The sequence below is a fragment of the Micromys minutus genome (assembly GCF_963924665.1).
Source record: "Micromys minutus genome assembly, chromosome: 18".
In the NCBI taxonomy this organism is placed as follows: Eukaryota; Metazoa; Chordata; class Mammalia; order Rodentia; family Muridae; genus Micromys; species Micromys minutus.
In genome coordinates this window covers 851,804-923,892 of record NC_137953.1, presented here as the reverse complement: position 1 = coordinate 923,892, position 72,089 = coordinate 851,804, and the positions used below count along the sequence as shown (strand labels likewise).

The window sequence follows — 72,089 nt, the reverse complement described above, 5'->3', positions numbered from 1 at the left end:
TTCACTGATCCATTGCTGCCCCGAGTGCACAGACTGGTCACGGGAGCTTGGTGCCTTCAAAGGACAAAGACTCTTTTCCCCTAACTACTCTTTCAGGCTGAGAGCGCTCAGACCTCCACCCTGGGCTTACCTCTGTAGCTCTCAGATAAGAACATTGTCAGCCGCCTTTAGGTGCTAAGGACTTTCTAGAGTGGATGCAGGGAGGAAGCCTCTACGCCATGTTTGTTCGGCAGCATGACCAGGTTTCTAAAAGTTAAATATGAATGACCACGCAGCCAGCAATCCCATCTAAAGTACATGACTGAAAAAAATATATATTTGAAAGCAGGAATTTAGGAATGTGTACACCGATCCCCAGAGCGGCTCTAGCCCCTGTTACCAAAGGACAGAAACAACCCAATGCCAATCAACTGATACGAGAAAAACAAAGGAGCGTGTGCATATCTTTGAATACTACTGAACCTTCAATGTGCATGAACTGTAACAGGTATAACCTGGCAGAGGTGTGAAAATGGTGTGGCGGCCGTGGGAAATATAATAATGCTCCCTCAAAACAAAACAAAACAAAAACAAAAAACAGAACGAAACAAAAAGATAGACTTTCCCTACTATTCAGGATTTCTGATCCAGGTAATTCCTTAAAATCAAATAAATACAGGGCCTCAAAGAGATGTTTGCAAATCCTGTCATAGGGCGGATAGCACTGAAGCCAACTTTATTAACTATTTTCCTCATTGATCTAACCAACACTGGACAAAACCAGCTTGCCAAAGTAAGGGTTAGTTTTGGCTCCAAGTTTAAGGAAATATATAGTCTTAGTCCATGGTAGTTCTGGAGGGTTTGGTTGGTTGATAATGTTGTTCTTCCCATGAGGTTGCAAACCCTTTCAGCTCCTTCAGTCCTTTCTCTAGCACCTTCATTGGGGTCCCCTTGCTAGCCCCAGTCTGATGGTTAGCTGCAAGCATGCTCAGCTGTATCTGTAAGACTCTGGCAGAGCCCCTGAGGAGGCATCCACATCTGGTTTCTGCCAGTAAGTACTTCTTGGCATCAGCAATACTGCTTCGGTTTGGTGGCTGCATGTGGGGTGGATCCCAAGGTGAGGCAGTCTCTGAATGATCTTCTCTTCAATCCCTGCTCCTCTATTTGACCTTGTATTTCCTCCCATGAGTGTTTTGTTCTCCTTTCTAAGAGGGACTGAGCCATCCACCAACCACCTAGCACACACAGAGAGATCCATGGCTCCAGTTGCATATGTAGCAGAGGATGGCAGTGTCTGGCATCAATGGGAGGAAAGGCCTTTGGTCCAGTGTAGAGGAATGCTAAGGTGCTGAGATAGGAGAGGGTGGTTGGGACAGGGTGTACCTTCATGGAGACAAGTGGAGGGGAAGGGGGGGAGGAGATAACATTTGAAATGTAAATATAGAGAGTATCTAATAAAAAAATTTAAAAATAAAAAGAAAGTATGTAGTCCATCCTAGCAGGGAAGGTATGGCAGCCAGAGCATTCATTACATTGGAAGTTAGGAAGCAGGAAGAGCTAAACAGTAGTGCCTGGCTAGTTTCTCCTATCATTCCGCTTGAGTCCTCAGCCTATGGAATGGTGGTGCTTATATTCAGGACTGGTCTTCTCTCCTCAATTAAACCTTTCTGAAGATATCCTCATAGACATGCCCAGAGGTTTATCTCTTAGATAATTCTGAATTCTATCAGGATAATAACAAGAGTATCCAGCCAGCAGAAGACCATCCAACTTGATGCCCAAATGCATCACTTTAAAATTACAATACTTAAGCTTGGTTGTCAAAGATTTGTGGCCATCTCATAAAACAAAATGTATTCACGTATTCAGCCCAACTTTAGAAGTCCTTATAGTCTTTAACAGACTGTTCAGAGTCTATGCTAAGACAGACAATCCCTTTATCATGAGCTCCTATTTTTGTTTTTGAAGTTGTATATTTTTAATTTACAATGGCATAGGGTAAACATATCCATCCCCAAAGAGAGGGACAGGATGGCAGTAAAGAAATATTGGATAAAGCAAGACAAACTCAGCAGAGCAAACATCAAACTTTGCAGCCCCATATCTGGTATCTGGGATGTATTGTATCACCATATAGCTACCAATGGATAGAGGCAGCTGTGATGGCTATTCTTAGTTGTCAACTTGGTTACATCAGGAATTAACCAAAAAAAAAAAAAAAAGAAAGAAAGAAAAAAAACCCACCAAGTCTCTGGACACACTTATGTGCAATTTTTTTAGTTGAGATTTTTTTGAGCTAGGAAGACCCACCTTAAATCTAGATCACTTGAGGTAGGAAGACCCACCCCACTCCTGGTACTAATCTGTATTAGTCAGGGTTCTCTAGAGGATTAGAACTAATAGAATGACTTCATACATATATATATATATATATATATATATATATATATATATATATATATATACATATATATATAAATATATATATATATACACTAACATATACATATGCATCATAGACATATTTACATATATCATTGACATATAAATTATATACATATATCATATATACATATGTGAGAGAGATTAGAGTGTTTTCCAGGCTGTGGTCCAGCTAATTCAATAACAGCTGCCTATGAACAGAAGCCCTATAGAAGACAAGGAAGGAGGCTTTGCTCTTGGCTTGTTTGCCCTTGCTCTGGTTTTACTGGCATTACAGCCTACTTCCTTATGATTCTGGTGTACACTGAAGACTAGCTGACACATCTAGCCTTGTGTTCTGAACAACAGCCTCAAGAAGGTGTGACCCAGATTTAGGGTGGGTTTTCTGACCTCAAATGGTCCATATTTAAGGAGGGTCTTTCTAGTTCAAGTGACCCAATTATATAGACACCCTCACAGGTGTGTCCAGAGACTTAGGTTTTAAGTTAACTTTAGATGTATTCAAGCTAACAACCAGTAACCCTGCTCTTCCAGTCCTGTCACCTAGTTCCACTTCATTCCAGAACTTCCCTCAGTAATTTTCATTGTCCCAGTACCTCAGACATCCTAGAGTCTCTACCAAAACTTGAACTTTTCAATCATAGCTTCACACAGTGGCCTCTCAGAACATCCAATGCAGTTGCATATTGTCTGGGCTTCAGTGGTTTCTGAGGCTCTCATGGAAGCTCCCATGACACTATGATTCTTTGTTTTTGAATGCCTGTAAAACCAGCCCCAAGTAGATGACATATCCGAGCTGTCAGCTCCAGATGTACTGCGACCACTTAGTACAGCTGCTATAATGGTTTCTGTGCACATGAGCTGCCAACCCTGGAAAGGCACTTCCCTAGACAGCTGGTACTCGTTTCCAAACAGGGAATCTTTGGTGGCCTTTTCAGTTCAGACTCTCTTCTTTCAAAGGAATTAACATCTTCCCAAGTTTGAGGCCTTAAAGGGTGGGGTCTCGTCCTTGAGCCAATTGCTATTATCCAAGTATAAAGCACAAGACTGCTAATGTCTTTAACAATGGCAGATACTTTATCTGCACCTTTGTCTGTAACTTTAATCTCTGTGCTCTTTCTCTCTCCCTCCTTCTTTCTCTCTGTCTGTCTCTGTCACAAACATACACACACACACACACACACACACACACACACACACTATTGTTCTGAGCAAATTATGTTAGGAAAAACCAGGCCATAGCTCAAATGCTATGCTGTCTTCAAAGTTCTGCTGCCAAAGAAATCAGCTCAGTGTTTAGCCTCACTCAAGTTCCCAGGCTATGGATAAAATGTAATGTTAATGGTCTATAGTCCCACTCCTCAGGATCTCCTTATTCTTCACCAAAACCTCACAATCCAACCCTCCACTGTTCACATTTCTATTAGTAATCTGGGCTTCCAAACACTCCTCCTCTGCCCAACAGAATAACCAAGTAAACTATTTACATCTGTTCTACAGCTTCTCTAGTTCCCAGGTCCAAAGTCTCCCAAAAATTCTTCTCACAAACCCACAAAGCACAGGATCCAATAGCAAGACCTCCAACTTCCCAGTGCTAATTTTCAACCCAAGTGCCCATGGTGGGAAGAATGAAGAATAAACTGTGATGTAGACTGATACACAGAGGGATGTATAATGGAATAGTATTCAGCCTTAAAAAGGGAGGGAAGTCTACCATGTGCTTAGCATGGTGTAAGTTTACACCCATTAGCATATTATACTAAGTGAAATAAGCCAGACCCCAAAAGATAAACACTGTGGAATTTCACTGACTTGATCTACCAAGAGGAGTCAAACTCATAGCGGGAGAAGTAGAAGGGTAGAGATGGAAACTTGGAGAAGTGGGGGGTCAGGGAACATTATCTCCGGAAATTAAATGCCTACCCTCCCCCTAAAAACCTGGAAAAATGTGGCAGAAGTCTGTGTTGTTTTGGAAGCAAGGTGTATTCTTTAAGAGACATGGCCTGCTTATAAGAAGGTAGGCTACTGGGAGTGTGCTTGAGGTAGATTTGGGGACCCTAGTCCTCTTCCCTCTCTGCTTCCTAAAAGCCATGAACGAGCAGTTCCGCATAACCGAATGCCCCCAACATTAGATTCTGCCCTGACCACACATCCAAAACCAGAGGAGTCAGCTGATTTCTGGCTGAAGCTTGTGAAATTGTGAACCATGACAAAATTTTTCCTTTTTTAAAGTTAATTTTCTCAGATATTTGTCACGGTGACAGAAAGCTGACTAATGTGGGGTGTTATTGCTTAATGGGTGCAGAATGTTAACTTCACAAAATAAAATGAGTTCTGAGGATGAGCGGTGGGAAACAGGACACAGCAGTGAGATGTGTTTGATAATACTGGCTGGTCAGCCTAAAATGCCAAGGATGGCGAACATGCGCCTCCCATTATCGGGTTTCCGGGTTTGATGCTGTTGTATATGTTTGTTTTGTTTGCTGTTTTTCCAGACAGGGTTCCTCTGTGTAGCTCTGGCTGTCCTGGAACTCTAGACCAGGCTGGTCTAGAACTCACAGTGATCCACCTGCCTCTTCCTCGCAAGTGCTGGAATCAAAGAAATGTGTCACCACTACCCAGCTTCAATTTGAGGTTTTGGGTATTTGTTTGTGTTTGTTTGTTTTTTAAGACGGGGTCTCTCTATGTATTCCTGTCTGTCCTGGAACTCACTGTGTAGTCCAGGCTGCCTTTGAACTCACAAAGATCTACCTGCCACCAGACTTCTTTTTCATATTTTCACATTTTAAAATATTCCATTTATTTATTTTATTTTATGTTTGCCTGAGTATATATTTATATGTATGTATGTGTTTGAATGTGTATACTGTGTGCTTACAGGTGCCTATAGAGGTCAGAAGATGATTTAATAAGTGGTTGTGAACCACCTAATGTGGTTGCTAAGAACTGGACTTGGATCTTCTGCAGGAGCAGCCTGTACTCTCAACTGCTGAACTCTCTCCAGTCTCAAACGACTCTCTCTCCCTCCCTCTCTCTCTCCCTCTCTTTCTTTCTTCCCTTTGTTTGTTTTTGACAGTGTCACACTATGAAGTTCTTCCTTAATACCTAGCCTGGAACTCCGTTTGTAGATCAGGGTGATTTCAAATTTACAGAGGTTCCTCCTTCCTCTGCTGGCTGAGCGCTGGGATTAAAGGTGTGTGCCACCATGCCCTGCAGTTTCCCATACTTTTTAAATAGGGAGAGGAGGGAATTAATTACTTACATGTTTTCACACGCGTGGGTCTTGAAAACATGGCTGTGTGAAATACTTGGGGCACTAAGCCTCGCAACCACTGGATCCTTCCAGTGTGAGGAAGAGTGAAGTCAGGTAGGAAACGGAATGGTGAAGAGAGAGTGGGAGTGGCTTAATGTCAGTGGGCTTAGACTTTGTTTGATGAGATAAAAAGGTCCTGGAAATGAATAGTGACGATGGTTACACATTGTCAATGTACTTAATGCACCATATTGGGCACTGTAAAAACAGCAAATTGTGGACTCGTTCAGACCTCGTTAGCCAGCCCCGATCTAGGGCTGACCCATGATTGGCTTCTCCTATCTGCCCAGCCCTGTCCCCCCTCCCCCATCTGTTTGCCCTTCTCTCCCCCTTCCCTGGCTCCAGGGCCTGGCCTGAGTTCCTCCTGTCTGGTAAATGTACTAAATCAGCTCCTTTTCGGCTTTCATCGGATTTGCGCTCAGCACACCCTCGTCCAGAGCTGGCTCAGAGCTCATCCTGCCTCCTGTGCCAATTACCTCTAGAGAAGGCAAGCCAGCTATGCTTGAGTGCCTCCCGAAGCCCACTCAGCAGGTTCTGTGACTCCACCAGCCTTGCTGGAGGGAGTGTGAAAGGAGATACAGACGGACACCGGACAAGCCCTGGCCCAGTAGCCGTGACATAAAGAACGGTGACGCTTTTATTACTCTCGCTCTTTCAATATCATCCCAAAGTCTTCATGGGAATTCTTTTGGAAGGTAGAGAAACTGTTCCTACATTTATTTGGAAGAATAAACAGAAAATAACAAAAAAAAAAAAGGATTTTTTTAAAAGGGGAAGTGCAATGGAAAGAAATCTGTCTTGTTAATATTAGAATATTGTTGACGTTTAAGCAGAAGGGGTTGGGGGGAAGGCGACTAGGGACCTCAGCTGCTGAGTCCGCACTACCTGTGTGAAGGGTGAAGCCACGATGCAGTCAACTTTGTGGAATTTTTTTTTCCTGAACAGTGGAGGGCAAAAGGAAGTGAGCGTCCTCACATGGACTCTACATCTGATTACAGCCTTCCTGGTTCAGTCGGGTGGTAGAAAGAGGCTCTCACTTCTGACCCATTGCGACCATATCTCATGTAATAAAGGCCCTTGTGTGTTTGCATCGTGGTCTTTGGAGTCCCTGCCACTTGGGCATAATAATGCTACCGGCCATATTTAGTCTACTACTTTGTCTTCCTGCTTTGGACTCTTCCAGATATCTGGCTGTGTTCTCCCTCATACCTACTGTAACGATGACCCTTCTCAGCCACATCTTGGAACAGTCATATCCTCTCTTCACGCACTGGTTGCATGGGCAAACGCCTGATTTCCAAAGAAGCTATGGTCACAGGCCCTCGCTGAGGATTTCAACAGATCTTCTGGGGAGCACAACGCAGCCTGTAACAAGTGATATGCGTGTGCAAACAGACTGTGAAGTGACACCCTGGATAGAAGGCTGCATTGCAGAGCCTAGGGATGGGGGCGGGGAGCGCTATGCAGTCTTTTGGTAGAGGCCACGCCCCATTCCCAGATGGTAGCCACTGAGTTGAGATCTTCAGTTATAACACTATCCAGCTGTGCCCTGATGAATGGGCGCGTTTCTAAATATCTAGTGTGTCTCAGTAAAGATACGATGTTGTAAAGTAGTGATTGCGTGGAAATCGGCTGAGATACAATACTAACTGGAAAACATCGAGGTTATAAAAGCATATTGCAACTGATTCCTTTTGGAGGGGAAATACAGCCTATGTGCAGAGCAGGAAATGTCTGGAGGGCAGAGGCTGCTGACACTCCGGTAGAGGGAGAGAAACTACAAATGTTTTCCGATCTCCATTCTCTGGTGTTTGCATGTTCTTTGTGTGGTGCCTTGAATGTCAGAAATGAGTAAAGTAATAAAAAGACGTCGTAAAGTTGGGCGGTGGTGGTACATGCCTTTAATCCCACCACTAGGGAGGCAGAGGCAGGCAGACTTTTGTAAGTTTGAAGTCAGCCTGGTCTGCAGAGTGAGTTCTTGGATGACCAGAGCTACAAAGAGAGATCCCAGTCTCAACACACACACACACACACACACACACACACACACACACACACACGAGTCTCATGCTTAAAACCACTTAAGGGATCATGATGTATGTGGGCATGTCATGAGCTCTTTAGGGGTTGCATATCACATAGTTACATTATGATTACAGTTGTGAAGTAGTAATGGAATAATTTTATGATTGGGTCACCAACAGTATGAGGCACCGTATTCAAGAGTCGCAGCATTAGGAAGGCTGAAAACCACTGGTTTATCAAACATGCAAGAATATGAACTAAAGTGAAGACTGGATTAGTAGCTTAATTAAAGAATCAGATAAACAGTCTAGTCTGGAGGCATCTTGAACTTCCTTGGATTCTTCCGTCTGTACCACAGGTTTTGTGATACAACATGGGCTTTTCATTATATTCCACAGAGTCCCATCTCCTGATTTTTGGTCTGCCGGCCATTTGTTTCAGCTGCTGCCAATAGTCAGACACCCAGGGGCATCCGGCCAGAAAGATGACATCATTCAAAGCGCTTGGGAGTGTCAGAACTCCCCGAGAACCAAAACAAGTCTAGAAGAAGATAAACTCAAAGAACACTCAGGGGGGTTCTTAAAGTGTGCAATCAATCTTTTGCTTAGCTACCAAATCAGTTACAAAACTGGCTCTGTGTATGTAATTTTCAAGTTGCATGAATAAGTGATGTGTGTGGGGGGGCATGCATGCACACAAGTTTTGAGGGGATGAGTAGAGATATAAATGAAAAGGCCCCCAAAAAACATTTAAAAAGACTTCCCAATAGCTTTTTAATTCTAGGATAAGATAGCACAGAAGTACTTTTATTAATTACCAAAAGCCAATGAAGTGCCGTGTATTTGATCCAATGAAACGCCTCTCAATGCTAATTAACCAGTCTTAAAGTATAGTGAGAAAATGGAACGGCTAGAAATATCAACACAAAAGCATTAAACCTGCCTACAAAGCAGGTGAAAGTAGTTCTGTTCATTATAAAACATTTGAAAAGAACCGAAGTGCTAAAACGGGCCACACTGAAGTGCGCACATGCCTGACCCCTGGACCTCTTCTCCAGCGTGCTTCCTACGGATGACGTCGACGGCCCACGCTTAGGTGGGTCCAGAGCTCCTGCCCACAGAGATCCACCTTTCGAGCTCATTCGCAGCTACAATAATAAGCAGGTTCTTTGGTGCTTTCCAGAAACTTATTTATGTGGCAGCCTGCCCTGACAGCAAGCGTCCAGTGCTCACTGGCATCTTCATGTGAGCTATTTGTCCAACTATTTTTTAAAAGATTTTTTATTTATTATATGTAAGTACACTGTAGCTGTCTTCAGACACACCAGAAGAGGGCATCAGATCTCATTAAAGATGATTGTGAACCACCATGTGGTTACTGGGATTTGAACTCAGGACCTCTAGAAAAGCAGTCAGTGCTCTTAACCACTGAGCCATCTCTCCAGCCCCCCAACTTTTTTAAAGTAATTTATTTTATTTTACTTTTATGTGCCTTGGTGTTTTACCTGCATATGTGTCTGTATGAGTGTCAGATTTCCCAAAACTGGACAAATTTTAGGTCCTGCCCAGATGTCTCAGTAGCTGGAGGACAGTCTCTGGCATCTCTGTTCCCCAAGAAGGCTCACTCCTTCCCTCACCTTGTGGGGATGAGAGCTGGGGGTAGGGGATAACATTTGAAATGTAAATACAGAAAGTATCTAATAAAAAAAAATACGTCATTAGGAGTCATTTTATTGGCCACTCTAAAAGTGTCATCAGGTATGGGCTCCATCATGGAGTGGGCCTTAAATCCAGTCACAGTGGTTGGTTACTTCTTTAACATTGTGCCACCATTGTGCCAGTATGTCTTATAGGCAATTCTCTCTTTAGGACAGCAGTTCCCATCCTTCACGTTGTACCGATTCCCCAAAGCTACTTCATAGCTGTAATTTTTCTACTGTAACAAATCATGATGTAAGTATCCATGTTTTCTGATGTTCGTATGTGACCCCTGTGGTAGGGTCATTCAACCACTCAGAAGCACTGCTTAGGAGGTCATGGGGTTGTAGCTGGGTAGAATTGGTGATTACTTTCCTCCTCTGGTAACTTGCAAAGTATCTTCTAGTACTGTAATACAAGTCGGTAGACATAAGCTTCTAGTTGGGTACCAGCTCAATTTCTCTGTCCAGTGACTTCAGTAGGATGTGTCTTCAGGGACTTACTATCAGGTTATGAAAAGAAATCCAACAACCCAACAAGATGTAACCTATGGCTGGCACTGTAAAGTTTACTTGGTGGCATAAGATGTCAAGCCAGAGCACGACCGGTCTCCACCATTCTATGGTGTTGACCCTATTTAAATTCCTTTTATATATTTATATATTTTAGGGAGATTCTACAGGATGGGATAGAATGTGGCTTTTCAAAGGCCTTCAGAATTAGATGCTCCCACAGCCTTACACATTTATGTCCTCTCATTCCCCTCCCCCACTTATTCCCACGATCATATTTCCCCTTTATCTATTTATAATAGCATATTCTAATTCCCCTTCTTTGGAAGATCCCCCTTCTCCCCATCCCCTGTCCCCTACTAGCTACCTAACATCCATGGTTATTTGGATTGAAATTCACAAACCTAAAGCTTAAAAGCCAGCATCCATATATAGGAGAAGAATACACTATTTGTCTTTTGGAGTTTACTATACTCGGGTGACTGTTTCTGCTCCATCCATTTACCTGCAAACCTAATTTTTCTTAAGATCTGAATAATATCCCATTGTACAAATGTACCCCAACTTCATTATTCATTTATCAGTTGAAGGATATCTGGGCTGTTTCTCAATTCTGACTATAAAGTAGAAATGAAATCATGGATGAGCAAGTATCTCTGCAGAAGGTGAACTCAGGACCTTTGGAAGAACAGTCAGTGTTAACCACTGAGCCATCTCTCTAGCCTGACATTAGACATATTTTTAAGAAGTATTTGTGTACATGTATGTATATGTGTGAGTGTGTGTATATGTGTGTGTGTGTGTGAGAGAGAGATAGAGAGAGAGAGAGAGAGAGAGAGAGAGAGAGAGAGAGAGAGAGAGAGAGAGAAACATATCATCTGAAAACAAATATTCTTGGGCTTATTCCTTTCCTATTTGCAGTTATCTTACTGTTCTTCTAGCTATGATAATTAACTCAGGGTTAAAATCAATGAAATAGAAACAGCCACAAAAGAACACAGTACCAAAAAGAAAAGGAAACAGTAAAATGAAGAGTCTTTGAGAAAATAAAAGCATTAACAAACTTTAGCCTAATTACCCAAAGACAGAGAAAGAGGATCCGTCGAGATAATTAGAAATGAAAAGGGAGGCATCACAACAGACTCAAGGGAATTTAGAGAACCATCAGGACTTAATTTAAAAACCTGTATTCCACCAAACTGGAAAACAGAAAAGAAAATGATAAATTTATTGATATATATAACCTACCAGAGTTAAATCAAAATGAACTAAACAATTTACAAGTAGAAGCAGGCGTTTAAAACCTTGTAACTAAGCCATGCATGGTTGTGCATATCTTTAGTCCCAGAACTTGGAAGGCTGAGGCAGATAACTCTCTGAATTTGGGGCCAGCCTGATCTACAGAATAAGCTCCAGGACAGCCAGGGCTACATATTCAAAAATACTATTTTTTTTAATTTTTCAACTTAGAAAATAACATGGCAGATGAATTCAGTGCAAAAATCTACCAGACCTTCCAGGAAGAATTAACAACAACACGCCTCAAATTATTCTGCAAAACAGGAACTGAAGGAACATTTCCTAATTCTTTACCCTGATAGCAAAACCATACAAAGATCAAACACACACAAAAAAAATTTAGACCAATATTCTTTATGAACATAGATGTCAAAATTCTCAACAAAATACTTGCAAACAAAATTCAAGAGCACATAAAAAGAAAAGATAATCCACCCTGACTGAGTCAGCTTTATCCCAGAGATGCATATGTAAATCAATAAATGTGATCCACTCTATAAACAGGCTGAAAGACAAAAATCACATGGCCATATAAGCAGAGGTATTCCCTTCACGATAAAAGTCCTGGAGAGACTACAGTGTAAGGGACATACTTCATTCAGCATAATATAGCAAATATACAGCAAATTTCCACTGAATTCAGGAACAAGACAAGAATGTTCATTCCTTCCATACCTATTTAATATGTGGGTCTTTCTTGATTGCTGCTTCTGACTGCTTTTTGACCTCTAGATATGCTACATTTTTTTACCTTGACAATATTTTGCTGACTACTTTTTCTTAACTTCATTAATGAAAAAGTTGCACTCAAACTACCTATCCCTGATAGTACCATTTGCATAGCCCCTCCATTCTTGCTTAGCACACCCTCTGATCCTTTACAAAAAAGTACATCTTTGAGGCTCACAGTCACCCCAAAACCATTCGTCTTAACTCAGTGAATCAGTAAGTACTCTCAAATGAGATGGCAAGCGACCTTCAGCTCGTGATCTATGTGGGTAATAATGTGACTCTGGATTACGTTCAGAGTCAGTGACAGGAACTAAGCCACACATACTAATTATAAAATTCTTTAGGTCTGCTTTTGATTTTCATGTGCCTGATGCAGTAAGAAGCAGGAAACAAGAAGACAGATCTGGCTCTGGCTGACCCACTAAATATGCACATGGCCTTGCAAATGTTATTTCATCTTTCTGGGTCTCAGTTCCCCCCCACACACACACACAAAGAAATATGTGTGTCTCCATGGACCAGGTGCTGGGTCAGTCTCAGGTGAGGAACATGCCCCAGCCTCTGTTGGCAGAGAAAAGGAGCAAAAGTCAGGGAAGAAAAAGGGAAACAAAGGAGGGAAATGCAGAAAGGAAAGGGAGGGATGATGGAAGAAGCAAGCAAATGCATTTTCACAAAAGTAAATAAAGCCGGTGTTTCTCAGATGTTTTCTTGAGCCTATGCCAGCCTTCGTTGGCCTCCATTGACCTCTTGTATAGCACATAGTCCTCACTCTTTCTGCCCTGCCTCTGTGTGCTTTCCTTTCCTCCTGGATCATGTCAATCCCATGCCCCAGGAAGTCTTGGTAGTTGTTGCCCCCTGTGCTTGGACAGGTCCCTGTGTCTCCATATGTCCTGGCCTTCCCATCATCCACACTTTTGTTCAAGTATCTCCTCATAAAGAATATCTTCTGTCCAGAACAATTCTGGCTCCTGGTGCCTCCCTTTATTTCTCTTACTTTTCCTTTCTTAGGTTTTACTTTCTCCTGAAATAATAGGTCTTTTCCTTTATTTGCTCTCAGCTTTATGAATGTAAATTCCATGGCAAAGATTCTGTCTGTCTTATGAGCTTCTACACAAATAGTTGCTAAGGCCAGGCCTGAAACAGGAAGTTGACTGATTCTTTAGCCCTAAACTAAATTTTCCAAGACTTGGGGATTCTCAACCCAAAGCAGCTTTTCTCACTGTATATCACTTCTGCTCTGCTAGTCCTTGGTGTATGGGGCAGCCTTGAGCAGAATATGAATCTTGGTCCGAATTTCTGTGACCCCTTCTATGAGCTAAGCTTCTAAACTGCCAGCGCAGGAATAGGCTTTTGAGTCTGCCACAGAAAGCTGAGAATACAGGTTGTTGCATATTGAGGTCTTTGAAATTGTCTGGAGAAATCAAAGAATCAGAAACAAAATTCTGCCTCACCGAGGTGGGACAGCAAATTTGAGTGGATCAGAGGTGCACACTCAAGTGCCTGCCTGGAAGGTCACATGGGACTATGCAAAGCTGTAAAGAATAGGAGCAGATATACTCGGGGCTTCCCTCCCCTTCAGGTCTTCCGGGAAAATGTGGGCCCTGTGCTGGCTTCCTGTCAAGCCAGCCGTCACTGGTCTTCAAGAGCTTCAAGCAACCGAGGGAAGCTGGTGATTATCCTCAGGGACAGTAAGATGTCCCTGAGCCCACAAAGCTAGAAGACACAACACACCACAAAAGCATGTGTGCAACCAACACAAGTTATTTTAAAAGGGTTGCACCCAGAGTAGCATGACATGTGACCTTTTTAGCAGTGGTGGGATCTGGGAGGTGGATCTCAGGGGTGTTAGGCAGGCGCTCTACGGAATGAGACGCAGCTCTAACACGTGGCTTTAAGTTACATTAGATAGCCGTTCTAAGCTAAAGGCTACTTCACCATTTGTTGATGTGGGCAGTCAACTGAAGCAATAATAACTCATGTGTTGACTCCATCTAGAAAATAAAGTTTTCTTAGAAGCATTTTCATATGGTATCATCAGATGGCTCCAACTGAATGTCAGTCATACTGATTCCAACAAAGAATCAACTCTGGTTTTGGTCACTCTGTGTCACAGTAAGGCTGATTTTAACATAGTAACACATTTGACATTATCGTAACTATTATTAAAATTAAGTAATAAGTTCAAAACTGAAGACAGTCTTCAGTTATCAGAGTTTAGAAATGTTTACTCCTTTGACTATTTTTTAGCTAATGACCTTATAAGTAAATTAAAATTTTAAGTTTCTCTAAAGTTTATCTTCTCTTTGAGCTTAAACAATTTAAATTTTCAGTAAATGTACTCAATCACTACAAGAAAAAATTACCAAAATTTTGTAGCTTTAAAAGAATTGCAAGTTGCTAAGAAGCAAAAGCCTTAAACAGAAATATTCATTAACCTACTAGGGAAAGCTAAAATAACTGAAAAAAATATTTAAACAACACAGTCTTAATTCTAATGGTACTTTGGAATATCTCTACCGTGGGGAAAAAATTTAATGTGGCAAAATCAGCAGCACACAGCATAAATGTCCATTTTCGCCATTGTTAAGTGCAGTGCTTGGTGATATGAACCACTTCTGTACTGTTTGGTAACTGACCTCCAGACTCTCTCCTAAAACTAAAACTTTATTCCCTTTACTAACTGATTTCTACCCACACATAGCCTCTGACAACCACCGTTCTATTTCTCCATCTCTGTGACTTTGTTTTCTCCAGCTCCTTTGTGGAATTCTACGCCTGTCTTTTTGTGACTGGGTCATTTTACCTAGCACACCGCCTTCCCTTTAGTTTATGCTGAAAGAGACTCCACTGAATGTGTGTATCCCTTTATCCTTCCAACCATTGGTCGATGGACACATGGGTTGCCTCTACCTTTTGGCGGTTTTGAGGGATGCTTCTGTGTACATGAATGGGAGATGTTCCGTTCAGTTCTGGCTGTGTACCAAAGTGGTATGTGAAGCGTGGAGAAATCCTAAATTGTTCAGCCCAGCGGCTGCACCACTGAGCCCTCCCACGGATCCACCTGCTCCAGTTTTCCTGTATCTTTTCCAACACTTGTTAATTTCTGTTTTGCTTTGCTTTGCTTTGCTTCTTATTCTAGACATCCTAATAAGTGTGAGGTGGTATCACACCCAAAATGCCATTGGGATTTTGGAGGGGCTCCTGATGAATCTGTGGATCCTTGTGGGAAGTTCTGGCATCTGTGTGATATAACATCTCCCTGGGGCTTCTCCTTAACTTCATTCTGCACGTTTTGTGGCTTTCGTTGTATATAACACTAAAGTATCTAACCTTTAATACTCAGAGGGCAGGATTTGGTAAAGTGAAAATATTCTGTTATTTTGGATACAATATTGAGTTGCATTGTTTTCTTAATTTCCTTCTCAGATTATTCTATCTCGGTGAAGAGAAGATGAACTTTGTGTGTTCGTTTTATATGTTGCAACTTGGTAGATTTGTTTATGGTTTAAAACAGGATTGTGCATATGTTCCTGGATGAAACCAAGTGTTGAAAACAGGGTCTTGTCTTATTCCTCATCTTTGGCTGAGATGTTACCTGTCTTTCTTTCACATGTACTTTATATTACATCCAGATGATTTCTTCCTGTTTCTCCTTTCATGATTTGTTTTTCATAAAAGGCCGAGTTTTGCCCAGTGTCTTTTCTGACTACATATATGTAGAAGACATTGAAGATAAATGTTTCCTCTTACATTTGTCTGGCTTTGGTATCAAGAGTAGTTTACAATTAGGTCAACAGGAATTTTCTTTTTTTTAATTTATTTTATTTATTTTTATTGGCTATTCTCTGCATTTAAATTTCAGGTGTTATCCCCTTCCCCCAATCTTATCCCCCCTCCACCTCCCATTGCTTCCATGAGGGTTCTTTAGTCACCTGATTGTTTCTGCGGTGTAACTTCCAGCACTCATGTTAACTTTCCAGTTTCTGGATGCTCACAGGGTCTAGCCTTGTTCCATTGTGAATGTGTATGACTTCAGTCTTCTTTCTTTGCCTAGAGGGTTTTGTGGCCTAACATATGGTCTGTCTGAGAGAGCATTCCACGTGCACCTGAAAATAATGTGTGGTTTACTCCTGTGGGGTAGATGCTTTATGTGTGTTAGCTGCAACTGATCTTTGGTTTGGTTCATGTCCCTGGCTTGTGTATTGAGCTTCTATGAGGTTACTTACTGTTAAAAAGGAGGCAGCCAAGCCTTCTGACTGTTCTGTACATCAGTCGTCTGATCCTCTCTTTGAGTTCACCAACATTTATCTTATACATTTAGAAGCTCTAGTAGATGATACACATAGGTTGCTGATTATTTTATCTTCATGGTAAATTAATCTTTTAATCATTAATATAATATCCTTGTTTGTCTTCTATAACAGTCTTTAAATTAATGTATATTGTGTATTGTATAAAGATATATGCTTATGATTTTTAAAGGGTCTTTTCCCACCTCTTCACTTGTGCTAAAGATCAATCCTGGATCCTTTCACATGCCACTGAGCAACCCATTCACTTGAACATCCTTAAGTATCAAGTGAGTCTTGATGAAAAACGTTAGGTTTTTTTCTTTTCTTTTTTTTACTAGTTGTTTGCAAATTTCATACAGTATATTTGTCAGATTTACTCTCCCCTCCCTCATTACTCCCACATCCCTCTCCCTTCCAGACCCATCCAAATCTGTGTCCTTTTTAAAAATCCATCAATATAGTTTGTGCTTCAGCCAACGAGGGGCCACACCCTGAAAGAAAACCTCTCCATCCTCCCTCTATGCATCTATCAGTTGCCAAAAGTGGCTCTGCACCCACCTTCACTCTCTGTGCTAGAATTTTGTCTGGCTTGCTCTTGCCTGGATCTTGTGCACATGGTCTCGGTCACTATGAGCTCCTATGTGCAGCTGCCTTGCTTTGGCTGTTAACCTTTCCCATCATTTCATTGGAACTGCTCTTCTTTAAAATCCACCCCCAACCCCTTTACTAATATCCTTGTTTTTATGAATATTCCAAATGAGGCACACATATCTGAAGACTCGAAGCTTGCACACGCCAATGAGATAAAACATGACTGGGTTCATCTGTCTGGGTTACCTCACTCAGAATGACTGTTTCCAGCCTGATTCATTTGCCTGCAAATTTTCATAACTTCATTTTTTTAATAATGTAAACATTATTACATGCTTTTCACTTTTAATGACTTTATGAGTATAAGTATATTTAAATTTATTTTTACTAATAATGCAGTCAAAAGTCTAGATAAAACTAAACAATGGAAGCTAACTTGGAATTGCTATGAAGTCACAGGCTGGAAGTATTTATTTATCTATCTATCTATCTATCTATCTATCTTTCTATTTATTTGACAAGCATCTTATGATGTATGAAAGGCCAGGGACACAGGCTAAAAGAACATGTATCTAACCTTTAATACTCAGAGGGCAGGATTTGGTAAGGAGAAGCTTAAAGGTGTTCCAAATGTTTTCTGATAGGTAGTAAACACCTGACTATAGACGGAATCTAAGAGGCTAGACAGAGAAGAAAACTCAAAATGGCCTACATGGTTCAGAGGGAGCCATGATCTGATACCATCACAAGCTGCATGGCTGAAATCTCATAAGACAGAGCAAAATGAACCTTCTTTCAATGTCAGCAACATTTAACAAAGAGCTGTGAGTGTTGGCCACACATGAATTCAAAGCAAAAATGAACATCATCTTTACCAGGATGAGGTCATTTTCCAGAAGGCTTTGGCAATGGATGTGAACTAATTCAACACCTTCACAAGAACTTCCTCTGGATCCTAGTGCAGTGTTCACCAACTGCACGGCTGTTTGTATTTTCTAGCCTCAAGCACAGGGCACTATAATACAGGGCTGGCCTACAGAAGCATATTGCCTCTCTCTCAGGTTTTCATCCAAGAGGTTCTTGTCAGACACTCGCAGGTGAGACTTCATCCACACAGGACTCGGATGAAGAATCACTTCAAGAACAAGAAGGTCCATCAGAAAGTCAAAAGGATGAATGATCAGACAATTAGACTAGGGTAAAATACAGTTCCATCTCTCCAGCAGCATCAGGAAATGCACATACACTTTATATCAAACACATTACTACAAAACATTAAAACCTACTTCAGAGAGAGTGAAAACTTGGTGTTTGATAAAAACTGGGCTCGATAACCAGCCTCCCATTTGAGCGGCATCATATGCTCTCCTTCAAAACCTTATCAACCTAAGCTATTGTACATTCAGTGGTGTTGGACAGCATTGTGCTCTCTAGTCTTAGTTACTGTTCAACGGTGCATACATACACATGATCTTTGTTTCATACACCTCAGAGGTGGTAAGCAAGTGTCCTGCCAGATCAGCGGTTTCCTCGACTCACACCGTGTTCAAACTCTTGATGAGAGGTGACATTAATATAGAACGTAACACATGAATTTGTCACTCTAAGTGGAGCAGCATATTTAAACCCAGGGAAGTCCTGAGAAAACACCACTGTGGGCTGTTAGGAAAGGTTTTAATCTGTAATGGAGAAGACTGTAAAGTAACAGAAAGATTGGCACTGGGTAACCTGTATTCCCAAAACATGTCAAACAACCAGCCAACCAATCAACAACAACAAACCATGCCACCCTAAATGCCACCTTTTGAGTGGAGGGGTCAACTGGAGTTGCTTCCACTGAAGGAGGAGTGAACGGGCAGAAGTTTGGGCTGCCTGGCTTTGTCTTCTGCCTCCACATTCTTTCCCTGCCAGTTTTCTTTCCCTTTTGATTCTCAAGTTCCGAGAACAGATTTAAAACCAAACAAAAATAATGATTTGTAGTTGAAATTACACCACGCTGAGCCCATAATGTTTGGGAGCATGCATGTTAACCTTTGTTTAAAAGCATAATTAGCCCTCATATAGAACAAGAGGGCAAAAAAATAAAGAGGGGGAAAATTCTCTTTAATGGAGAAAAGACACAGATTCTCCTTGTCAGAATGAAAGCTAAGTGTTGTTTTGAGCCTTGCCTGCTACACTGTAATTACTTTTTCAGCAGTATATTAATTAGTCACCTCCAGTCCTCTAGAACTCTTTGGTGCTAGGTAATGAGACTAATAAACAACCTCTATCAGCCGTCCGGAAGCTCCCACAGGCATCAAGTATTCTCATCTGCATTGTATATGGATATCAAAAGCCCTTCAGGTGTCAGGAGCTAAGCTAAAACCCTGGCCTGTGGAGGAAAATCTGTAGAGCAGCATGCCCGTCAGCCAGGCCGTCACTGGGGAAGTACTTTCTCTGTGGGAATGATCAGATGCCAGCTAATGCCAGACCAGTTGCAACTTCCAAGGGACAAACAGTCCGGGATAAGCAAAAAAGGATATGGCACCCATTGAGAAAGCATGTACTGGAAAAAAGAAAACTCAGCAAGTTCTCTTCTGCAGGCACTTGTAAGTTCCTGAAGACTGGTTTGCACAGGGTGATTATATTGGTTCATAGGAACTATTTTTTAATCTCATTTTTAAACATGAATAATACTCTGTTGTGTAAATAAATGTTGCCCATGTCCATTATCCAAGGCTAGATGGGCATCTGGGATGTTTCCATTCTGGTATTGTAAATAGAGAGTTACACTCATTCATTGCTGATCAGAGCGTAACTTAGTCCAATCACTATGGGAATCAGTGTGGATGTTTGCAAAAGTCTGGAAATAGATCTGCCACATGATCCAGCTGTAGTACCCTTGGGCACACTCCCTAAGGACTCTATGTCCCACTCTGGAGATACCTGTACATCCACATTGATAGGAAACTTTAACCTTACTTATATCTGTATAAGTATAGTTTGGTGAAATTATTCTCTTTTTTTTCCTTTGTGTCCTGAAAATTTTTGGTGCCCCCAAGAAGAACCTTTGCTGGGGCTCCTATTCTTAATCACACCCAGTGCTGAAACCTGATAACACTGAATAGATCTATGATATTTTAGTGCATCTACAGTCCTTTGCTGAACATATATTTGATGAGTCTATTGTATAAAAATAGATGGTAGAAAGACATCCTGAGTGGAGGTACAAGACAGTGGCTTATAAATATAAATATAAAAATGTTTGAGTTGGCATAGCTTCCTATCAATCCAAAACTAAATATATTTGGAACAGCTCTCCTTAGCAAAGTTTGCTCTGATGTCACTGAATACTTATGCATCTATAGTAGGTACTTTATCCACTGACAACTTTGTGTTCTTTGAAGAAAAGTAAAATGATTTCAAGTTGATTTTCCATGCATGGCAACAATGAAGATGTAAAAATAAGGCCATATTTTTTTTCAAATCTATTCTTCAGTAAAATACTCATGTCACAGAATAAAAACACAGATAAGGCTTAGAATCTGACTACTGTACAAGAATATTTACAAAGGATAAAATGACTTATGTCATCTTAAGTCAGAATATGCAATTTTATAAATTATACATACATATATATTTAAGTCTTAATTTTTACTTTTAAAAAGTTTGAGTACAATGGTTTCACAAGTCTGTTAATAAAATATAGTTCATTTGTTGGTTATTAAATACATATTCTCAAAAGCATTTGCTTCTTGAACATTAGCATCTCTGCATGTTACAAAGCTGCACTCCTGAACATGTGCTTCTGAAAGTCGTGATTACTTTTCTTGGATTCTGTTCTCAGAGGAGGGCTGCCACCCACAGACTGAGCTCAGCACTCCCAGGAGAGGATTGGGGGGATGTCAAAGTAGATGACAACCAGGTAGAGGAAATGTCCAGGCAGGTTCTGGAATAGCCAAGCAAATCTGGATATGCAGGGGAAACTTTTCTCCAAGCAATTTTCTATAAAGGAATTTGGAAAATACACTGGAGTGGAGCAGTGGTGGTTCATGCCTTTAATCCCACACCCAGGAGGCAGGCACAGGTGGAGTTCTGTGGGTTCGAGGCCAGCCTGGTCTACAGAGGTAGTTAAAGTACAGCCAAGACTACACAGTAAGGGAAAGATGGGTCATATAGATGACTTTGGATATGCAAGCAGAAGCTACAGAGTGGTTCGTCCCCCACCAGGTACCAAATGCTGGACTCATGGAAGGTCCTCTGGATATAGATGGCACAGCTGATCTCCTTGCTGTCAAAAGCAATGCACACATTATTCTCCCCACATTAAAAGCACCATTTATGTCCAGCACTCAAAATCTTGTTTCTTAGTAAAGGTCAAGACACGCAATCAGTGCTTGAATTTGATTAAGCCAGCTAGCTGTCAGTCACTGCCAGTGACAGAAGCAGGAAGACATTTGATGCAGGAAATCAGCCGCGATTACTATAATGGGGTCTTTGTGTCTCTAAATCAGAATGCCCTCTTTCAAGAATACTTCGTTTATGGCTGAAGGAAAGATGCCAAGTGTGCACCCAGCTCACCATTTTATGGCCGCTTGCTCCAGTGAGTAGCCGATTCTCCACGACGGGGATATCAGCTGGGCCTTAAAGCAAAATGAAAGCAAATGATAAAAACCACCTCACGCACTTTGTAAGTTTAGGCACGAGGGGGTATAGTCCACGTGAGAGAACTAATCCCATTCCACAACACATCGCTAATTATGGTTGGATTCAGAAGTTGAAAAGGACTGGTGTGAGCTGTCCAGGGTGGCGCAGCGCGTTGATCCCTGACTGCTGCTATAGAGCATGTGAGGAAGCAGTCATGGTCACGTGACTCCATCCTTAGCCTATCACTGCTATTATTTTTCCCTTGTAGCTTAGGTGAGTTCATTTCTCACTAGTCTAACTTTCCGGCTGCAAAGCTGGAATAGGCTGCACAGGGAGTAGTAGGGTGGGTTGGCAGTGGCAGTAGCTACACGTGGTTTGTATGCGGCTTCTCCGTGTTCTTTAATTTTACCAAAAATAAACCCTTACATATTATAAAATATAAATGTTCTTTAACTACGACATGTTGCAGTTTCCCTAGTATTTAGTTGCATGATTCAATAACTACTATTTTTCTGTATACTTTACACTTTTATTTATTTGTGTGTGTGTGTTCACATGCATGCCACACATAGCAGTCAGAGGAGAACTTTTGAGAGTTGGCTCTCTCCTGATACCGTGTGGGGCTTCAGAATCAAACTCAAGTTGCCAGGCTTGGCAGCCGGTCCTTTACCTATTGAACCATCTCACCCACCTCCATATGTAGTTTTTGAAGACACTTTATCCCTGAGGTCGTCAGAGGGACAGTGCATGACATTTCTTCAGCCAAGGCAGCACTGAATGACAAGGCCCCTCCACTCTTGCCCAGCACATCTTTAGTCTATGCTGAAACAGAAATATGTTCTGAGGCTGATGTCTGTTCAAAGTTACTGAGAGGAAAGTCCAGGTATGAGCTAACCTTCGATGAATTTAATAAACCACAAACAATCACGATTTCAATCACTTTTAGTATATTTTCAGATACACTGGTGAGTATAGAGAAGTTGACTTTCCACATTAACTTGAACTAGATAAACATGATAAAGCTTTGAAAACAGAAACTAAAAGCTTTGACACTTTAAAAGGTAAATAGCCCAACATGCGCCTGACATCATGAAGTTATGGGGTCTCCTATTGCTTTTCTCTGTGCTACAGGCACAGGAGAAAACACACCCAACCACCATGCACGCAAGCTATTCAGTATCTCCATTGGAGTTCATTTTTAACACTGAGTAACCTGCGTGTCATGGGTGGCTATGATGGAAATGTTCAGTGTTTTCCTGTGCGGCAGATAATCTATCACTTATCAGATGGCACCAGGCTTTGTTGGCTGTGAATAGGCTCAGTACCCAGCAATGGGCTAAGTGTTGTATGAGAATAAAGACTCACCCTCAGTACAACCAACCACGCTCTCCCTGTTGGACCAGGGCGCTCTTAACCGGAAATCAGAAATCCTCACAGACCTGCAAACACTTTACTCTTCCATCAAAGGCTCAAGACTCGCACCACAAATTCATTATAACAATCAATGCCATGCCTCAAAAAGAAGAACTCATCTGAATCTAGCACTTTGAAATTCATGCCTTTGCATGTGCTTCTAGTTCTCTTACAGAGCAATAGACAGTTCCTTGGGAAGGGTTAGGTTAGATGTGGCCATCGCTGGGGATATTTGAGGAAAGGAAGACCCTCCAACAGCCCCTGTTCCCCTTCCTGTCTCCCTTCTACCATTTATCCTTCCCTTTCCTAGGCTGGGCACAGGCTCACTGGGAAAAGACAACATGGCATCCTGGTATCCACTTGAGGGGATTTTTGTTGCTAACAGAGCTACAAGGAGTCAGCATGGCCCTAGGCCTGACTCACACAACTGATGGGAATCTTGTAAAGTGGTATTATTTTATCCAAACAACCCCCCCCCGAAACTAGCTCGACACCTATTTATTTATAAATGGAGTTCTTGTAACAAAATACCGTATTAAAGAAACTTAGGAAGAACGGGTTTGTTTTGGCTCCAGGTTTGGGGGTTCAGTCCACCTCAGCAGAGGAGATATTGTGGCAGAGCTTGAGGCAGCAGCTCACGTAGCCTTCACAGCCAAGAAACAGGAAGCTGTGAATGTGCTTAACTTTCTTTTTGTGCAGAGCAGGTCCCCAGCCCAGAGAATGGTCCCTCTCATGGTCAGGGTGGGTCTTCCCAACTTAACTACCCTGATCCAGAGGATACTTCAAGAATATGCTCAGAGGCCGGTCTCCTACAGATTCCAGAGCCTGCCAAATCGAACATCAATACTGACTATCAGAGGGTCATCCCTTGTACACCCAACACCTAAAATGATCATTTTTGAGCTATAAACTTTTATCCCTTCTTCCCATAGGCTCATGATCATCTCATAAAAAGCAGAACACACTCTGTCCAATTCCAAAAGTCCCCACAGCCTGTAAGAACAGCAACACAGATTAAGATAACCCAGAGTCTCATGCGAGACTCAAGGCGGTCACCAAACCACAAGTTGTACGGTAACAATACACACAAGCACAGAGTAAGCATCACCATTCCCAAAGGGAACAATGAGGGGGGAGCAAGGAAGGGTTACACCAAATCAGGGCTGAGATGCAACGGTGAAAAGAAACAAACCCTGTGGCTTCGAGGCAGCCACAAGCTGAGCTCAGCGAGCTGGCACAGCACGTGGTTTGGGCTGTGCACACATCCCTCACCTAACAGTGCATGTGGCTCAGCTGCACACTCCAGAAGAACACACTCCTTTCTTAACAGTGCAGCCGACCCTACGCCGCTGACCTGCACTGTGCTACGCACCTGTCTGCTTTTAACAATGGGAGTAAGTTACGCCCTTCAGCCACCCCTTGATAACTTTTATGCAAACATGCCTCAGAACACATCCCAAAGCAAGGGAGATGGGCTGATCTAGACTGAAGTGGTTTGGGGATAGGGTAAGAGCATGAGGTAAAATTTGTCCTCTGTGTAAACTTTGAGGGAGAACCCCCCTATTTACCATCTTATGCCCATGCACAGATGAGTGTGCATATGATTAAAATCAGATGCATTACAGCAACAGACGCATACGGATGAGCCGAGGCTGACAGAATCCAAGCCTGTAACACAAACAGTAACCTGGACCTCGGATCCAGTAACCTGAATTCTCATGCATGCCACTCCTGATGGCATTTTCTGATCTGAATTACCATTTCTTTCTTTCTTTCTTCCTTTCTTTCTTTCTTTCTTTATTTCTTCCTTTCTTTCTTTCTTTCTTCCTTTCTTTCTTTCTTTTGGACAGTTTTCTGGTGACTTTGTGTCCTGTGTACTTTTGCTTCAAGTCTTAATTGAGGGGCCAAGAACCTGGAAACAAGACAGACACGGACCACTGGTAGCAGCTCTGTAGCTAGCATCTGGGGCTTCTAATAGGGTCAATAAGGGCCCCGAGTAGCCAGTTCTGCTCCTGGAGCACACACAACATCTCTCATGAGACAGCTCCACTCTGCACAGAGTTTTCCCCAGGGTATCCCCAGGGTTCTGGCATTTCCAATAGCCTGGCTTCTCATCTGCAACTCCAGCTTCACAGCTTCCTGCCGTGGCCTCTGACAGCCTCACTGAAGGGACTCCTGACCCTGCCACACATAGCTGGGCCCCAGCTGCTCTCTGAAACATGGAGCAAGGTTTCATATAGTCCAAATTTCGCATCTTTCCATGCCAGAAGAACTAGTACCACATAGATGGCGCTCAGTCCCAACATCAGCTGGAGATGTCACCTGCGTGCCGGAAACCATGACTGTGTTCATTTCTATGCTGAAGTCGAGCAAACACTTCCCTGGACTATTGCTTTTGAGGTTAGTGGCCCTTTCTCCTGGGCTTTCAGTTCAGGCTGTCTCTTTTCAACTGAACTTGCATTCTCACAGTTTATAGCATCTTACAAGTGCAGTCTTGTCCTGAAGGGCACATTTTCTGTTGCCCCATTGTTTAGCAGAATCCTTCTCTCTAACAGTTATGGTCTCTATTCTGACTTGCTCCTTGGTTTCAACTTTTAACTTTTTTTACACCCTCTCCTCTTCAACAGACTGTACTTTTAAATATATATATACATTTATCTTCCCTCCTTTTTGCTCTTTTTCTCTGCAGACTTGGATGAATGCATTAAGCAGTAGCCATACCTCAGCCTTCAATGTTACTCAAGTTCTCAGGGTATGGGCAGAATGAAACAAGATTCTCACCTAAAATATCACACAACATGGCCCCTAGCCCAGTTCCTGAGAGATCCCTTGTTCCCTGCTGAAGCCACATGAGCCTGGCTTCTATAGCCTGCATTTTTCTGTTTCTTCTGATTTTTCCAAATCCCACCAGAGCAACTCATTAAGTTCGGCCTAAAGCATTAGAGAACTTTTCTGGCCCAAAGTTGCAAACATGTCCACATTTTCCCACAAGGCAGTTCCAATGGCCTAAGACCCACACTGTGGAGTAAACTACAACAATGATCCCGGTTCTTAGCACCAGCTCTCTCTTGGTCACTCACAGTGTTGTAACAAAATGCCTGTCCAAAGTCAGTCGTGGAAGGAAAGATCCTCAGCCAGGTTCTCCATACCAGCTTTCTCTAAACTCCAACATTCTGCCTTTGAGGGAATGTCATACAAGACTCTACAGGTTCTAAACAGGGACCCTTAAGACTTAGCAAGTGAACAACTCTGATCTAAGGAAATTCCACACCTTCCCATATCCAAAGGCCCCTCCCTCACCAAGGCTATGTAAACAGTAAAGAATGCTCAAGAGACTCTTGGACCTGTAGAGCTGCTGTGGGTTGTGCAGTGCATCCTGGGGGTCCGGCTTTTGTGAGCTGTGGCTGAGGTGGGCTTCTTGCGGTGCAGTGTCTTTAAACCATCCCCAAGCCTGTAAGAAACACATCATCCGTATTCCTGTAAGTAACCTCAGTAAACTCATTGGTTCACCTAGTTGGACTTTGGTGGTGTCATAGCTTTGGCCCACTGTGGGTTCCATTACACACACAACACAAGGTCTATGCTTCAAGGACAGAGGACTCACAGCAGCAGGCACTGGGCCACACCACACCTTCAGTCAGCAAGCAGAAAGCCACAAATGCTGGTGTTGGCTAGACTTTTTCTTCTTATGTAGTCTAGAATACTAGCCCAGGTGATGCTGCTACCCACATTCAAGGTGAGTCTTCTCCTCAGTTCCCCTGATTGGGATAAGTCCTCGCTTATGCCTGTAGGCTGACCTTCCAGGTAATCCTGATCAACCATCACATCTGGTTCAATCGCCTTTGGCACGCTGGATGATGGAATGCTGCTACCCCGGACTTGATGGCAAACTGCATTGCCATTCGTAGAAGACAGAGAAAGCTCTGTGTGTGTGTGTGTGTGTGTGTGTGTGTGTGTGTGTGTGTGTGTGTGTATCTGTGTGTGTGTGTCTTTACATATATATATATATGGATTTATATATAAGTTACATAGAATTTAGTTTTAAAATAAATAAATTACACACACACACACACACCGTTCTTAAAACCATTCCTCTCTACTGCTTGGAACTTCATATTACCCTCCTTTCCAGTTGTCTACTCTGAGAAATTCCAGACTCAGTGCTTGAATCTGGCTCTGGGCCCAAGAGAGGCATTACTGAATTTTTGCATGAAGAATGGTTGAAAGAAGCCCTTCCAGGCTGGCAAGAGATGGCTACTCAACCTATACAGACATGAGCTTGGGTTGGCATAGAGCGAGCCCACTCACACAATAGAAGGGAAGCAGTGCTGTGGGAAGTGATGAGGAGGCAAAGCTCACTGCCAAGTCTTTAGAGTGGGTTGCTAGAGCCTGTCCCACTTGGAAGTATCAAGGACATCCTTGAAGAAAGGCTCAGTCTGATGATAAGTATAACTTGTGTGGCTGTTGTTCTGCTTCCGAATGTCACAGTTAAGTTTTCGCTTAATTGCAATACAAGCTTTATCTAAAACTTCCCTCCCAACAGCTGCAGCTTCCAGCTGCACATAAATCTGTGACAAGTTAAACACATTGGCACAGTGTGGTCACACAGAGCTCTGAAGACCCACAGAACTTTTCCTGTATGTATTTAGAATGGGGGGGGGTTGATAAAATACTTTTATGGCCACCTAAATTCCAAGACATTGTTGCAGGAAATAGCCAGACCATCGCGTAGAGTTAATCAGACACTCTAAAAGACCTTAGTAACGAACATGTCCCCTGGCCAGGAAATCCTAGCTAATTTCCAGAAGTTGTTTTATACAGAATGGAAAAGAGCTAAGCCATGGAAGCACCATCTCTTCCAGGTGGCACGGTTAATATTTACACATGGTGATTAGCACCATCTTAGATGTCAGCTGTTGTTTAGAACAAGTACTGAATCTATGAAAACGATCAGGCATCCATCTGTGACTCTTAATTAGACCTTTCAAGCACCTAAATTGTATCTCCTGCCAATTATCTCACCTTCTAACAAAGTCAAAAGAGGTAAATTTCTCCAATAGGTAGTCAAGGATGCTTGGTATGTCTTGCTTCATCTCAGTCTTGGAACAAATAACTTGTCTTTTAAAGCCAAGAGATGAGTTCTGATGATAACCTTTCATTAAACCAGCATTAATGCAATTAGAGAATATTCTGCAATCTCTACCTAAGCACTGGGGTGAGAGAGCTGCGTGGTGTGGTGTGGTGAGGTGAGGTGCGGTGTGGTAATTAGTCCAAATTCTTCAACTTCCATGTGTCCTGCTTGCCACCCTCCCAGCCATACTCCACAGGTCACTCTGTGACCACTGCTGACCCAGCAATGCCAGCACTGTGTCATAGTTCATGCTCCCAGACATCTAGGAGAAACGTGATCATTCACTCAACGGCATCATGGGAATGGAGCACCACAGTGAGCAAACCTCCAGACAGTACAATGGCTTTTGGGTTAAAGATATATCACACAGTGGGCTCACCCTGTAATACTTCATACCTCTACACACACACACAGATACACACACATACTCATACACACTCAGACACACTCAGACATACTCACACACATTCACATACATACATACACTCATGCATGCATGCACATGATTCTACCAACTCCCCACTCCACATTGCCTTATGAGGCTATGCTGAAAGTTCCTGAAATTGGGGAATACAAGGGAAGTCCAGGCATCAGATGTGGGCCAGGAGAGTCATTGTTTAACCTGTGATGAGGAATATTCCAGGAATCCATAAAATCTACTAAAATTCTAACACTTAAAAAGTTTTTTTTTTATGTTTTAGTGGAACCCCACAGGGAATGGCTGACGAGCATTAGTCCTATTTAGCCAAACATTTCGTTGATAGAAACATTTCTGTGCCACTAGAAATAACAGGTTACCTGGCCTCCAAGGGCTTCATTTTGAGATGGCATGCTCTCTCTTTCACTTCCACAGTCAAATGTAAGGCCCAGAAACATATTTTTGGATCACAAGTGTCACTCAAACACATTTTGATATGATTCAGGTAGAATGCTAGTATGTACACTGAATTTAACAGCACCCCCCAGGGGGCTGCCTTCCCTATGGCCATCCTTATTGAGAGGAAAGTTCTACAGCTGTTATGTATGTACACTATTCATTTCCTATTGATATGTAAATACGCATACAGATAACTGCTTTGCATTCAATTATGCTGACTCATCATTCACCTTGGCCAATTCGTCATGAGTTAGCGTTCCCATTCTTATACCTAACTTTTCCCCTACTCTCACTGAGGGACATTTTAGGTTGCTTCATGAAGTGGAAACTTCTAGTTTCTTTGTAAAGTCAGTTATGTTAGATGATGACTTGCTGGGGAACACAGGTGAAAGGATATCTTGCTAAAGTAGACACATGAAAGAATGTTCTCTTGAAGCAGACCCAGGTGAAAGGATGCTTTGCTATAGCAAACCCTTTAAAGGGTGAATGGGGGAGCATAATTACAACCCCATAGACATTGGAAGATAGAGCACTGGTTTGATCTGCTCCACCTTGCTATTCTTTACTAACAACAGGCATGTATTGATTTGCCTTACTTCACTTTGTAGAGCTCTACTTTGTGGTAACACACCATTGAGAGAAACTCGCCCAAGAACTACTTTCGAGGTTCCTTTGACTTCTTACCACTTCCAAGGACTCAGCTGGTTGGTGAGCCTTGAGGTTTTCAGGACTGGACTGCAGCTAATGATTCATATTTTGGTGTTTGCTACTGGAATGAACTGCTGAGAAGGAAGATCAAGCTCGCCCCCCAAAGAACTATTGCTGAATGGGTTTACTTTCCCCATATCCTAAATCACTTTTCTCTTTCACTACCTCTGCTGGGTGGTAGGCTAGAGGAGAAGTTGAGTGTTTATTAAACATAGGTTACGAAAAATTTCTGCCTATGGCTTCCTTTTGCATTATTTTGTTGTTTGTTTTTATTCCCCCAATTTGTACAGATAGAACCATATTTCTTGGTATTTCTCCTAATAGTGAGTTTCAAATGTGTCTTTAGGACAGTTTCCTAAAATAGGAATAGATGAGTCAAATACTTCAATATTAATCACTATGATTAAATTGACTTCTAGAAATATCCGGTCAATTAGCACTTAACACTGAAAGTTTTAAGTGTTTAGATCTGAAAGGTTGATGATCAAGAAATGTTTCTTTGTGTCTGCATTTGGTACAATTGGATGCCTTTGCCTCCCTTCCCCATGTCACCACACTGAACAGATCTGTTTCTTTATTTACTTATCTATTTTTTATTTTTGTTGTTGATGATGTTGTTGTTGTAACTCTGTAATTGGCATAAGGGGACAGGTTAGTCAAGCATAACTTGTGGATGCTGCTGAAATCCAGACTTTATCCAAGAAACTCCTAGTTACATGATGGAGTATGTGGATCTATTCCTAGCACTGAAGTCCCTCGAATCTGCAGCATAAGCCCTGCAGGTCTCACTGCATATAGGGGTAGCTGATCAGTCAGTAGGGTGTTCTGTGTTCACGGTGAGATCAGCTGTTAAGGTTTTCAGAGCTGTCTTCAGATGACTTAAAGAATTGTGAGGCCCCCACATTTCCCAACATCTTAAGATTTCTAACAGGAAAGCTATTTTGTGAATTAAGGGTTGGTAGAATTGACATGTAAGGCCAGAATTCAGTGAACTAAGGGTTGAATATTTCCTATCCCTATCCCTTGGATCTATTAAAAGTCTCTAGAAGTAAATTTTAATCAATTGTATTTTTCTAAAAGCCATATTCATGTAGATCTGAAAATTATGTATACCCCTTTGCAAACTTTAAGATCTCTAACTCTTGTCTTGTGAAGAGTCTATTTTATTGATCATTTCTAAGACTATCTTTTGTTTTGTTAATTAAGTCTATTGCTTTTTTTAGTCTGATATCTTAAGATTTTTACTATAGTCTGTCTTGCTTTTCCTGGTTTTATATAGATACTTTTGTCTGGCTTTAGGGGTAAATCACCCAGTTCATTTATTTTTAATCTTTTCTCTTATACATTTAAAACAAAATATTCATCAAACATACATTTGTGCCGCATCACACAATGTTATGATTATTTCTAACTTTAAAATTCCCATCTGACTTTTTTTTGCACAAAGATGATTTTATTTAGATTAAAATTCTGCATTAGTTCGTGTGGTAGTTGACATTATTAAGGGAATCTAGAATCTCCCTTCTCCCCTTCCTTCCATCCCTTGGGCATAAATCCTGGTATGCATAAATGGGAAGGAGGAGCATTACAAGCATCCACCGCTCCCTGCTTCTTGAATATGGGATACAATGAGATCCCTTCCTGTTGCCCTAGTACCTCTATGATAAAGGACTGTGTACTGTTGAACTGTGAGCCAGAATAGATCCTCTTCTCCTTGTGCTGTTTTTGTCTGTAAGTATTTTATTGCAGCAACGGGAAACGAAATGGGGACAGGTTTTTTTTTTTTTCTTATCCTCTAGGTGTTTGTTACTGAAGGTATCCATGGGCTCCATGGATCTGACTCTCCCCTTCACATATCTGAGTTCTCTGGTAACAGGTAGCTGGCAGTGAGAGGCCGAGCTCACACTTAGTAGAGTTTAAAGTGTGAAGATTATAGGACGCTGATGAAAGGAAAGCCTCAAACTTACAGTTTGGTTTCAAAGAGTATTTGCAACAGCTTCTATTTTAGTCATGAAAATGGGTGTCACAGACTAATGTAAGCTCTGGTACCATTTTCCTTTGAGATGCTTGGTCCTTACTTTTGGGGCTGTGCTGCACACTGGTGGCCCACAAAAGAGGCTCACTCTGTCTGTCCTCTATCCCCTTCAGCAGCGTCTCATCCTGATGTCAGACTATGGTGTAAAGATCTATTTTTTGCCACTAGTACCAAGGATCATTTGAAAAATTCTGACCCAAAGGTCTGTGATGGAGCCCAGCACTTCTCCTTTTAAACATTTCCAGAAGGAATTCTAACGCACAACCACGTTGAAACTCAAGTTTTAATCAATGTAAGTTAAAACTATATACATGACAACAACGAGAGAAAGAAGCCACAAATCTAAAAGGCTGGGGGGGTGGAATCAGCAGGTAGGGTTGGGGAACAGATGGACGGACGGACACTGTATTAGGTACTTTTCTGTGGCTGTCACAAAAACATGACCAAAGCGATTGATGGAAGGAGAGGTTTATTTGGTTCCAGCATTAATGGTCAGTTACCACCATGAGTGGGGAGCACAGGAGCAGACAGACAGACAGACAGACAGGGCACGGAGGCAGCAGCTGAGAGCTCATGACGAGATCCACAAGCAGGAAACAAAGAGCAACCTGGGGATGACAGAAGGCTTTTGAACCCTCAAAGCCCATATCTCCTGCAACAAGACCACACTCCTTAATCTCTCCCAAACGTTACACCAACTAGGGACCAAGCATTCAAACATAAGTCTGTGGGGGGCCGTTCTCATTCAAACTAACACAATGATGTGTTTATATTTTAATTTTAAAAGTTAAAAATTTAAATCTACATGAAATGCCAACTATAGTAAAAAATATTCATTCATTGGCAATCCCATCTTTAAAAAAAAATCTTCCTCCCCACTAGTCCCTGTGTTCTCAATATCACAATGCAACAAAAACAAGCATCCTATGATGAAGGCTGGGACACAGTTTAAACCCACTGACTGCAGCATTAGAGAACATGGTTCTTAGCTGATGTTTAGGACAATTAATTTTTAAAAGCAAGTTTTTAAGCTGGGCATGGTGGTGTATACCTTTAACCACAGCATTCAGGATGCAGAGACATGTACATTTTTGTGAGTTCAAGGCTGGTTTGGTCTACATAGTAAGTTCTAGGACAGCAGAGCTACACAGAGAGACCCTGTTTCAAAGAAAAAAGTTTTAAAATACTGCTTTTGGGCTGGGGATGTGGCTGAGCTATTAAGAGTATTTGCATAAGACCCAGGGTTCGATTCCCGGCACTGTATAAATCAGGTGTGATGGCACATGCCTATAATCCCAGTACCCTTGACATGTGGGCAATAAAACCACATTGCTCTACTGAAGACTATCCTCAGCTTCACTGAGACTCTCTCACACAGACTCAGCTTTTCATGTGTGCCCTCCATTTTTGCTTACTCACTGCCCAGCTCTCACCCCTAACTTTACAGTCTTGGTGTTTCTCAAAAAGTAACTTCATACATACCAGCAGCCTCCCTACTTGCCCCCCAAAGCCCCTAACAACCTCTGCTTTGTCTCCAAGGATTTGCCCATTTCAGACATCTTATACAAATAAGCTCCTATCATCTGTGGCTTTTGGTGCCTACCTTTCCCCAGCGTGTTCTCGAGGATTACACTATGGCCCGTATCAGTGCCTCGATTCTTGTTACTGCCAAATATTCCATTGTATGGTTAGTAGATTCTCTACTTACTCATTGACCAACAGGCATGTGGCATATGTAATGTTGACTGCAAAGAATACAGCATTAGAGAACATGGCTGCTCTATCCGTGCGACCCGCAGTTCTTCAATGGACATGACTTTTTACTTCTTTGGATTTATACTGAGTGGAAGGGTTGAGGATTTAGTCAGTGCAGGATGGAAAGAAATACAAAGTTTCACAGGTTCATCAGCCCCTCAAGAACAGAGACACTGGAAGGTGTGAGCATTAATCCTGGTTTGTCACTTGACTGATCTAGGGTTAGCTAAAATATGTGCTTCTGGGCGGGACTGTGAGGGAATTTCTCAGGACTAATTGAGGGAGGGGAGGAGCCCCCCCCGGGGGGGAGGGCTTCCACCCAGAGGTGCATATCTAAAGCAGTGAGAAAGCTGTGTTACTTCTGCTGCTTACCCCACTGCCTCAATGGTGAAACATCAGCTCTCCTTCCTCTGTGCGGCTCTCCTAGGCCAACACATTGAATCTGGCTTCTTTGGCTTTCCAGTGTGCGGCAAGGACCAGCGTCTCTCCGGAAGCCGCTGGGCCCTGGAGGACTTCACCAAGATCCATGCGCTGGGCAGCTGCTAGTTCTATGTCTCTTCAGGGTGAAGACTAGCTGTCCCCATGTCAGCCCCTGCCACACCAGCCAATCTAATAAATCCTTCCGTATCGTATCCCCTATCAGTCTGTGCTTTAAAGAACCTGATACAGAGGGGAAAACAAGTTCGCAAATAAGCCACAGTAACTGATAATAGAGAAATATTTATTCTGTCTTTCTTCAGTTTAAGTAAACTTTAACATTGTACAATTACATGAAGAAACTCATAAATACTAGGAAAACATATGCAACACCTCTTGTTCTAAGATGCATATTTTATTTCCTCTTGAGTAAAGAATGACAAGAAACTTCTGGCTTGCTGCTTCATGGTCTGATGTACCTCCAAACTGCTCAGAGTGAAAAGTGTAAGCTGCCTAAAACCAAGTTATAGAGTGTCACTCGAGGACAGGAATGCAGAGATGCTCCACTCCTTGGAGCAGAGGCTTCTTCAGAGGCCAGAACCTTAACCATGGCAGAGACTCACCCCTCTTACCCAAGCTGAGGTGACCCTTTGAGAAGACAGTAGCTAGAAGCTTCTATGCATCCTCAGTGCAAAGGTGCACAGTTCGAGCAAAGTAACCGGGAGGGGCATGATGTGAGAGCAACTGAAGGGCTCCGCAGTCTTCTTTAAACTCTCACAGATACGTAGTCATGGATGCGCACAAACCATTTCCTTGCAAGGCCAGTACCGCTGCCCTGTAGGTTAACAGGGTCGTTTCCAGCATCTATTTGTTAATAGTTTCCCCAAGATTAAAAGGGCGAAAGCTATGAATGAAATCACAAAGCCACATCTAGTACACTGGAGACAGCACACTTCTGACTGTCATTTGTTCAAGCCTAGCGTTGTGAGGGACTCTTTCAACAGCAGTGTGGGGCTATGCTCTCCCTCTGTTTTGTAATCTCCTCGATAAGCTTGCAAGGTAAACTATAAAGACCTCTTGGCAGAAGATCAACGGTTTGTACCACCTATGGCTTTTTATTAGCAGTATGTAAAGTATATAAAAAGTCTGCCCAACCTCCACCTGCTTTCATTGATGGATGCAATATATAGGCACCAAAACAGGCACCAGCATACATCCCACCCATTTCACTGAAGGTTAGTGCTTCAATGTTTCAAGTGCAAAGAACTATTAAAAGAAGGAAATGGTTATGTTTCCCACATAGAAAAGCAAATGTGAGTGTTATCCCACTACAGAAAAGCTACTTTTTCCTTCTCATAAACCGTTTTGCTTCTTTCAAGAGCTCATCCACATCTTCCTTCTCCTCATCATCCTTTCCTGGCCGCCAATCAGAATCCTCATCTGTCGGCTCATAGTCTTCCTCATCATCATCACTGGGTTGCCCAACATCACTGTCATCTTCATCCACAGCAACTCTGGCTAAAAACCAGAACAATGACAAATGACACAGCAGCCACTACTCAGCAGCAAAACTATATTAATATATTGCTTACTACTATAAGTTTTTAGAACACACACTAAAGTGGTCACTTGTTTCTTACTCTGCACGCTGTGAGGTCCCTGTGACTATCCTCCCCATGAGAATCAAATGACTGCCCCTGATAACACCATGCCGCCCCATCTTCCCAGTGAAAGAAATCACTTCGTCTTAGTTCTTCTCAGTCCCTCCTGAGAGGGTTATTCTCCCTTCCCACTGACTTGGTCACAGCATGTGACACCTGTAAGCAGATGCTTGGAAATGGAGTCTTAAGAACCAGCTTAGAAGCTTCTCTGGAAATCTCAGCGGCAGGGGCAGTCCCCAGCAACAGGAGCTTGGGGTAGGAGTCATCAAGTCTGAAAGTCCCAGCAGGCCTGGATTCTCTCCAGATTGTTCAGGTCCCACCAAACTTTCCTCTGATCTTAGACCCCAAGCTGCTGTAGGAAAGGGCTTCCTGCCAGATCCCCTAACTTTGTACTTTCTGACTCTTTCCAACTCTGATCTGTCCAAGTCTCCAGTTCTCTGAGTACATCACACTTTCTGAGGAAGACGACCTAGGTCTTCTTTGCTGTTCTAGATGATGCTCAGCTTCTCTATTGTTTATTAATTCTTAACTGCTCTACAATCTCTCTGATGTTTTAAAAAATATTATTTTAAATGTTTTAGCCAGTTTTTAAAAAGTATTAACACCTGCACTTTTGTGCATATTTTTGTTTTATATAATGTTCACATTACAGCTTAAATGAACACCCAAGTGATATGTCTATTCTTTTATTGCTACAGCTCAATATGTTTACATTTTTCTCAACATCACAGCTCATTTCAGAAATGATTTAAGGCAGCTTATATTAATGATAATGTAATAATTTAATGCAAATAAAAGTAAAAGCTAATAGAGAAAGCAGAATCTTAATGTTAACATACTTATTATACACTGAGCACAAACCATCTAAATTTCTTAGAGCCAAAGCTAAAAGATTACATAAGAACATACACAATTCTCATAAAGAGGAAGTGCACACCCCCTTCCCAAGGAAGACACTGTGGTCCACTTACCTGTAGATGCATCTCCTATTGAACAGCTTGAAGAGTGTTTCACGTTCAGCTAATATTAACCCAGCCTCATTTTTTTAATGGCAAATGCATTTACAAAATAGATGTCAAAGTAGCTTGAAACTGAGGAGCAGAGTAAGCAAGGAAAGCAATCCCCACCCTGTGCATGCTCCTCTTGGAGGTCTCTCATATGCTTTGTTAGACACAAGCACAAATGAGCATTTGCTATGCACTAGCACTTAATGTGCTACTGCTACCTCAATAAACTGGCGTCTTTCAGGTCCAGAAGACATCTTAAGGACCCACAAGAACAACAGGCATTAAAGCAAAACCCTGACACCTAGCCTGTCTCTCTCTGGTGCACGCTCTCACCTCGTCCTGTTCTCATTTTTAGACCACCTGCATTTCAAGCTGGGACCCTGTCTTTAATTAATTCTTAATGATTCTATTTAATATTATTTCCTAACTCTTCCTATGTATGTCTAACCCTTGACCAAACGCCACGAATTCTAGACTCAGTCATGTGGCTTCCTGAATGCCATGCCCACCCAGATGACTAAGAGGCTCTGGAAACTATCCCAGGATGCAACTCTCGAGTCCCTCACCATTTGTCTCGTCCACACACTCTCTGTCGGCTAGAGTCATTTTGATTCTCTCCCTACCTGAAAACTGACTCCAATGTCTGGAATAACCTGACAGGCTCTACCTCCCAAGTATCATCACTGCTCCCCTTACCAACTCTGATGTCCTAATTCAACACTACCATCTCCTTCTGGATGCAATATTCTCTTAGAGCCTCCAACTGTTCCCACTAGTCACTTTTCCACCAAGAGCCTAGAATGCCCCCAGTAGCTGTGTGTTTCACTCTGGAAGACTTGAGGTCATTTCCGGGTTCTTATTTACCCATGTGGTCTGATCTCACTGCATGCTTTCTCTCTCCTCCTCCTCCTCTCCTATGGCAAGGTGTCCCGACATAACCCAGGCTGGCCTAATCTCGCATCCTTCAGCTTTGAGAGTGCTTGGTCATGGATGTGCTGTTCTCTTTGTTCGGTTCTACAGCTAAGTGCAAGCGGGCTTTTGAACTCTCTTGGCTTTCTTCATGCTGTAGGCCTGTACTCTAATGTCAAAACCTTAGAGTGCTGCTTTTACTGTGCTATCGAAGGGCAGCCTCAGTATCTCACTCATATAATATCTTACACAGACCGACTTTTCTTCTCCTTCTTTGTTAGTGCTAAAAGCATATAAACATCATGTAACTGTTCAGACATATGCTATTCGCCACTGTAAAACCCCACAAGTACGGGGCTTTCTTCCAGATGTACTGAGTCCTATTCATCAGAAGAATCTTATTTTCTTTCTCTTTTAAATTTCACATTCATATGATTTGCGTTTCTATAATGGGAAGGTTAGAGTCTGATGACGGTAAATTTCCCAAGCGTGGTGCTTTACTGATTTCTGAATGAAGAAACATCACCGAGTTATTAGGGGGATGACTGCTGAAGTTCGGCTCTTGTCTGTTAGCACTGCCCCACGGATACTTCATTTCCACGTTTGAAGACAGGGTTTTTCTGGGTAGCCCAGGATGGCCTCAAAATTGTGATTCTTCTGCTTCTGTCTCCAGAGTGCTTAGTCACATGACTAGACATGTGCTAACATGATTTTAAACATTATTTATCAGATTGTGTGTGTGTGTGTGTGTGTGCGTATGAGAGAGAGAGAGAGAGAAAGAGACAGAGTAAGACAGAGAGGCAGAGAGAGAGACAGAGAGGCAGAGAGAGAGAGACACAGAGAGAGAAGGCACAAGGGTGGGACCTTGTGTTCTCCCTCACCCCCATCCCCACCCCAATCAGACCTGGCAGCAAGCACTTTACCTGCTGAGCCATCTTGCAAATCTGACAAGTGACAATCTTTGTGGGACCAATTAATACTCTCCTACAGTAGGCTGAATGCTGGAGGAAAGTTATTTCCTGGCTAGCTTTCTGGGTCACACACAGCCAGCTTTGTTACACAGCCCAGACCCACACCGCACACAGTAGGGTTGCACACAGTGGGCTAGACCCTGGCACGTCAAACCAGCAATCAAGAAAATGCCCCACAAACATGCCACAAGACAATCTGATTTGGGTAATTTCTTAATTGTGTTTTCATCTCCCCTGGGGACCCTAGTTTGTGTTGGGCTGACAATAAAACTAACCAGGAGAATCATGAAGATTACCTTAGCGAATGGAATTCAAAGAAAATCTATGAAATAATTATTTCAAAGATCATCTGTAGCTCTAAAGTGATCATTTTAAAGCCAAAATAGTCTTCTTAAACACCTCTACCAATTAGTGTAGCAACTTGAAGTGTGAAAACTATAGGACTGCCTGTGTGAGGACAGAGCAGGAGAAATGGCTGTAATTTGTCTTTACAAACAGGTGGAAAATACTTACCTGACATAGTTGTGAAAACACCATTCAGAAAAGCAATAAGCAGAAAGTCTGACCCCGCCCATCGTTCACCAGACAGACCCCGCCCATCGTTCACCAGACAGACCCCGCCCATCATTCACCAGACAGGATTAGGACGTGGTCAAGTTGGCCTCTATCTCTGCAGAGGAGCTGTCCCATAAGAAGATCCTAGGGCTGGGACACAGCTCAGAAGCAGAGCTCTTGCCTAGTACAAACCCTGGGTGAGTTCCCGAGAGGATCTTTCCCAATTGCTGCTATACATGCTTCATAGCAGATTAATAGCTTAATTCTCTAGGTTTTATTTTCTTTTTTCTTTCCCATAAATATTATTTGCTATAATATTTCTAGAGAAGGAAAATTTACTATACACTATAATGATATTTTTAATGTTTTACTTTAAAACAAAAGACTAGCTTGGTGTTTTGTCTTGTTTAATTTATCAGGCTGGTAATAGGTTTTCACATTTGGAAAGGTAACTTCTAAATTTATATTGCACTTTCTCACCAATGCATCAGGCCGTGCTCCCACTGCACCAGTCTCCAACAGCCCATGCTCCCACTGCACCAGGCTCCACAACCAGTGCTCACACTGCACCAAGCTCTGATAACCCGTGCTCCCCCCACTGTATCAGGCTCTGACAGCCTGTGCTCTCACTGCATCAGGTTCCGATAGCCCTGCTCCCACTGCATCAGGCTCTGAGCCCCACCATATCAGTCTCTAAGCCCGTGCTCCCACTGCACCGGGCTCTGATAGCTTGTGCTCCCCCTATGCTCTTTCAGCTCTTCCCATCTAAGTAGCAGCTTAAATCTCAGATAAGCCTTGTTGCCTTTTTTAAACTGCTTCTGCTTTCTTTCTAGATCTCTTGGGGTTCAGTTTCTTGGGGAATGGGGGGACATTTCAACAAGTGCACCCCACAACATAAGTTTAGAAGCTTTACAGCAGTTCTCAGTAATTGCTGAGTTCTAACAGCAGCGTCACTTAGAGGGGTGACACCACACAGAAGGCTTGATGTGAAATGAGGCAGCTGACGAAGTGTGTCACACAACGTTCCTGGCAGATTTCTCTTCCATTCACCATGTGAAAGCTCTAGCACTGTGAAAAGTGTGGAAAGCTAGCAAGAGCTCACGTTAGCTCACACAGAAAAAACACGCAATGGCAGCGGGACAATGTGCAAGCTCTGCAACCCTCGTTAGGAAACTAGGAAGACTCTGGACACAGCGTCTTGGGAGGGTTAAGTGAGAAATTAGACTCCAGGGTCTAGTGTGGTTGCTTTAATGCAAATGCTATGCTACACTGGAGAAATTAATCTACACACATATGAGGTCAGGCCTGGGTAATGAACATTAAACATTTAGGAGAAAAATAACTACCAGAATTATGTCTTGGGTAACTCTGAATTAGGAAATGTGAGACCCTAATGTTTAATCTAATATTTATAGTATTCAGATGGGTTTAGAGAAGGCAAAGATGTTCTGATTTCATTAGCACACAGCATTCCCAAGTCCAGAGCCTTGCTTCCTATCTACAGCTGTGTTCTAAGATCTCCACCGGGGGCCTGAAGCCAGTTCCTGTGCACATGCACGAGTGCACCCGCGCATATACACAAACACAGATACATTGTCACACACACTCACACACATTCACACTAACATACTCACACGCACACTCGCACATACTCACATACTCATACATGCACATTCACACATATCCACACACACTCACATACTCACACATGCACATTCACAAATATTCACACACATTCACACACATGCATATATACACTCACACATTCATTCACACACACATACTATATCCCCCTCCCTCTCTCCCTTCCTCCCTCTCTTTCTCTCTCATCCCTAGGATACAGTTTAATTTGTAATCAGGCACAGGAACAGATGAATAGCAACAATAAGAAAGTAAAATAAATATAATAATAGTAAAGCTTATGAATTACTAAAGGACTTTTCTATTTGTTCACTTTGAAGACACAGATATTGACTGGTGGTCTAAATGTGTGTGTGTGTGTATATATATATGTATATATATATATAGTTACTAGTAAGAAAGCATGGCTTTATTGTACAAATAAAATTTGTTACGTGTTCAGTGCTGAATGTTGTAATGATATTAAAATCTTAAAAATAAAAAAATTAAGTTTACTGTTCTAAAGTATACTCTTCATTTAGAAAACACTTCACTGAAATTTCAACAAACTTTGCAAAGACATTTTAAACTATGCGTTATGGTGCTCACTGACAGTTTGTGAGTAAAGAGTATGGGACAATATATTGCCAATAAAATGCAGTTAAATAAAATACTATCATATTATTGCTGTAAAAATCATGGAACACAGCTAAGTCAAGCAATTTTGCCAAATAACCACCTCTAGACCCTGCCAGCCACGACAAAGGGTCCATTTATGTCTGGAGTACTAACACATTAAAGAGACACTCCGTGGATTTCTGTCACCGTGAAGCCATCTCCATTGCTCTGTCACAAGCTGGGCACATACGTAGGTCCAAGAACTAGAGCGCACAGTGCTGGAGTACAGGCAGAGCCATTACCTGCTTAATTAGTCCTCACGTTATATACACGGCACTGAGGCTGAACCATATAGAGAGGAAAATGCTTAAAGCGTTTAAAAACAGGCAAAACAAAGGCCAACGGGGCAGCTAAAGGCTCACACTCTCACAGGAATGCCCACGATCCTGGTGTACTGAGTAGGTTCATGCACTGGTTCAGAATCACCACTCTTACAGTGATTGGCTCATATAGGCAAGGATGGCTCACTGGGTCTAGGCTAGTTGAAGGAGGAAAATTCACTTTTTAAGGATCATGAATCAGAGTTATTCATTCTTTCCTCAGATGTCAACACTGATCACACTGGTCCGGCCTAATGAGGGTGTAAAAATCCCTCTAGTTGAGAGAACACGCCTTAAGAAGGAGTAGCCCTCTAAGACAGAAGGAAATGGGAACATTACTGACATAATAATGAGCCAACCCAACAGCACTGTCCAGACCCAGGCCCCGCCCCCGGGCTTTCCATGTTGAAGTCAGAGTGCTTTCTTTCATCACTGCTAAGCCTGTTCGATGCTGTGTTCTCGGGCTCTTGGAAACAAGAGATGCCAAGCAGGCAAGGAGAAGCATATGCTGCTGGCTACGATCGGGGAAGGCATTTGTTATCTATATACAGAGTTCTTTCGTTTACTTAGAACAGGAAATTGGTGTACACAGTGGCTCACAATCACCTGTAATGGGATCAGATGACCTCTTCTGGTGTGTCTGAAGACAGCAACGGTGTACTCACATACATAAAATAAATAAATAAATCTTTTTTTAAAAAAATCAACTAAAACTCATTAAAAATAATCTAAGAGAAGTAACTTAAATCAGTAGCAACTCACAAAAGCGACAGTATTTTTGAAACACGGGTTTGATGGGAGGACTGCTCAAAGGTTCCTCTTGAGCTGACTGGAGTAGTTACTCACCCGCAAGTGTACTGTGTCTATATTCCATCCTGTGCTGGGGGTTCTTCCTGAAAAAGAAAAGGAGCAAGAACAGGACAGTTCCCCAAGGACTGGATGGAGCTATGACAGGAAGTGGCTCAGCAACCTGTAGATGAAGACAGGGCCCAAGAAGCAGCTCATGGAAGCATATGTCGCTCTGTTCCCTGCACCCTCCTTCCCTTCTTTCCTTTCTCTACCATCACCACCACCACCATCACCACCATAATCTGTAATGGCTTTTGCTACATATCCCAGGTTTCCCTGGAACTCCTAGTCCTCCTGAATCCTGGCTGCTGGGATTACATGTGCTGCTCTGCCCAGTGGTGTCTGCCTCTTCCTTACAGTATTTACTGAGTGTGCTCCCATGCCAGGGCCAGTGCTTTTGAACTCAAGAAACGACAATATGGAGAGAGGGCAGACAAATTAATGGACGGGACTTAAGAGCTTCCCAATTGTCAGATGATTAATGCTTCCATTTACAAGTGACAGCACCGGTGTAAAAGTATCTTTTCTTTATTATGCACTAATACCCTGTATACTGTATATTGTTAAAATGTTACATAATAAAATTGTACTTTTAAAGTTTTTTTTTTCTCTTCTGTGCCTCTGACACTACTGGGCAAAGCAAATAATTCCTAATTATGTGAAACTCTGATTTATAAATAATTGTTTCCTGCGTTTTAACATTACCTAATATTTTGTATTTGTTCCAAGAACTTTATTTATTCCAGGCAATAGGAAGTTATTATAAAAACATAACTTTAAGAAATTAAATTTAGAAAAAATACAATGTCATTGCATGTAAATTGTAATGACAGACTTATTTTCTTGACAGAATTTAATGCTAATTTTAAGAGTCACAGTAATTGAAATCCCTAAAATCTCTGCAACATTTCCCGTCCAGTCTCTGTGATGTCAAAATCCCTCTGTGCTAACCAGTGACGGCATGTGGACATGGGACTGAGAAACTAAATTTTTAATTGTATTTGATTTTGGTTAATTTAGTTAAATTATTGGTAATTTTACTAGCATATTGAACAACACAAATTGTTTGTTTGTTTTTAAAGCACAATAGACCTCCAATTTTAAATTTGATTTTAAAACTCCCACCATAAAGCATCCTCTACAAACTCTCTCTCCAGGAGAGTAAAGATTCTATGGCGGGAACTTTACTACTGAAAGGAAACATTTCCCACAAGCTACACTTCAGTCTCCACACCTGCTGAAGCTGCAGCTTGGTGGGTGGGGGGGCTCTGTCTTTAGCAGGTCCAGAGTCAGTCAGGCTGCTTGCTGCAGGCCAGCCCTGTGCCAGGTGTGTGGCATTTCTTCATGGTATCTTTCTCCTTTTCCTGTGGGTGAGCATGAGCAGGGCAGGAGTGCAGGTGTGAGGACTGGAACAGCGTCTACACAAGACTGTGGGTGGGTAATTAACCTGACTCTGACCTCCTGCTCAAACGAAAACTCTAAGCTTGAGAAAAATGAACAACTGACATGTGCTTCAGGGAGCTGCAAACGAACAAACTCCAGCAGTGCCTTCCCTACTGAACACACTGGTGCAGGTTACTGACTTGTAAACTCAGGCCTGGGTCAAAGGTCAGTCAGTGTGGACATGAGGGAAGGAGGGACACAGCAGGGCATAAATACCAGAGATCTGTCTTCACTCCAGAAGCCACTGCTGGACACTTTTGTTAGTTATTATTTAAAACATTTCAAACCCACAAAAATGAGATAGGCCACTGACAAACGTTCATCTTGTTCTCTCTTCTCCCCTCCCTTCCTCCTTCTCTTTAGAAGTGCTGTGGCTCAGACCCAGGGACTTGAGTGTGGCAGACAAGTACCCTAACCACTGAACTATAATCCCAGCTGGTATTATCTTCTACATGGACCACTTATTATCTTATTATTATCTGAAGCCACTTGAAACTTACAGTGTTTTTCCCCTATGAATATGTTCATTTCAAACAGTCTTTTTTTTTTTGCATTTTCCCTTTAATAATAACTGAGTAAGATTATTGAAAAGTTAAATATGATCTTAAGTGTTTATTACTAGAGTGTCCATCAAAGTCTGCTTTATAAGTTTCAAGTAACTGAATGTTTGGCTTTAAAAGCAAGAGAAGGAACTGACCCAAGCACAGCGTGGTGATTTGAATATGCTTGGCCCAGCTACTACTTGAAGGCATGGCCTTGTTGGAGGAAGTGTGTCACTGTGAGTGTGGGGCCTGGGAGTTTTTACATCAGACCTGGAGATGCAGAGTTTTGGTCTTGTTTGTCCCAGTATTTACTCACTATGACATTTTGGAATAGTAATGTATATCCTATGATGTTTAAGGCATGTGATCTGCCTTTTGATTTTGACTTTATAGAAGATTACAGCTAAGTGATTGAATGAATCTCAGAAGATTTTGAACTTTGGACTTTTAATATTGTTGAGACTGTGGGGACTTTTGAAGTTGGATTAAATATATTTGCATTATGCTGTGTTTAGGTATGGCCCCGCAGACTCATGTTTGAACAAGCCTGTGGGGACCAGGGAGTAAAATGTAGTGGTTTGAATATGCTTGGTCCAGGAAGTAGCACTACTTGGAGGTGTGGTCTTGTTGGAGGAAGTGTGTCATTGTGAGTGTAGGCTTTGAGAGCTTCCTCCTAGCTGCCTATGGATGCCAGTCTCTCTCCTTCCTGTCTGCCTTTGGGACCAGATGTAGAACTCCCAGGTCTATCTCCAGCACCATGTCCACCTGGATGCTGCCATGCTCCTGACTTGATGATAATAGACTGAACCTCTGAACCTGTAAGCCAGCCCCAATTAAATGCTGTCCTTTGGTCATGGTGTCTGCTCAGAGCAGTAAAATCCTAAGTCAGGCAACTAAAAGATGCCAGGCTGAGATGGACGGGGCTATAACTTTCAAAGGGAAGATGAAGATGCAGTATCATGAGACAGAATGCAGTGACCAGCACTGCGCCTCCACGGTCACCCCTGCATCTAGTCTCTTCCTCCCCACCTGCCTCCCCAGAACTCAGAGTGTAAGTGACATGGTCCTTTTTAACCCTCTGTGTAAGCAAGACAATCCTCTCTCTAAACTATCCCCCTGTGTCAGTGAGATGGTCCTCTCTTTAAACTATCCCCCTGTGTCAGTGAGATGGTCCTCTCTTGAAGAGACCCTACAACTCCATCAGAGACTTACAATGAAAAGTTTCAGCAGAGTAGTAGGTCATAAAATCAACATCAAAAGAGCACCTTTTCTACACACCAAAAATAAATTTGCAAAACATGAAGTTGTGAAAATAACCCCACCCACAGTAGCTTGGAAAACTGCCTAAATATCACCAATATGGAAGAGGCTCTGATTTAAATTTCCATTTTTATGGCTTTTCCAGTGAGTTTCTTAGTTTTTGAAACTAGAAAAACATGACAGGATTAAGAAAAAAGATAAACATACAAAATGAGGGACTTTAAAATTCTTAAGTAAGAAAAACAACAGAATAAAATCAGTAAGGATGTGAAAAAAGCTCAAAACCACCATAATACACAATCACATGACCACAGAAGCCAGCTTGGAGCACAGAAACCAGCTTGGAGCATTTGCAGACTATGTGCCTCAGTGCCTCTGCTGTGATCTATAGAAACAGGCCATTTGCATCACCTTTGTGGCAGCCATGAGGATCACCCTGTAGTCTGTACTCAAAATTACCTAGAAAACAATCCCTGTCTGCATTTGACTTCTTTACATTTGGGATTACTTTATTTTGTAGATTGGTTAAGTTCAAGTTCATTACCTAATAAACAAGGTTTCTAAATACCAAGAATCACTTCTGTCAATGTAACATGCTTGCTGACTGGTTGGGGAGACATTCTGGTAAAAAAGACTGTTGTATGGAGAGGTCTACTCAGCCTGAGGAACAGGAGGGGCAGTGTGGCCGTGCAAAGGGAAGGCTCCCATGTTCTTCATCTGTGGCTGAGTTCTGGGTGCTGACAAGAGGAGTGGATTAGCAGAAGTTGAGGAAGCGGATAGAAGCAGAGATAACATCCCCAACAGACTTACAGAGGATGAATTGGGATTTTAGAAGTACAGAAAAACTTCAGGTAGTTAAAAGATTAATGACAATTTATAATTATCTGATAGAAAATCTGTGTTCTACAGAAATGTAACGAAAACTCTGCTGCAGGGTAGAGGAGAGGCTGCTCCAGGCAGGCCCTTTGACCTGGCTAAAGAAGCATTTCGGGAGAAGTGCAGCCACGTGGCTCAGCCTCCTTACCTGTAACAAGATGCCCCGTAAGGACACTCGGGCCTGTCGCCAGTCACACCTTCATCTAACCCTCCGTCTGTGGCATGCACATCTCCATAATCACTGTCACCAGGGTGACTGAAGTGTTGAAAGTGGAGAGGATTCTTCCTGTGAGGACAATAAACATACTGTCAGAGGGAAAAACAACAGGAAGCTATGGACTTCTAGTGGCTATAGAGTAAAACCAACCAGTATCTGGTTATTCCGAAAGAAATCAAAATCATCACATATCAATCAATCAAAAATACATCCCACAGTCTTATCTACAGCCCAACTTCATGGAGGCACTATTTTTCAATTGAGATTCCTTCCTCTCAGATGACGCTAGCTTGTGTCAAATTGACAAAATTAATGATGATGATGATGATGATGATGATGATGATGATGATGATGAAAAAGAAAATTATCTAGCATAGCCGCTGAGCTATCCCGCTGGCCCTTACATACTCTTTAGTGCCAGAATAAAGTTATGAGGATGTAATGCATGCTTAAGAAAAAGCAGTTGGCTTTTCCTCCTTGTTTCTGCGTTTGATCATTAACAACAGGAATGTTCTGTGGTCTCTAGGGACTCCACGGCATACTTATGAGAATCACATTCTAAACATTGTAACGTTTGCAGGGAACTGGAGGGAACTGCAAACCATCACATTATGTGAAGTGAGTCAGATCGAGATTCCTCGGATGTGAAACCTAGGCCGGGGCGAAAACTACAAAGAGGCTGAAGAGGGAGCTGGATCTTCAAGCAGAAGGAAAAGAGCAAAGGTGACTTAATGGCCGTGGGATGAAAGCAGAAAGGGGTATTTGGGAAGGAAAGGGAACCAGCAAGTTAGGGAAAGGTAGGAGTGTGAAGAGCCAGGCATGGTGGCACATGCCTTCAAGCCCAGGACTCGGAGTCAGAAGCAGGAGGATATCTGTGAGTTTGAGGCCAGCCTGCCCTACTCGGCAAGTTCCAGAACATCCAGGACTATACCGTATAGGGAAACCTTGTCTCATAAACCAAAAAGGAGCATAGAGGACAGGGAATAAATTATAATGAATTACAATAAATTATAAAATATATGCAAATATTATAATAAACCTATTACTTTGTAATATTAATTTTTAAAAATTAAAACAAAAAAAACAGAGGAATGTAAATTTAGAAAATCTAGAGACTTGGGATATTATCCATTTGATAGAAGAGAGGGTTTACAGCAATAACACAGAGGCTAAAGAACAGGTAGATTTTTGTAATGATTTTATAGATATGTATATGTGTGAGTATGTGGGTGTATCTCACATTCAAAATGCCATTCCCACCCCTTGTTTATAAATATAAACATTTCAATAAAAGTTACTTCTTCTCTTTGTTACAAATACAAACATTTTGATTTAAACAAACTTTAGGCAATCTCTATTTCAAAACTATGAAAAGTTAGTTACTGCCTGAAGCTAAGAGTGATTAAATCTAAGCTAACATTATAAAATATAAGTAAATATATCTTTATTTGGTAAAACATTTACCCCTTTTAACAAATGGAAATTACAGAGTTGAACAGTGCTATTCATTGAATTTGTGTTGGAAGCACTACTCTCCGGGGTACCAATGAGAAAGATAATTAAGTCTCGGTGAGGGAATATTGCCGAGTGAGGTGCTAACACAATGCCTGGCATCTTCTTAGGTGAGGAAGAGACACCAGAGAAAGCCCTGCAGAGAAAAGGCACTGAGGAAGCAGCCACCCTTATTGTAGGCAAGAAGAAAAGCCAGGTTTGCAAAGTCTGGAACCTAGCATTTCTACTGTCCAGAACAGAAGAAGGCAAATCTCTGTGAGACACACCAGTCTGTGGTATTGCATTATGGCTACTTTAGCCAACAAACATAAACACAAAGTAAGAGATGGCTTATAATCTGCTATAGATTTTTACGTTATATTCTAGGCTAAGGACATTTCGCAGACAATATGTATAAATCTAAAACTCACAACTGTTGAAAGTGAAAAATATAGCTATTGTAATGCTAAAATGACAATGTGTTTTAAAGAGGTGGACAAGAGTGAGAAATGAACAGAATCCATGGTGAGTGTACACTGTGCACACACATGTACAGGCATGTACAGGACGGTGCATACACATGTACAGCATAGTGCACACATGTACAGGACTGTGCACACACATGCACAGCACAGACACAGACTGACAAGTGGGATGGCCATCAATGAAAATAGACCAACTACCACATGCTGCCATAATCCTTACAGGCTATGCCACACTCTCAAACTAAGACTATGATTTGCATGCATAAAATATGGACTCATAAAAAATATCATTTTCCTAATTTTCAAAGTAGGAAAATTTCTATTTTATAAAAAAATGTAAAAAAAAAAATAATTAAATGTAATACAATACCTAAACACAATCTAAAATTATGACATTTAAAATTAAGATTATAAGTAAGCAGGTATTTGAGTCTGTGTGACTCAGTTTTTAAGTCTGGACTCCCCAGTACTCAGGCCCTTGCATTCGTCAGCATGTCTACACATAAAACATTTAAGCCCCTATTGCATCCTAAAAGCTTCTGGCAGGACTTACCAGAAAGCACGACCCAGTAGGCATGCAGCAAAGCACCTGACAGTAGGGCAGTGGTTTATTAGGCTGTTGATACACACAGGACAGAACGGCACAGAAGTAATGGGCTGATGTGGCCCTGCAGGTCCACCTTACCTGTAGCAGTTGGCCCCATACATGCAGGACGACCTCCGGACCTTGCTTTCTTCTGAACAGCCGCGCACTGAGTCAGTTGTTTCTGTGTGTGAAGCATCAGGACTGGAGGAAGCAGAGCTGGACTCGGGAACTGACTTGCTTTGGACATTTGCGTGATGCTTGAGATGGCTCATGGTCTTGCCCTCCTCATTTGTGGTTGGTTTGGTGACAGCTTTATGTTTAGAGACCTCACCAAGTTCTTCTGAAATCGAGACGTTCTGTTTATTTGCCTTCACTGCATCCACATCTGGGTCACTTACTGTGTTTGAAGACGATGACTCTGGAACATCCTGTAAAAGAAATACAGAAAAGGTATCACTTAAAAAGGCAAACGCCAGACAATGGTGGTGCACGCCTTCAACCCCAGAACTTGGGAGGCAGAGGCAGACGGATCTCTGAGTTCAAGGCCAATATGCTCTACAGTGTGAGTTCTAGGATACTCCAAGCTACACAGAGATAACTCTGCCTCAAAATGCCAAAAAGAAATAAAAAATCAAGCTTTAAAAAGAAGAAATATATAAATTAAAGTTGAGGACAAAAATGTAAGTTCCATGATATAAAATAGCCTTAAATTTTGAAGCTTATTTTAAAGTTGCTAAAGATACCACTTTCTGTTTTAGTTTAGAAACTCTTTAACAATTTGTAGTTATTATGATATCAATTTATAGTTATAATGAACCTTTACAAATTTGTCAGATATTAAGTAAAAAATAGCTAGAAAATAAACAAAGGAAAGTTGAGAAGATGCTCTATTTCTTTTTACTGTTTAGTTTTGCTTTTTTTTTTTTTTTCTTATTTTCTGAGACAGGGTCTAACTGTGTAGCCATGGCTATCCTGATGGAAGTCATAGACATGCACCTACCTCTGCCTCCCAAGTGCTAGGATTAAAGGCTACAGGAAGATACCCTAGTTCACTGTCTCATAATCTCACTCACAAAGCTCTTACATGTCACTATCTTCCTAATTCCTTTAAGTGACCTTGGAACTTCTCTCTAAGCCATGGTATCCTTCACAGGACTAGAGATGAACCTGTGTCGGAATGCTGCTACCTCCCTTCGATGTGATCTGATAAAGTGTCAGGTAAGCCAGTGAAGCCTAGAGAGCCAACAACCACCATCTTGTTAAATGGATAAGATACACAACTGCTTTGTGATATTGATCCTTATGCCTACAGATCATGGCTCTTCTCATCAAAGGAGCTTCTCTTCCCAGACAACTAACTACAGCTGGGCAGAGGGCAGAGAATAAGCGACTGAGAGTTCACCCTCGAGTGAGACATCTACAATCTCACCCCTGCGCCCAAGGCTCGGGGAACCCTGCAGAAGAGAGGGTCGGAAGACTGTGAGAGCTGAGAAACAAGATCTTCTGGACACGGCAGGAACATACACCTGTGAACCCTCAGCAGTCGTGGCTGCCTACATGAGACTGACCACACTAGTCAGCATCCCTGCATGGGTGGATGCCATCAGTTCATAAGGTCCTAACCCTTAGTTAAGGAGCTCCAGGCAGGAGATGGCGTACTGAGGGAGAGTCACTTCTCTTCAGGGATGAGCCTCCTGGTAGTTTGCCCACATCCTAGTGCTTAGCACTTAGCAGTGTGCATATAGACAATATTGACTGGACTCCCTGGGCTATATTATAGTAAATAATAACAGAAGCGAAGAAGGTGAATTTGGAGGGAGTAGGAGTTGGAAGGGGGAATAGATATGATCAGTATTGTGCTCACACAAAATTCTCGAAAATTAAAAATATTGACAAAAAAAAAAGGTGCACTGAACCAAGGAGATATTCTAATCACCACTGTGTGCCTTTTACAGTTGTTCTGGCCACCAACATAATAAGTAAGTCTAGTCTTAAAAAAGGATCACATCAGCTGGAGAGATGGCTCAGTGGTAGCATCGACTATTCTTCAAGAGATCCTGAGTTCAATTCCCAGCAACCACATGGTGACTCACAACCATCTGTAATGAGATCTGATGCCCTCTTTGGGTGTGTCTGAAGACAGCTACAGTGTACTCATATATAATAAGTAAATAAATCATTTTTAAAAAAGATCACGTAAGTACCCCACTTTCCATGGAGCAGAAACATTGCTCATTTAACACAAGTCTCCTTGTTAACCTTGTCAAAGACGTGTAGAGCACACACCAAACACACATGGATATTCACCTCCATTTCGGAGTAAGGGTTGGAGGCCATCTGGGAAAAGCTAATTTTAGTACTAGTAGCTAATATTTCAAATTTCTTAACATACTACTCACATGCCTTCTTTTGGACTAACTTTAAATGTTTCGATATTTTTAAAAGAACCTGTAACTTCAAAATACCATCCTGACTAGCGAATCACACTCTGGATGGCATGTGGGTCCCATCATGGCTCTGCGCAGCAGCAGATAATGTAGCGACCACAGTCAGTTGGCTATTTCTTAGACCTCACCCTTGGATGGTGAGCATCTTTATGCTACATTCCTCTAAACCACACACTCTACTTCCAAGTCTCCCAACTGCACCCGAATCCCATCCCCTGCCATTTAGGACCAATTGGCACAGGCCGATACCTGGAGTCAGGGGTGGGAACTGGGAAGCCCTCATCTACCAGACCGCTTGATAGTTCTCCCGTTTCCTTCCTTCCTGTTCAGCAACGGTCAAGTCAGTCATGGGAGCTGAGCAAACAGCCCAGAACTTGTTAAGTTATTGCTCCTGTGCCATTTTTAGACTCTGCAAGCCGTTCTCCGTCCTTAGAAAGGGAGGCAGTGATTATCAGAAGCATTGCACTCCACTGCACCTTAAAGAGTGCCAGCTTCTTGGGAATCTCTGCACAAGCCCAGGGCCAGAAGAGTAAAAAATCGCATGCACATTGGAAAGGGGTGAATCTCTCTGCTAAGGTTCCTTCCCCAGCTGAAGCTGGGGGTGGGGAGAAACAACCCCATTCAACATCTTACACAATTTATTTCAGAACAAAAAAACACATCAGAAAAAAATGATAAAATAAATCAGAATGCATCCTTTCTATAAAATATTATGGAGCTGTTGAACAAATCAGGGCATGACAAGGCTTGCTTTTAAAAGGTGGCTTTATCATCTAATTGATGTGTGTGTAGGGGGTAGTACATGCATGCCCACATATGTACATGCAGAGGCTTTATCCATCTAATTAATGTGTGTGTAGGGAGTAGTGCATGCCCACATATGTACATGCAGAGACTTTATCCATCTAATTGATGTGTGTGTAGGGGGTAGTGCATGCATGCCCACATATGTACATGCAGAGCCGATGTCTTTCTCTCTTACTCTTCACACTACCAGCTCAAAATAGAATCTCCTGGATCCAAACTCTGCCTTTTTTGGCTAGGTTACTGGCCAGAGAACTCTCGGGAGCTGCCCATCCCTTCCCTCCAGTGCTGGTGCGACAGGCAGGTGAAGCTGTGCCTGGCTCCTCCTGTGGGAGTTCTTGTGCGTTCAGAGTAGGTAAGTGTTCTTACCCCCAGGCATCTTCCTACCCTCTCTAAAGATGTTTTTAACTAGAGAACAGTATCATTCTATGCTGGAGTTCAATGTTTTAAGTCACCTCTCACACCACCACACTCCACCACACTTTGCAGCAGGTAATGACTGTTCCAGAGATCCACTATCAGTCAAAACTCAGACAAGTGATGATGGTTTGCGCAAACCCAACTCCTACACCTAAGGCCCAGGGTAAGTCATGGAGGACGGGGCAGGAGGACTGCCAGAGGCAGAGGACCATAACCTGCCATAAGGCAATGTCTACTAGACATGTCGGGAAGCTGTGCCCACCAAACCTCTACAGTACAGTTGCCTAAATGAGGCCTGTATAAAAAGAACACCGTTTGATATGCCAACACAGATAAAAGAAAAACTTAACAAGACCTCACCCCCATGACGAGCCTACAGGCAGCCAACTGATGCTGAAAGGGAGAATCTGTTTTCTCCAGGGATGAGTCCTCTGAGAGGTCATCCAGTCCCAAGAAGGAAGGCTTAAACACATGTACATATAAGCAACCCTAAATGTAGGTTGTGTGTGCATGTGCTTTTAACAATAATTAAAAAGAAAGGGGTCATAAACTTAAGTGGAAGTGGGGAGAAGAAATGAATATAGGATTCAAGCATAAAGCTCTCAAGAAAATTAAAAGTAAAAAAAGAAATTCTCATAGCCAAGTGCAGTCACACATACCTGTTATCAAAGTGCTGTGGTCGAAGAATTAAGACATGAGCCATGTTGACTTATAGAGAAAGGCCATGTTGAAAATAAATGCAGCATCTTTGTGTGTGTGTGTGTGTGTGTGTGTGTGTGTGTGTTTATTTGTATAAATCCAGGTGAAGAATTTGTACTGCTACAAAAATCAGTACAACAATGGGGCTGAAGGATGAGTCAAATGGAGGTTTTTCATCTTTAATAAATATGCTTGTAGGTATTCTATTCGCAATAATATATGCAATTATATGACTACATTAAATAATAAGACATTCAATAGCAGGTATTATTCTACTATTTAGAAGTGAAAATCAGAGAATGAAATGTATCACATCATAGTCCAACTCTCTGCAGTTCCAAGGAACATACAGAAGATTCTGATTTATTAAAACGTAACCTTTAGTTCCTCACAAGGAACACGCATAACACGCTGACTTTCTCAGAGAGAAAGAAACATAAAAATCACAAATGTTAATACCATAAATTAGGGGATTTCAAATCAGAGAGACAGCTCAGTATAGTGGCATACGCCTTTAACCCAGCACTTGAGAGGCAGAGGCAGGCAGAGCTCTGTGAGTTTGAGGCCAGCCTGGTCTACATAGTGAGTCCCAGGGCAACCATGTAGAGAGACCTAAGATACCACCACCCTCAACCAAAAAAAAAAAAAAAAAAAAATCAAATAAGAAACACAAAAGTTGGAAATCATAATGTTCTTTATGGAACCCCATGCAATATTAATATATAGCATCCTTGGTGTTCAAGAATTTAACATTCTTGGTTTCAATTATTCATAAATGATCCCAAAATCCATTATACACAGTAATTTTTAAGTTTGCTGATACACAAATTTGATCTGTGCCAATTCCAAAGCTCATGGGCTTGAGGAAGCCACTGGCCTGGTAGGTAAGGTGGTAGAAAAAACATAAGGTACACCTACAGCAAGTAGGAGCAGGGGAGCTTCAGATCTACTAGACATCCGCTGCCGCTTATCTGCCATCTGATGGACAGGTAAGGGGCTCAGCCTGGGAGGCTAGAGATCACCTACGTGGTAAAAGTGTGCGTCTGAGACTTGAGATCATGAGGCTAGTGGTCCTTTGAGGAAGATCAGAGGACTCCTAGGAAGCCCTTCCCTGCCCCTCCCTCGTCTGACTTCAGTGTATTGCAAGGGGTGGAATAAAGACCTTCCCTCTGACATAAATTCAGGAAGGTGATTTGTTGTTTCCAAGCTGTTCTTGGCAAGAATGGCCATGATGATATGTTGCACTAATAGTCCTGTATCAACTCCATTAACATTCCCAGGAGAACAGCAGAAAATCCCATTTTATACACAAGCCTCAGACTGGTGGATCAAACACTGACTAGGTATTTCCTCCTGGGAAGTCTCTCCCTGAAACTGAGTGTCACAGTTGAAATCCTACCTCTGGGTTCTCTACCTTAATGTCTCTAACGTGCTATCTGTGATCCCTGCTGGGAACCTGGAGCCTGTCTTATCCCTCCTCCTTTCTCCAGACCCAGTGTTCAGACTCCAAGCACGGATGCTTTGCTTCTCAGATACTTTTCCAATCAGATGCATCACTGTCCCCAAATGACTCAAAGTCTGTGTTCCTTCATCGTGTCACCATGGCCACCATTTCCCTTCCGTCTCAGAGATTCTACTTTGTCTTTTCCAGTCGCTCTCTAGAGATTAAAAGGGTCTATGGTCAATACCTTTTCAGTCACTCCTCCAGTGAAGGTTCCCACTTGCCCTCCCTTCTATGGGCAACAGTTGACTGGCAGTCCCTTATCCAAAATGCCTAGGACCAGAAATGCTTAGTATTTCTGAGGTTTGGAGTTTGGAGTACTTGTCAAGATTTACAGTTTAGCAACAAAGTCTGAAACTATCCAAGTCCCAAGTGAGTTGAGAAAGTTTCAGATTTTGAGGTATTTTCAATTTTTTTTACTTTTGAATTCGGGGTTCTCAAGATGTACTTGTACTCCCTCATTTTCCAACTTATACTTACCCTGCACTCTGCCTGGGACCTCGTAACTTTCTAGGACCAAAAAACTCAGTAGAATGACATTACATCAATCCTAGTCCTTGGCCTTATATGATCTTGCAGCCTTTTTCTTTTTTTAAACACAGTATCTTAGTTCATTTTTATAAACTCGGGTAGGTGGCTAGGAATGGAAGGATGGGGGAGTGATTATGGGAGATGAGGGGGTATATTATACAAAATTCCCAAAGAATAAATAAATAAAATTATTGTTGTTTTTAAAACCTGGCTCATGTTAATAAAATGTGCTATAGCTTCCAAGTTAAAAAATAAAATCATCATGTAATTAACAGGCCTCATTCCTTTTTAAGTATCCAGCATCAAGGAATGCCAACTCAGCCAGAGTGGCCCATGCTTTGTGAAGATCCATTCCACCACGCACCACTCTCACCCACAGTGCTTCTGTGAAGTCCACAGAGGATGCAACCAGGCCTTCAGAACGCAGGCCAAATTAAAACCAGTGCCGAGAGATCTCCCCACCTTCTCCAATCTGAAATATTATTCTACAATGCAAATTATCCCTCTATATTAAAAATTATATTTTAGTAAAGCAAAAAAAAATTAAGCTAGCTTTTATCTACATAAACACAAAATAAAAGGCAGCGTAGGATTTTTTTTTTAAATAAATCCAGCACATGATTTGATCTATTACTTGATAGCCTATCACTTGATCTTCTCCAAAGGGCTGAAAGGAACAGTTACTCCTATCTCAAATACCAGACAAAAACAATAAGCCACACAGTTTTAATCACCTCAGATGAAACAGCCAGTCCTTCTTGGTCAGACTTTCTGCATTTCTTCCCAGGGTCTTGTTCTGCTGACACACTCTTTAGATTCGCTGGTGGACTAAACCGCTTTCTCCCATGCCGTGATGTGTTTCCTGGGGTTTTATCTTCACAGGTTCCTTCTTTTCCATTCCTTTGGGTGACACCCTTATCTAACATACACACAAGCAGGCACATACAAAGAACAAGAAGAAAATTATTTCCTGTATCTTCAAAGGTCAATACTCCATAGAGCTAAAAAGGATCAAACAGCAAGTGGCTCACAGGCTAGCGGATGGTTGGCTCAGTGGGTAAGATAATTTGCTATGCAAGCTTAAGAATCTGAGTGTGGATATCCAGCACCAAGATAAGAAAAAGAAAAGGGGGGGGCTGGCTAGGACTCTGTGGGCCTGAAACCCCAGCTCTGTGAGAGGAAAGGCAAAGATAGAAAGATCCACTTGGGATTGATGCCAGCCGGTGAAGCCAACCCCAGCAAGCTCCAGATTCAGTGAGAGATCCTATCTTAAGGGATTAGGCCTGAGTGACGGACATGGACAGCTACAAAGTCAAGATCACATTTACAGAACTGTCCACTGGGAAATACTTATTTACAAATCTCAAACATCGCCACACACACAAACAAACACAGCACGGTGGCTGTAACTGCTTCACTACAGCTCTCAGAATGTCTTGGTACTAAGAGTCAAATATTCATGGCTGATGTGTCTGCTACTCTGCACTGAGAGCCCCATGAAAACAAAGACGTTATGTGCCCTGCAAGACTATAAAATATGCTTCCTATAAAACTAGTGCTCAAATATTTTGACTAAGTGAATTACGAATATAACTTTGTCTGAAGATTCCCTTGAGAGCTATACAAACAATCTACAGTCATTGTGGATCTAACACAGAGATTAGTAATCTCTTTCTTACAAAACAAGAAAGACAGGCAGACTACAAAGCTCTGTGGGCCACCACATGTTTACAATTGCTATTCAATTCTGCCTTCCTAACAGAGAGTAGTCATTAGATACAGACAGATGAGCATGGCTGTATCCCAACACAGGTTTACCTATCCAAGTAGGCAGTGGTTGGCCTATGGGCCTCTGTCTCTTGGCCTTATTCTGAGGAACATTCAGGCCCCCGAAGCAGTATAGGGAATAAACTGTTCCCTAAACTGGCTGTAGGGAACAGGAAGAGCCCTGAGTGAATGAATGTGTGTTGTTGACGTGGGCAATGTCTCAGCTTCAAGAGAGTTTGGGCAAAGCCTTCCATGGGATGTTAACAATGTGTGCAGAAACTATTCACCACAGCTTTCTCCCCCTGGATATTTATGGCCTGAAGACCATTCTCCTATGGAGACAGCTCCTAATGATATTAACTAGGCCTGCCTCCTTGTTTAGCTGTATGCGATAACCCAATCCATCCCTAAGACTATGCAATTCAGCAAGTGTCTATTATCGATAGGAATACCAATCATACCAAAATGGAAGTAATGTTCAGGAGTCACCTTGTATCCAGTCACTTTCCTCAGCTTCACTTACTGTCAATCATGGAAAGTTATAGAAATAAAAATGAAGCCATGCTGAACTGCATGTTCTTCTGAGTAGTATGCTGGAATCTACGCTATCCTGCTCCCTTTCTTAAACAGGAGCCTGACAAATTCACACTGGTGAGTCTTAAACATGAGCCCGGTGCATCCACACTGGTGAGTCTTCATTATCAGACCAACTGCTGTGTTGTGTAATGCTTGTTCAAGCATCTACTACTTTATCTAAAATGTCCCCAGGCACAAGGGAAGTGACATTGGCAGTTTGCTACAAATGGGTGTTTGTTACATCTCAAATTTCCCACGTGACTGTGCCTTGATCCTCATGTGACTGGGACAGAAAGTGGTAACTATGGGAAGTGTTTAGGTCATGAGGATGAGAGATTATGGCCCCTCAAGTGAAGAGGATGCTAGAATCTCTCCTCTTCCACCCACCTGTTTGAGTATGAGTATGTGTGTCTTGGTGTCTGTATGTGACATGAAACATAAAGAAGATAGTTATCAATAAGCCACATCTTGGATTTCTGGCCTGCAGAACTGTGAGAAAGTAAATGCTGCTCTGTGACAGTTCTCATTTATAGCATGCAGGAAACAGAGAAGAGTAACATTTTCAATATATTTTACCAGGCCAGCAATTACACTAAAACCCCTAAAAAGACTTTACAATAACATCAAATTATAGCTGAACACCACTTACAACAGCAATCTTAAAAGTCCTACACACAAAAAAAAGGATATTAAAAAAGAGAAAATCTACAGAGGATATATAGATGAGGTAAACTCTGCTCAGCAAGTAAGACTCTGAGTTTAATGCCTAAAACTAAAAACAAAACAAAAAACTTCCCAGAGTCAAAAAGATTTATCCAAGAAAGTGAGTCTGATATTCAAAATGCTAATGATGTGTAAGAAAAGCACTTAACTTTTAACATTTGTTAAAACAGCAACCTCAAGAAGATCACAGAAAAAAAAACTGCAATATGAAAAAGAGAATACATTTAAAACCTATAATTTTTATTAACTAACTCAATGAGGGAAAGACTATTTCTATCAGAACTAAGAAAAAATGTTTAACATCACCAACATTTGTCAAAATTATACTGGAAAAAATTATAGAGAACTTGGATAAAAAGAGAAAGAAATGAAGAAAAATTTTAAAAAACAAACTGGAAAGAAGTAAAATGCTATATACAAAAACAGCTGCTCTAGAACCTTTACAAAGACCTATTAGAACTATATATACTAAGACAGTCTTGCTCTAGAACCTCTACAAAGACCTATAGGAATTATACAAAGACAGTCTTGCTCTAGAACCTCTACAAAGACCTATAGAAACTATACAAAGACAGTCTTGCTCTAGAACCTCTACAAAGGCCTCTGAAAACTAGCAGACCAGCTTTGCAGAGTCACAGCATACACATGAGTATTAAGAGCTGCTGCTTTTATGTTTTACAGTGTGTGAGGAAACCTAGGGCCAGACACTAAAAAAGAGTACCTTTAAAATGCTACAGCAGGTGACTACCCAGCAGAAAGACATGAATAATTGAGGTGTCTGCTGTGACAGGAAGCTGGACTGAGACAGAATCACATGAAGTCATAGCACAACCACTGTGTACTTGGCACTGTCTTATTTAATTAGTTTAACATTCCAGGTTCGATGCCCTTTCATCTCAGATATGACACCACTTGAGAATATATATTAGCAGCGCATCTAGCAATAAGAGACTATCATATGCTCAACATGGTATCCACAGAGAGAGTGCTGTTTGACAAATGCCATAAAGTGACAGCTTACATTTTAAATTATAGTCCACATACATGTAGGTTAACCTGTAACACCACACTTAAGAGACCAAGGCAGGGGCATAACAAGTTTAAGATCATGTCTCAAAATAAATAAATAGAGAGAACAGGATTTTAGTCCCAGACTAACCTATGCCACGTGTAACCACCATTCTCCATCCACTTGCTGAGAAAAACCTTGAGATCGTCTATACCACAGGCAGCCACAATCAGTCTATTTGCTGAGAAAACCTTGAGAGCGTCTCTAATGCTTCCTTGGAACTTAACATTAACAAAACCAGACACCTACCTCCACCCTCAACAGCCGTGGAAAGGTTTTGGTCACTCAGACTTCCCGCTAACATCCAAGCTGGGAGGATTCTTTTTCTCTGGGCAGGATGTGGCTGGTGCTCACTGAAAGCTCTGCATTCACCTGAAGAGGACTAAAAGAACACCATAAATTGTTTCCTAAAGACAATTACCCATTCTTAGTGATTCTGAAAAAGAATTTACTTTGAGGAAAATTAGCATTAATATAGTTATCCACAGCAGTTAAAGTTCTTAGGAGAAATTCATTACCTATTAGCTTAAGGGTCAACCTAGCGTGACCTTCTCTAGAGACTAACTTAAAAACCCAAGGCATTGTAACATGCATGATTTCAGTTGTCTTTTCTCTCCTTGAAATAAAGGCCAGGTTAGAATGGTGTGTCTTACGTTTCTCACCATAGGCTCGATGGTGGGACACTTGGTCTTCATTATTTCGGGGCTTCCTTGCAGCTGTGAGGCACGAGTTGTCTTATCAGGTAAGTTAACCACAGGGGACTTCTGCATCTCATTCAATATATCATCTTCATCAAGCATCTGACTGTTTCTATAAAATAAAACAGAACTTTATTTTCTATCATTTATAACATATGTGGTGGCAGCCTTGAGGCCATTCAGTTCTATGCTTGAGGAGTTCTTGCTGGGGTGTGGAGCTCCCTCTGTCCAACTAAAACCTAAAGACACAGTTAATATGACAATAAAAGTTTTTCATATATTATCACATCATACATTAGTCTTTAAAAATCATGGGCCAGGGCCAAAGAGATGGATCAGCAGCGAAGAACACTTGCTGTGGACCTAGGTTTAGGTCCCAGAACACACATGACAGCTGTACCGGCAAGTTTTGAGTCAACTTGACACAACTGGGAGTTAATCACAGAGAAACTAGCCTAGTTGAGGAAATGTCTCCATGAGATCCATCTGTAAGGCATTTTCTCAACTAGTGATCAAGGTGGGATCCCAGCCCATTGTTGGTGGTGCCATCCCTGGGCTGGTAGACCTGGGTTCTATAAGAAAGCAGGCTGAGCACGCCAGGGGAAGCAAGCCAGTAAGTGACATCCCTCCATGACCTCTGCATCGGCTCCTGCTTCCTGACCTGCTTGAGTTCCAGTCCTGACTTCCTTTGGTGATGAACAGCAATGTGGAAGTATAAGCTGAATAAACCCTTTCCTCCCCAACTTGCTTCTTGGTCATGATGTTTGTGCAGGAATAGAGACCCTGACTAAGACTACAGCTAACAAGTGTCTGTTACTCCAGGTCCAATGCCGTCCCTCTTCTAGCCTCTGAGGATATCAAGCCTATATATGGTGCACTTACACACATACATGCAGGCAAACACTCACATACATAAAATGAAAATAAATACACCCTTAAAACTGAAGATAAGAGATTTCAGAAATGTGTAGCCGAAGACTCTGATTGACAGTTTTAATTTTTCCTTTCAGTAGTTTTAAAGTAAGGACTGACATTTTTCAAAGACAAACTTGAACTTCAATGGTAGAATGTATAATAAATGACAGGAACTATCTTCCATCCCAAGATTACTCTGTATTTTCTTACCTACTCAAGAGCTGACGGGCATTTGGTTTGGTTCCCCACTTGACTATTATGAAGTTATGAAGTCACATGTTTTCAATTTGGGGGCATAAACCTACCAGGGCAGTGCAGGGCCATACAGCTGTTTTTAATTTGAAAAGTCTAAAATACTCCCTCTGAGATCCTCCCAGCTTCTCCCCCATCTAAATCCACACCTTTCTATGATTATGAATGTTAAAGTTATTCATTGTCACATTAAAATTGAGATTTCTATTGCTTTGTTCAGAATTAATACTTGAAACCAGTAGTTATTTGTATGGAATGTGAGTGCTAAGAATTTTAATAATTTGGAAAAAATAAATATGACAAAACTTTACTTTCCTTTGAGCCTATCTTGAAGAAAATCTCCCCAAGGGACAAAACTATGTTGCCTCCTTCCAAGTCAACAATAAAGTTTAGTCAAGGGAAAAGTCTTACCCTCATCACAGTATCACTCAATCTGACAATCGAGGCGCCAACACCCAATCTGCACCCACTGCTGGGGATGCAACGGGAATGCAAAATACACTCCACAACTTGTGACTTTCCTCACAGTAGAGAGATTTGCCCAGGTTTTAACATGGAACTAACACACACTCTCTCTCTCTTCCTCCCTCCCTCTCTCTCCCTCTCCTTCCCCCTCCCTTCCTCCCCTATTTCATTCCAGAATAAAACTATTCCAGGTTGACTTCGACACACTGAGCACTTGCACAGTGGGCATCTAGGCGGTCATTCTGGTACAGCAGTAGGTAGTCTGTAAGAACATCATTCTGGAAATACTAGTCTAGAACCTGGACCTGTTACGTAACCCTAGGTAGGTCTCAAAACTTCTGTCTTCTTCAGCTGCAACACAGAGATGTCAGTAGTGTGAACCCCTCACAGAGGTGTCAGTAGTGTGAACCCCTTACAGAGATATCAGTAGTGTGAATCCCTCACAGAGGTGTCAATAGTGTAAACCCCTCACAGAGGTGTCAGTAGTGTGAACCCCTCACAGAGGTGTCAATAGTGTGAACCCCTCACAGAGATATCAGTAGTGTGAATCCCTCACAGAGATGTCAGTAGTGTGAACCCCTCACAGAAGTGTCAGTAGTGTGAACCCCTTACAGAGGTGTCAATAGTGTGAACCCCTCACAGAGGTGTCAGTAGTGTGAACCCCTCACAGAGGTGTCAATAGTGTGAACCCCTCACAGAGATATCAGTAGTGTGAATCCCTCACAGAGATGTCAGTAGTGTGAACCCCTCACAGAAGTGTCAGTAGTGTGAACCCCTCACAGAGATATCAGTAGTGTGAATCCCTCACAGAGGTGTCAATAGTGTAAACCCCTCACAGAGGTGTCAGTAGTGTGAACCCCTCACAGAGGTGTCAGTAGTGTGAACCCCTCACAGAGGTGTCAATAGTGTGAACCCCTCACAGAGGTGTCAGTAGTGTGAACCCCTCACAGAGATATCAGTAGTGTGAATCCCTCACAGAGGTGTCAATAGTGTAAACCCCTCACAGAGGTGTCAGTAGTGTGAACCCCTCACAGAGGTGTCAATAGTGTGAACCCCTCACAGAGGTGTCAGTAGTGTGAACCCCTTACAGAGATGTCAGTAGTGTGAATCCCTCACAGAGGTGTCAGCAGTGTGAATCCCTCACAGAGGTGTCAGCAGTGTGAACCCCTCACAGTCACTGTTATGAAGACTTCATATACACGAAGCTTATGCCACGCTCAACGGTGGCTTCTCTTTTTGGTTGTGTTTGGCGGAGTTTCTTCCACTTCTCTTCCTCTTCTACATTCCATACAGAGATGACTAAGCCCTTAACTGCTATGCTCTTTAAAAGCCAGAACATGTGGCAGCCCTCAAATAACATCAGAAAACAAGACAGCCCTCCTTATCCCAAGTCTGGAACATCAACTGACCTACTGTGTGAACTGCTGACATGTACTGTGCTCGTCTAAAGGAATACAGGGATTAGCCCTGGGAGTTTCCAGTCAGAGAGAAAAAAAAAAAAAAAAAAAAAAACAAAGCAAACCCTTGCCTGATGATGAAAATGCTGCCTTGAGACCCTCAGACATGGCCATCCTACCACACCACGCACATACCTCCTCTCCTTCCCTAAGATGCTCTTCTGAGAAGAAGAAAGCCCCCTCCACTTTTTATGGTGCTGGCTCTTGAGTACACTTGCTTTTCTACCAACTCTCTGCCATGTATTGGCTTTTCAGTGTCAAACAGATGAACACAGGTCTGATAACAACAGTCTTAAGTTTTTGATATAGTGACAAATGTAAAACAGTGGTAGTCCCAAAATACATACTAACATCAATAATCTCAAGAAATGTATATATGTATGTATATATATATGTATATATATATGTATATATATATATGATATGTGAATATTGGAATATTGGAATATATACTTATGATATATATCACATATGTTCTATGGGTCTAGTATTTGAACTCTGTCACTTAAAGCCTGAAAAATGAAACCTGGAAACTGCCTAACACCTGGCTCAGAAACTAGCTTGTGATTTTAACTTTATACCAGATTTAGTACAGTTATTCTACCATCCAATGTCTTCAGTCCTCCAACTCCGTACTTTATGGTGGTGTTGTAAGAAAATTCAGCTATAGGAGTCAGAATTAATACCTTACAAATTAGGAAAGCTAAAAATTCAAGGAAACATTAACTAATTTTATGTTTTGTGGAAACATTAGGAACACAAAGGTAAAAGCACACACTGGAGTAAACACCACGAGGCTTAAGTTTCCAAAGCCAAGTGTTTTCCAGAAAAACAAATGTGACTACTGAGCCCAAATATAGCTCAACCCTAGAAAGATTTTCCTGAAGCATTAGTGAAGTTGGAGGAGTTGGATACACACAACATTACTCACGAGCATCTCACCAGGCCATCTTACCTTAGAGTACACTCCATTTCCTCTTCAGATTGTGTGGAGAAAACACGGAAAGCGTACTTGTCAAGTAACAAGGAAAAGCTATCCCCAGGAAGCAACAGGCTCCACTCCTGCATTTCCATTGGCGAGAGCGGGCTCTTTTCCGAGGACCGGTGGAAACAGGGATTCCTATGGATCTAATCAATAAAAGAATATAGCAATGCAGCAGACTGTGAAAAATACAACTGAATATAAAATGATCCACAATCCTGGTATCAAAACAATTAAGTATAAAATTACACTTAAAAGGTTAGTAAGCCTGGAACCTGGTACCACAATTATTTACATACATAAAGGAGTTCTACCCACCCCCATTTCTAAAAAAATTCAAGATAACAAGCAAAATTATCAATTAAGGAGTTAAACTATTCACTAGATAAAAAAGATTAAAAATAAATAAATAATTCTCAGTACAAGAGCAGTCCCCACTGTTTATCCAAAATGTGCCCATCCCCAGGAGCAGCATTTGTTTGCTATGGATTTTCTCTTAATAATTTCTGACACAATTAAAAAGTGAAAAATCAGGAGATGATGATCTAATCTCTCAAGCACTACTTAGAAGAACAAGTATACATTTAAATTAGACTCCTTCCATGAAGATCATTTAGATAGAAATTACAAGTAATTGACACATATCAAAAACAAAACTAATACTACATTAATTATTTTACATTGTTTTTCCACTGACTGCCTCCAATTACCAAAGATAGTTTCCTCAAAAATAGTTTTTAAAATACCTTCTGAAAGGCACCTCAAAAATTGCAAATACAAGCTGGTGAGAAGTCTTATCATGTAAAGGTGCCTGCCACCAAGCTTGAAAACCTAAATTCCATCCCTAGGACCCAAACTTCATCAAGTTGTCCTTTGATAGTCATACATGTGCCATGCATGCACATGTGTACACACACACACACACAGAGAGATATGTATGTATGTTTGTGTGTATGTGTGTAGTATGTATACATAGGACTGCCTAAGAATGAAGAACAGCATCATTTATGCCATAACATATCCAAAGGAATCCCGAAAACTTGCTTTAAAACATCAAATCATCAGGTAGTAAACAAATCTACCCACCAAAAGGGTAAATTAATGTTCCTAGATAATCTTTTTCTTAAGCTGTTTATACAGTAGACTCTAGAAGTAAAAATAATATTCCAAGAAGTATACTGATCAATTCTTTAAGTTAAGCCTAAATACATATTAGTCAGTAAGTTAAATTTATCAAATTACATACATCTATGTTTTTTAAAAGTTATAAAGTAGGCAAAACATACAAATGAAGCTATAAAAATTCTATAAATATCTCATGCCAACAAATTTTAAAATAAGCCCAAATGTGACCATATTATAAAAAATTTATACCAAACAGACTAAAACGCATGTATTTATAAGTAAATATGTGTGTTTTCGTCAAAAAAAGTTTCCTAGTTACTTGCTGCCACACCCACAGATGGTGCATCTCTCAAACCTCATTAAAGGAGCTTCCTTTTGCAGTATAGGGTGATTAACACAGAGATTCAGAACTAGTCAAGGGGCTATGCAGAGAACAAGGGACGGTGGGATGTTCAGCCCTAAAGCAGACATCTAGATCACGCCCCTCCTCCTAAGACTTAGGGATCATTTCCACAACCTAACAATAAGGCTGAAGGCATAACTTATGTTACTGAACATTCAGCTGGTGCCCAACAACAAGTTTCACTCTTACCAACTAGCATTCATAATGGTGAAATGTATTTTGCATGCTACCAGAAAAGAAATCAACAGTTTAGCCCATCTCCGAACCCTGAGAGCTACAGCAGAGACCTGGCTACAAGGCAGATGTCAGAAAGTAAGCAAGCACTCCAGGAGATGAACCAACACTGCTAAAGAAGACAAGGACCTGAGATCAGATAGATTAAATAGTTGCTTACAGTCTAAACATTTGTTCAGCTAAATCACTAAAACTCCTTAATTTTAACACCAAAAAAAATTTTAAGAAAATACCTAATAGTTATAGAATCCCGAATCAGAAATAAGAAAATGGAGGAAATTTTACTCAATAGAGAGCCAGAGGAATGTGTTGATGAAATCCTGTAACACCAAGTGAATGCATTCACCATCCCATCTGGCCTGGAGAAACCAAGCACTGCTTAATTACAGACATTCCATCCTTTAGGGGAAAGGCACATTGCATGCACCCTTGGAGGGAGAGGGGTTTCCTCCCCTGTCACACTCTTCCCTATTCTCTTGAGACAGGGACTCTCTCTGAACCTGAGCTCACTGTTTGTTTTGTTTTGTTTAGCTCGGCAAGCTGGCCAGCAAGCTACAGGCACACTGTCTTAGCCCCCCTCACCACTATGGTCATAGACACACGGCTTTTCACGTGTGTACCACAGATCAGAGCTCAGGTTTTCCATTACACTAGACATGTATTCACCCACGTTACAGGTGTTCTTATGAAAATTAGGAACAAAAATTACAATTTACACACAGGCAATCATCTTCCATAAATGTAACCATTCATACTCAGCTCTGTGCTAGGAGAAATAAGTTACTATTTAGGTACTTATCTTGCAGGTATCAGGAGAATGGGTTCTGACATAAATTCCCTATTTCCAAGCCTTACTTCTCCAGTCAGTTGCTAGAAAGGCAAAGAGGTAAAGAGTTAACATAAATCAATATACTCACTGGTTTGATTCGAAGCTGACTATCAACCACTTCAAGAATGGCATGTCTTCTGGATACTCTTTTGTCTGTTATCTACAAAGGGGAAAAATAATGTCAAATATAAACACCTCCTGAAAAAAATAGACAAACCCATAGCAGCACAGATTAAATTAGTAGGGCATTCATTAAATATATTAACTCAAGAACTGCATGTCAAAGAACTGCCCTCATTTAACAGAGAATGAAATGGTGAAGAGAGGAGAGCTACGGAAGCCATGAAAGAGTAAATGACTACCAAAAAAGTCTGCAGCCTAGGCAGCCCCAACCATCTCCCACACATGAAACATACCTAGACAGGATTCCTATTAATGAATCTACCAAACAAGAAAAATATATACAATATGTACTGGATAGGAAACATTCTGAATTAAAAATTTAGCTTGTCTTAAGTATATCTGAAGGGTGTGACCATAAGACTAGACAGAGGCAGATAAGCAACCTGCATTTCTGTCCAGGGACCAGTTTAAATAAATAAATAAAGGCAGGAGGAAAACAACCCAAGTCAAACACTGACATTGAAGAAGAGAACAGCATCCATGTCTTCAATATAATCACCACCTGTTTTGGGTTAAGAATGGTCATACTCACAATCATTTACCCACATCGACATTCTAAACTGCTTATATTTTAAATGCTGAAAACTGCCGTATTCTACCTCATAGTAAACGTAATAGTTGAGATTAACTTTTTCAGCCCAGTCTGAGACATGAGAAAAACCTCTTAAGCAACAACTATACAATATTATGATTATATTGCCTGTTTTATGATTGGCTCACTAACCATCAAGTACTGGAAGTCTAGCATTACATACAGCAGAACCAACATTATCTTCAAAACACATGATAGCAATGTATAAACCCATTAAGGCTGCAAAATCATGGAAACTGCCACAAATCAGTACTCATTTTTTTCCAAAGTCCACACTTAATAATATGAAACACACAGGGCCACAACAGTGAGGACCACAAAAAGTAATTCTTCCCCAAAAAAAGAATTAATCTGAAAATTTGATTTCTAGAAAAAAAAAATCTTGAAAACGTCATTTAAAATATGGCTATTTCAAAGAAGTAAATATCCTAACTTTTAAAAAAAAAAGTTCAGAGACTCCTTCATTTTCCTGTGACACGCACCTGAAGAGGCCAGAGGCCAGAATCATCTGAAGTTAATAATAACTCCCTTTATCATTTGCATAGCCACCTGCTGAGCCACATCCTGACACTTGCCCTGATGCTACAGCAATATTTGCATCTTACATAAGTGGATCCTGAAAGCCCAGAGGATGTAGGTAACTTGGGTAGTCACTCTCAGGATACCCAGTGTTCAGGATCTGTACTCTCCCTAGTAAAAATAGATGAGTGTGTGAGAAAGCAGCCACATAGCTAGGCCTACATAAGATCATTCAGAAGCAACCAGAGACATGCAAATCACCTGCAGCTCAGAGTAAGACGTTCCTATTTTTATTTCAAGCGTCAAGATCTCATTGGTACTTCACCACAAATGGATTCTCTACCCATCAGAGGAATGCCACAATGAAACCATGATATAGAAAGATGGTTTCTGCAACTGGAGAAATGGCTCAGTGGTTAAGAGCACTGGCTGCTCTTCCAGAGGTTCTGAGTTCAAATCCCAGCAACCACATGGTGACTCACAACCATCTGTAATGGAATTTGACGCTGTCTTCTGATGTGTCTTAAGACAATGACAGTGTACTTACATTAAACAAATAAATCTTTTTTTAAAATGGTTCCTTTAATAGTCCATCTTGGGCTTCTTTCCTTTTTCACACTATCCATAAGCAATACTAGACCTTTTATTTCTTTTAAGTATGCCTAGCAGTAGGAAGAAAAAGATATTCTGAATAATACAAAAGTATAGTGTGCCCTCTGGTGGACACATGGTTTATTTCATTACAAACATCATCTTCTGACCAAAAAAACAAACAAACAAACAAACAAAATAAAATGTGGTTTTGTTGGGTACATACATGCTTGTAAACACAGCTCTTGGAAGTGAGGCAGGAAAATTGCAAGTTCAATGGGAGCATGGGCTGTGTAGTGAGACCCTCTCTTTAAAGACAAATATATTTAAAATAACCTAAATTCTAACATACCAACACATCCTCCAAGAATCAACAGCTAGAGCACAACCCAAAGACAGAGATTACAAAACACTTTAGCTACCATGCTTAAGAAAGATGGAAACACCAATCTGACAATCTAAGTTGGAGCACAAAACTCTTATGATAATGGGGAAGAAGAGAGAGAAAAGAAACCAGGAAGTAGGGCAGCAAGAACACAGAAAATAACACCCAAGTGGGAAATAATGACAGAGATTTTTAAAACAAAAAAAAAAAAAATGTGAATTTAAATTTTTTTTATTATATATGTATACCTGTGTGTCAGGACATTCATGTGTGTACCAGAGCCCAGAGAGGCAGAATTACAAGCCTTTGTGAATTCAGCCCAACAGAGATGCTAGGAACTCAGTACTCTGTAAAAAGTATCAGGTTCTTAATGACTAACCCATCTCTCCTTTGTGATATTTTAACTCAACCGACCACCAGGTTCTCTAGAGCGGCCTTTGTAAATTATATGCCTTGTGGCAATGCTAAATGGCCGAATGCCACCGAATATAACTTCATAATGTAAACTGCAAATGTTCTGGTTCCTACTCTTCCCAAAGAGGGTAAAGGAGATATAGTTTAGTGGCCACGTGTACATGTATCACTTTTAATGACCAGTTTATACTCCAACTTTCTCATTTGGACGAGGCTAATAAAAAGCACCTCACTCAAATGTTTTGAAAGTAGTAAATTAAAGTATTTCTTTAGAACAATGACTGATTCACTACCAGACAACTTAAGGATAGCTACTGATACCACCAAAAGGAATACTACTATTATTGGTAAGGCCCACCAGGCCTGCAGAAGAGGCCCGGGGGGTGGGGGGGAATAAAAGAATTTAGTTTATGGGAGATCATTGAGAGATAGATCAACCTTCTCTGATGGGGCATACAGTACTGTAAATATTGTAAGCTTTGTAGGTCGACATGCGACACGTTAACTTTTAGAGTACCGTTCATCTTTAAATACTTAATAGCGTTGTTTGTTTATTTGGTCTGTTTACATTTTACATCTTGCAACCAACCGGAATTTAGCTCAACTTGGATTTGGTCCCAGTTTGCCAGCTGGCTAGGATAATGACGTTAACTCATTCCGTACGTTTTACAGACACCAAAAAGAAATGTCTGTGACTTGACTAACCTTGCTTGGAAACCCTACTTCCCCAAAGACAACCTTGACAAGCAGAGCCAAGGCGTGGAGTTCCCAAGGACAAGAGATAGAGACAGCCTCAGCCTCGCAAACTCTGGCTGCCCTCGCCCGGGAGTACCTCCCACACTTACTCCCAGCAGTGGCCCGCGGCCTATCACAGTCTGCCCCGGCCCCACAGGCACGCGGGGACCGCCGTCCAGAGGCTGCAGAAAGAAGTCCGAAGACATAGCGGTAAGAGCAGGTTCCTTCGCCAGGAGATGCCTCGCAGCCACGTCCCTCAGACATGCGGGGCATGTCCCGAAAGGGTGTGAGATCCGAGGCTCTTTTTCTAGTCAGTGTGCTTCTTCCCTTTCCGTAATCCCCACTCCTTGAGAGCTTGTGATTCGTGCATGAACAACCTGTCAGCTCACCGCCAAGCTACAGCTTAAAAACTGGAATTCACACCCACAATCTTCGAGCACTTCTTCCCACAGGACTCATGGAACTCTGGGTCTTGTAGTCCCCAACACCTCCCTTCTGCTCCTTTCCGGAGTGCAGACCTTCTGGAAAAACTACCAATCCCAGAAAGCAATATGCGCATCTCTGCGCCTTGGCTGATTCGAGCTGGGGGTGGGGGTGGGGCTATAGTAATCCTGACGTCAAGGCATTTGAAGAGGGCTGGCCTGAGTGTTTAAAGAGCCACTGTGCTGGCCAGGTGGCCCTGTGACTTCAATAGGTGTTCTTTTCCCGATTGAGTATGGGGTGTGTGTATGTGTTTCTCCTTCCCTTCCATTAGGAGACGGCTTCTGCTAGAATAAGGCCTCAATGGCAGAATTGCCCTCCCTACCCCAAGAACTTTTATCTGGACTTAGACTTTTAGGGTTCAGCCTCAAAAGGGTTATTGCCTTTTTTGTGCAAGAACCTCATGCTCATTTGGGCCTTCTCAAAGGTAGAAGCCTGACTTAGGCAGGCCCATGGTGCCAGAGAATCTTCCTTCTCTATAGAGGAGGCCTGGATTGGGGGAAGTAGAGTTCTGGGGTTGGCAAAACCTACGGGGGAGGGGGGGCCTGGCGGTGGGGGAGGCAGAGGTGGTCTTTTCTACGGAGAAGCCAATTGCTAAGCTCAGGGCTCCCAGCTAGAGGGAGCTTTCTCTTTGGAAGAAGCCAGGATCAGAGTTTGGTGGTGCTGTTAAGATTTTTCCTTGTGGCTGAGAACAGACTCAGCAAGGCCTTGAGGGCTTTCTCTTCCATAATGAGGCCTGCACCACAGGACTCTGCAGAAGGAGGTTTTCCTGTCATGGAGTTGGGAGTCTGATCGCCTAATGCGATCTGCTAGAATAAGGTCTTCCTTTCCCCAAGAGGCCACCTTGTCACCAGCCTAGCAGAAGTAAAGTTATTCTAAAGAGTCACTGTGACTCTCATTTTGTCTATCAGTGTGGTAGGCCCTAAGACACTGGAATTTTCCTCAAGTGATCTCATGCTGGATGAAGAGCCAAAAGTCA

General features: G+C 41.8%; 1 protein-coding gene across 1 annotated transcript; it reads right to left on the bottom strand.

The window, feature by feature from the left end:
• Nucleotides 1-34,158: 34,158 nt before the first annotated feature.
• On the bottom strand, nucleotides 34,159-71,038 carry APLF (aprataxin and PNKP like factor). Its single transcript, XM_080932275.1, has 10 exons — nucleotides 70,741-71,038; nucleotides 67,300-67,371; nucleotides 64,594-64,766; nucleotides 60,514-60,661; nucleotides 60,101-60,233; nucleotides 56,451-56,635; nucleotides 49,414-49,742; nucleotides 46,684-46,821; nucleotides 42,412-42,458; nucleotides 34,159-35,362 (listed from the first exon to the last, which is right to left on the bottom strand). Exons 1-10 carry the CDS (start codon nucleotides 70,834-70,836, stop codon nucleotides 35,184-35,186), a joined length of 1,500 nt encoding a protein of 499 aa, XP_080788401.1. The 5' UTR covers nucleotides 70,837-71,038; the 3' UTR covers nucleotides 34,159-35,183.
• Nucleotides 71,039-72,089: the final 1,051 nt, after the last annotated feature.

Excerpts from the sequence above, each read along its gene's own strand:
- APLF (XM_080932275.1), bottom strand. The coding sequence starts at position 70,836 with ATGTCTTCGGACTTCTTTCTGCAGCCTCTGGACGGCGGTCCCCGCGTG. Across the intron at positions 67,372-70,740 it reads GCCGCGGGCCACTGCTGGGA|ATAACAGACAAAAGAGTATC; the intron begins GTAAGTGTGGGA and ends TCCCCTTTGTAG. Across the intron at positions 64,767-67,299 it reads GTCAGCTTCGAATCAAACCA|ATCCATAGGAATCCCTGTTT; the intron begins GTGAGTATATTG and ends TTTATTGATTAG.